Raw genomic sequence first — 72,089 nt, forward strand, 5'->3', positions numbered from 1 at the left:
GCCACCTGCAGGAAACAGGAAGTGGCATGTTTTAAACTGTGATTAACTCATAGAGATTCAAACAGGTCAGCAATATATTTGGCCAGTATGATCTTCAGACCTTTGTGATGATACATTGCAAGTTCCTGACTTTTTGTTGAGGGGCGTGTCCATGGGGCCTGACAAAGTTTGATGTTTCGCCATGAAACAGGAAGTTATAGTAACTCAGGCACAAAATGTCCGAACAGTCTCACACTTCACACATTTGATAAATGTCCTGGCCTGAAGACATCTACATGGTAATATTCAGATACTGTTATAGCGCCACCTTCCGGAAACAGGAAGTAGCATGTTTTAAACTGTGATTTACTCCTCATACAGATTCAAACAAGTCAGCATCATATTTGACCAGTATAGCCAGTATGATCTTCAGACCTTTGTGATAATACATTTCATGATCTCGACTTTTAGTTGAGGGGCCTGTGCGTGGCGGCATGAAAAAGTTTGATGTTTCGCCATGACACAGGAAGCTATAGTAACTCAGGCACACAATGTCCGACCAGCCTCACACTTCACATGTTTGATAAGAGTTCTGGCCTGAACACATATCCATGTCGGTGTTCACTTATAGTCATAGCACCACCAGCTGGCAAAAGGGAATGTGACACATTTAAAGAAATAACAAATCCTACTATAATTCGCCTGCATTAATTTTATCGCCTGCCATTCGCCGTTTTCCTTATGCGATCAGGTTGCGGTGGAATTTTCCGCGAGGGCCCGATCATCGCTTCTCGCAGCTTTAATGATATATTCTATCCCCTAACCCTAAACCTAATAATCACACAAACATGTGCCCTCTATTACATTTAAAGAAAAACACTATTTGAGCCAATTATGAGCCTTTTTATTTAGTGAGGACCAGTAAAATGTCCTCACAAGTGGGTTCTCACGTATATCACTATGGTACTGAGGACATTTGGCCCTCACAAATGTAGCTTAACCTGTACACGCACACACACACACACACATACACTCTATAAATCTCTTCACTCCCTTTATCATTCTATCACAAAAACTCACACGCACACGGACATACACAGACGCACACACACACACACACACACACGCACACACACACACACACACACACACACTCGCACGCACGCACGCTATATAAATCTCTTCACTCCCTTTATCATTCTATCACATAAACTCTTTCTATCTATCATCTATCTATCTATCTATCTATCTATCTATCTATCTATCTATCTATCTATCTATCTATCTATCTATCTATCTATCTATCTATCTATCTATCTATCTATCTATCTATCTATCTATCTATCTACCCGTCCGTCCGTCCGTCCATCCATACAAACACCCACTCACGGACCCACCCACGCAACTTAATAGACCACATACATTTTGCCTCTCTCCCTCTATCTCTCCCTCTGTCTTTCTCAAGCCAACATAAAGTTTGTTCACAAACTTTTACCTCATCTAGTTTTCTAAATGTTGTCCTAGAACTATTGTAGCTGTGTTGATGGGTAATCTGTCATATTCCAAAATGACATCTGCCAGGGGATAAACCAACTTTACACTGCTGTTTCAGTCACGATCAAAACCTTGGAAGCTACTGTACCTACTGACCTACCAAGGGTGCATTTTATGGCATTATGTGTGAATCTAACTAATAAATGTACGGGGCACATTTGACTTCAAATAAAACATATTTATAATATTAAAATTAAGCTAGTTTTACAGGAAATAATAGTGCCATAAATGTTACGATGATGCAAAAATCAAAATGTATGTATGTTAGGCTTTTGTAACATCATTGTATGGAAATGGTGTTCTGTTATCTTGGAAATTAAAATGTTTTTTCTGTATTCTGACATTGTATTGTGAGGATATAGCATTCTGTGCATTGTGCTTTTCACTATCCACTTATTTATTCATACAGAAAATAATACCTACCACAGTAAACATACTATATGGTAGAGAAAAATACAAACTTGGATGGAAAGTGATGGTAAAAAAACTAACTATAAATAGATTATCAACAAAAGCAAAACATTAAAAACACTTTGAAAAGTTCATGTAAATTTTAATTTCATTTTATATTTATGAGAAGATTTTTGCATTTTCAAGTGACACATAGGTGTCATGGCTCTGCTTCATTTAGTCATGTTTTTCTTGGTCCTGTAGCAGAGTCATGACAAAGCCTTTGGTTATGTGTGGAGAGAAACATATTATTGTCCTTTTGACAATAATATACGTTCTCTCCAGTGTCTTGTCATTGGCCCCGCTCCTCTCTTTCCTTGTTATCTTTCCCTGAGTGTTTGATTACCCACACCTGCCCCGTGTCATTATCCCTCGTTTGTCTTTGCTTTAAATACCCTCTTGTTTCTTTGTCTTGTGCTCGTGTATTGCGTGTATTGTGTGTTCTTGTGCCGTGGTCTTGTCTGAGATCCTGTTCCTTACCTTGTTTGTCATCTGTGAGTTTGGTGTCCTGCCTTATTTTCCACTCCGTGTTTTTTAAGTCGTTGTGTCGAGTTTATTTTGTTAGTCTTTTGCCCCCTCGTGGGAAGTGTTTTGTTTTGTATTCCTCCTTTTTTGTGCCTTAGTTCATAGTTCGTGTTTTGTTATAGTTTTTCCCCATCGTGGGTGTTTTTTGTTTGTTTAATAAATCCTTGTTAACCCCTTCACCACCGCCTGCCTGCTATTGGGTTCTTTCACGCCAGCCGTGACAGAATACACGAGCCATCTACGAACCCAGCAGGTATGGACAGTTCCCTGCGAGCCCGCCAGACCCGGTTATTGTTCGGGCTTCGCAAGGGGGATCGGGGGGTACGGAAGTTTGCCCGTACCTTCCTGGATGAGGCGGCAGAGACGGGGTTCGGTGAGAAGGATCTTACTGTAATTTTTAACAGCTGTCTCACCGAACCCCTCAAGCCCAGCGAGATGAAGATGCTGAGTCCTCTGTACTTTGGTGACATGCTCAGGTACGTGGTCAACCGGGACGAACCATGGCCCACTACGCCATCCTGGGTATCCTCTCCGCTGGCTACTGTCCCGGAAGACCTCGTCCTGGCCACCGTGACCTTGGGGGACTCAGCTCCTCCATCCTCAAGCTCTGTCGTTCCGCCCACCTCCAGCTCCGCCGATCCATCTCCACCGTCCACGACCCTCCGTGGCAAGCGAGGAAGGAGGGCGTCCGGGGAAGTGTCTACAGACTCCTCCGGTGCGGAGCTAGCCACGCCCTCCACTGCTGCCTCGCAGCCGACCACAGGCCCTGCAGTTCGGTTGAAGAAGAGGCAGCAGAGGGGGGCGCGGACTCCAACCCAGCCAGTGCAGCCGGCGTCCAGTCCGGTGCAGCCGGCGTCCAGTCTTGTGTCCAGTTCGGCGATCCAGTTCGGCGATCCAGTTCGGCGATCCAGCCGGCATCAAGCCCTGTCCGGCCGGCCTTCCAGCCGGCGTCAAGCCCTGTCCGGCCGGCCTTCCAGCCGGCGTCAAGCCCTGTCCGGCCGGCCTTCCAGCCGGCGTCAAGCCCTGTCCGGCCGGCCTTCCAGCCGGCGTCAAGCCCTGTCCGGCCGGCCTTCCAGCCGGTCCACCCATCCGGCAGCCAAAGCTGACGTCCCTGGGAAACTCCCAGGCCAAAGACTGTCCCCCAGACTCCGCGCCCTCGGAGCGCACCGGATTGGGACTTCTCCCACCCCCATGACTGCCCCTCTATGGCCCTTGTTGGCCCCACCCCCCCTCCCATGTTTGTTATTTTTGGATGGCCCACCTAGTCTGTGTTGTTAATTGTCTTGCTGCCCTTGACTTTGTTTTCGTTTTGTCTCGTCCGTCTACCCCTTGGTGAGCACCTGGAGGTGCTCATTAAAGGGGGGGCTTCTGTCATGGCTCTGCTTCATTTAGTCATGTTTTTCTTGGTCCTGTAGCAGAGTCATGACAAAGCCTTTGGTTATGTGTGGAGAGAAACATATAATTGTCCTTGACAATAATATATGTTCTCTCCAGTGTCTTGTTATTGACGCTCCTCTCGTTTCCTTGTTATCTTTCCCTGAGTGTTTGATTACCCACACCTGCCCCGTGTCGTTATCCCTCGTTTGTCTTTCCTTTAAATACCCTCTTGTTTCTTTGTCTTGTGCTCGTGTATTGCGTGTACTGTGTTTCTTGTACCGTGGTCGTGCTCTTGTCCGAGATCCTGTTCCTTGCCTTGTTTGTCATCTGTGAGTTTGGTGTCCTGCCTTATTTTCCCCTCCGTGTTTTTTAAGACGTTGTGTCGAGTTTATTTTGTTAGTCTTTTGCCCCCTCGTGGGAAGTGTTTTGTATTCCTCCTTTTTGTGCCTTAGTTCATAGTTCGTGTTTTGTTATAGTTTTTTGTTTGTTTAATAAATCCTTGTTAACCCCTTCACCACCGCCTGCCTGCTATTGGGTTCTTTCACGCCAGCCGTGACACATAGGGACCAAAACATTTATAACAACAACGATACTGGATATAAGTATGTTAAGACCTGATGCTGCAATGCACACAACGAAACAGCTTTTCAGGTAAAAGCCATTGTTGAATTGATTTGCCTTTTTTAAATTTGCTAACCTGTTGTATTCCAAAAACATAACAACCAACTTAACCCAATTACATTAAGATTCCACAAAAGTACAGAGCACTGCGAATTGAGAGACAAGTTATGTAGGAATTCTCTTCTCTCCATTTGATGATTTTAATATATTATGCCTATGAAAAGGTTAAAAATGTCAAACATTTATTTCATTGTACATAATTATTTCTTTGGTATTTTACTGCTTTTGTTCATTGCGTGTTTGTACAGTTCTTTGTAAATTGTTTCTGACCTAAAAAAAATTACATTAAAATACAGATAAACAACAAATGAGTAGCCATAACCATAGACATATATATATATATATATATATATATATATATATAACTAGACGCTTTGCTCCGCTGCTGCGATACGTCAATGGCGCCGTCATATTGGTGAGGGCAACAGTGCACTAAAAGCCCACTGAACCCAATGGTAGAGCTACACTTTTTCGGCATTAAAAGCACAATCACGCTTACATTTCTTAACATATTTCAATGGTTTACGCTATACGTATAGAATACAACTTTACCATGTCTCTAGTTGCTTCTGGTGTCTTGATTATAGCTACTTTAAAGGGTTCAGGGCCGGCGGGTAACGACTGAGGTGCCCAGCACCTTATCCCTACTTGCTCCCCGGGCGCTGCAGTGATAGCTGCCCACTGCTCCGGGTGTACGTGTGTTCACCACTTGCTGTGCGTGTGTTCACTACTTGCAGAGGTCACATTTCGGGTATGGGTCACCATATCTGACTAACAGGTCACTTTCACTTCACTTCATTGTATATATGAAATAGCAGTATATAGTCATATAGTAAAGACGAATTGTTTTGATTTTTCCCATGATTTTAAAGTGAATGAGCTGTGTTCTGATCATGTGCATTTAATCTACCCACAATTATTAAGCGTAAACGATTGCTTGACAAGCCTGAGTTTTAACAGTTCCGCATGATAATAAATACATTTTCAAGTCTAACCATCTTTAACTGGAGCCCAAACATTTCTGTACTTCACGTAAATAGAAAAATATTGAAATTAGTTGAGAAATGAAAACGATGTTGTGTTTTTATCCAGATAACTGCAGCTCCACCATTCACTTGTATGTCTTCGTAGTCGGCTTTTTCCCTCACAAATATGGCGGCGGCGATCCAGCGGACAATGCGTCGTCAAGTTATATCAGGCTTGTTCGACTTGATGCAGCACCGCAAGATCGGACAGGCGGATGACATCGAAGTACCGCGAGAGCCATTCGAAAAACCATAAAATAGGCTTGTTTGAGATGCACCTTGCCTCGCCTGAAAAGAAGACGATAGTAGGCGGCTGCAGGAAGGGGAGGAGTGAAAACAGCGCAGGCAAGACAGAAGGCTTGTTCGACTTGATGCGGCGCCGCAAGATCCGAGAGGCGGATGACATCAAAGTACCGCGAGAGCTATTCGAAAAACTATAAAAAGTTTGGTTTCGAATCGATCTCGCGGTACTGTGATGTCATCCGCCTGTCGGATCTTGCGGCGCCGCATCAAGTCGAACAAGCCTATTGTCCAGTCGACTGGAAACGTCAGCAATGGAATAGATCGCGTTCACGTTTTTTATTGCATTTTTCTTGGGCCAACTGAGTTTAAAAGTGAGAAATGTTCTAAATCGTATATTAGACAAACTCTCAACCATGTCAACGCTGTACGAAAGAATTTAGATATGTTCTTTGACAAACGAATGCTTAAACTTAGAACCGCCTATTTCAAGTTTCCAGTTTAACCACCCCCAAAAAATACATTTCAAAATTGTATGTGATATTTATCCTTTTGGGGAGTTCCTATATTGTGTAAATTCTGTAACTCATTTCCAGAAAACACAGACCCTATTTTTTCAGAGCATATTTTTCTTTGACCAGTACAGACAGTATGATCTTCAGACCTTTGTGATGATACATTTCATGATCCTGACTTTTAGTTGAGGGGCCTGTGCGTGGCGGCCTGAACAAGTTTGATGTTTCGCCATGAAACAGGAAGCTATAGTAACTCAGGCACACAATGTCCGACCAGACTCACACTTCATATGTTTGATAATAGTCCTGGCCTGAACACATATCCATGTCATTGTTCACTTATAGCAATAGCGCCACCAGCTGGCAAAAGGGAATGTGACACATTTAAATAAATAACAAATCCTGCATTTCCAGAAAACACAGACCCTATTTTTCCAGAGCATATTTTTCTTTAATTCCTAGACAAAGTGCAATAATTGTGGTTAAATGAGTAAAATGTTCTGAATTTAACATGTCGTTTATAAAAAATGTAACACGGAAACTGGAAAAAAATATTAATAACTTACTTTTGTTAGCTAAAAATGTAATTCCCAAATGTATTTTTTATATTTAAGAATTATTTGGGACAATATTTAAAAATGCTGTCAAAAGCAAATAATAAAAAGCTGGAGTTTTGTTAGACTTATTCGATAATATAAATTATATTTCTTGTTTTGAATTTATTAATATGGATGGATTGAACATTTTGTTTTTTTTCTTTCTTTTTTGTCTTTGTTGTTTTGTATGTATTATCTTTTATTATTTTTTCTCGTCTGTTTTTGAATGTAAACTGTATAACATCTTGTTTTGTAATGTTTTTGGAATACTGTAATAAAAAGCGCTTTTTATCGCAGATGAAATCTATGCAATTGAATTGCCACTGCTTTTACATCAAGGTGGTTATGAGGACTATATATTTCACATAGGTGTGTTTTTTCCACATGTAGATCTCAAAACCTAGGCTACTTCAGTTAATGGACTTATTAATGGAACACTTAAGAAAAAAGATATCAGCTGACATTCTCGCCCAATGAGCATTTAAGCTGTGTCGTCAGCAAGTTGTTTCCCATCATGCTTTTCATCAGCGCAGTCGGCGAAGAGCAAGTGTGCCCGACTGAAGAATCCGATGCAGCCGCCTGGCAGTCGCGAGAGTTTTTTGACATACGTCAGCATGACATCAGAGCAAGGCGGACGTAACTCGGACACATTTATTACCGGCATGCATCTCGCGCTGATCACCGGTGATCGGTTCTGCGCAGAATTTGGCCATCTCAAACGAGCCTAGTGTTTGGTTTCGAATCGCTCTCGCGGTACTTTGATGTCATCCGCCTGTCGGATCTTGCGGCGCCGCATCAAGCGAACAAGCCTCTTATGTCTATGGCCATAACTGCCTGACGCGGTGTCAATCAAAACTCCTCCCACGCGTTTATCCAATCAGAACAGCGCTTGTCCTTGCGCGTGGTGACGTTACATCGCTCTTCCTGTTTGCAACTCAGAGCAATGGCGGCGGCTGCACGGCTCTTCTGGAGAAGTTCAGGCGTTAAGTCTTCATTCAGCGGTTTACCTGGCGCCGTACAAAGCAGTTTGAGGATAACTCTTCTGAAACTGTCCCCTGACTGCACGACCAAGCCGAAAACACAGAGAAGACATGCAACGCACTTCACTTATCACCCTGACCCTGTCCCAACTCAGTATGGTAAATGCCCTTGTTTATATTTTACACTGCATATCTTTAACACAAGAAACACCGACTTATTATTAACATATAATAACATTCATATCTGTTTTAGCCACTTCAATTTATGATTCATAAGTCATGGTATTGGACATATGGGCATTAATGTGGCAAACCAAAGTGAATATTTACATACGTACATAGGCTCAGGGGCGGACTGACCAGTAGGACATTCTGTCAAAGTCTACAACGGCCGTCCCACCTATGTCCTACGGCCGCGACCAGGGGCGGATCGGCCCGGCCATCTGGTGGATCGGAACTTTTCCCGGTCGGCCGCTAATGTAGTGTGCCGTCTAGGACGCTCGGCTTGAGCGAGACGGACACGTCTACATCTAACGCAATGACACATGAAACCCCCCCATTGACAAAAATGGTGGAGGGCTGATGCAATCAGACTCTGTCAACACAAAACAAAGATGAAGGGCCGATGTAGGTAAAAAAAACTACAGGGCTGGTTTTGCTTCCCAGTACGCCCCTGCATAGGCACACACATAGCATATATACATATGTAATACATATAAAGAGCAGTAAACAACATTTGACCATCTTGAAGATAAAAGATAAGCATTAGAGATAAAAATCAAGTGTGTGAGTAATGATGTTTATAGATGTTTTAGAGACTACATAAGGCCTGTAAAAGCTTCAAACTATCTCACCATGTCGCAATGAATTATTGATTTGCAGGGCCCACACAGAAGATGAATTTTTTCCAGGCTATAACCAGTGCCCTGGACAATACTCTTGCAAGTGATCCCACCGCAGGTATTTCTGGATGTTTCTTTTTTGGGAACTTGTTTTAATTATTAGGTTCGGATAACTACATTGCCACCTTTTGTGCAGCAAGCTTGTATTAGAACGCGCGCTTGCTGTAGAATATTTTTAATGTGCATGGCAGATTTATACTACATAATTAAAACATCTTTGTCTGGGTGAAGAGGGCACTAAAGTGTGCAATACACTACCAAAACATTATGAAGGTTGATCGCCTCAAATATGAAAATTCTGTTATTTATGCTACCTCATGTTGTTTCTAACTTGACTTCTAAGCATGATTTTTTTTTGGTCATTGAAATGGCTTTCAATTAGAAGTTTTGTTTTGCTTTTTTATATGTGAAAGTGAATGGTGACCAGGTGCTGTCAAGTTATCAAAAGCACACATCCCATTTGCTCTATCCCACATCTTCTGAGGTCATTGAGTAGCTTTGTGTGAAAAACTGACTGGCATCTTTGTTGTAGTTCTCTGATCATCCCCATTGCAAAATAATTTCTAAAAACTAATATGCATTTTTTTCATTTAATATTAAATGATAACTGGTAATGTTTAGCAACATTGACATTAAACCTGATGTGAAACCCTTTTCCCACTGCATACACATTATAATTTGGTGTTCCCTATCGAGAGCGGTCTCTCGACATTGCGGAAGCTTCCGCATATGGGAACTCCTCCCTTCTCACCGCTCCTGAAGTCTTATTGGATAACGCCAGTGAAACTGGCCAATTGTCGCGCTCGCAACCGAATGTAATTACTGGCAACCAGACAGTATAAATACAGTGCACAGCGACAATACCTCAGAATCTTCTCTTTCACGCTGCCATCGTTGATATCGTCAGAAGCTTCTTCATCCGATGGCCGCCTTCTGTTGTCTTTGCGCGGATCCCATGGACCCGCAGGATACGCACGAGCATTGCATTGCCTGCCTGGGCCTAGCCCATGCTGAGGCGGCGTTCGGAGAGTCTGATTGCACGCACTGTGCTGACCTGCCGGCACGTGTCTTGAGGACTCGCAGGAACGTTGCGCGAGGATTATTCGGGTCGAGGCCCACTGCCGCCAAAGGGCCACTGGTGGGCCCACTCATGCCACGTGGTGGCGGCGACGACCTGGCTCAGGGTCGCCGTCCTCTGCCGTCGCCTCGTTCCCCTGTCATTTTCACTGAGGAGAGCCTTCGTCCCCCTCCCGCCGTTGCGGATGCCATTTCCTTCGGCCTCGACGAGGAAGACGACGACTCTATGTCCATCTCGGCCTCGGTGAAGGACTGGGCGAAGTCGGAGCGGGACCGCACCGACTCGGAGAGCACCCCAGACCTCCAGGAGGAGTTCGTGAGGGTGCTGGAAAAGGCCGTTAAGGAGCTTGACCTTAGCTGGAGCGCCCCGGAGGAGCCAGCTAAAAGTAAGCTCGATTCCTGGTACTTTCAAGCGGGCCGCCGCCAGGCTGCACCGAAGAGGAGTACTCCTTTTTTCCCTGATGTGCACGAGCACGTGGTTAAGTCATGGACGGCCCCTCAATCGGCACGAGTCCACGCTGCCACACAGGCTATGTTCGCCCACGTGGACGGGGCGGAGGCCCACGGTTATACCCACATTCCGCCCGTGGAGGAGACCCTCGCTGTACATCTGTGCCCCTCCTCCTCTTCGCTGAGCGCGGGACAAGGTCTGCCGTCGAAGCTGTGCAGGTTTACCGCCCACTTCGCCGACAAGGCGTACACCTCTGCCGGGGAGGCAGCCTCCGCGCTGCACTCGATGGCGGTTCTACAGGTCTTTCAGGCGAAGATTCTGGAGGCGCTGGATGGGGGCGCCTTGGATGCGGATGCTGTGAAGGACCTGAGGGCGGCGACGGACTTCGTGCTGATGGCGACGAAGCGCACCACACAGGCTATCGGCAGGTCGATGGACTTCATGGTCGTCCTTCACCGCCATTTGTGGCTGACGCTGGCGGACCTCAAGGACGCTGACCGGAAGTCGCTGCTCAACGCTCCCATTACTCCCTCTGGTCTCTTCGGGGATGTTGTGGAGTCGGTGTCGGAACGCTTCGCGGAGGCGCAGTAGCGCGCAAAAGCCATGAGCCACGTGCTTCCTCGCCATTCGTTTCAGCCGGCGCCAAGAGTGAGATCCTCGTCTGCTTCGCGCTCTTCCCACAGGCCTGCTAAGCAGCCCGCTGCCGCGGCTTCGGCTCCCCGAGACCCTGGGCCGGACGTCCGGCCTAAGCAGTGGTCTGCCCCAGCTAGGAAGAAGTACGGGCAGAAGAGAGGTCATCGAGGCGATAGCGGATCGTCTTCGGCTGCCAAGCCGCCTTCCTGATGGGTCTGCAGAGAGGAGGGGAGAGTTCGTGAGCGGACCGGTGCTCAAGCGGCGCCGTTTGCATCTTGTTTCCCCCGCTGTTGCGGGCGATTGTTGCAATGCTCAAAATGTTGTGTGTCTACATGTATTAAAAGCACTTACCTCCTCACAAAAGGAGCTCTCTCCCCTTCACTCACACCACACTGTGTCCCCTGCCCTGCCACGGTGCAGCGCGAAGCCACAGTTAGAATATGTTATAACCGGCATCCCCTCGCCCACGGTAGCTCCCGTGGGCGAGCGGCAGCCGAAGCCTCACGCGCTTCACATTCCCCCACCAGTGCAATTAGCCTTGAGAGGGCAGAGCGCGTCTCCGGAATATCAGCAAGCTGTATCGCCCGAGGTAATTCGGCCGCTATGCATGGCGCGACTGGAGCATGTTCAGCCAGGGCGTTCCCCTGGGGCTTGTGACAATGCGCACGGTGGTAACGACGATGCGTCTTCCTCGGGCTGGGGTGCAGTGTGCGAAGGCAGGCCGGCGTCGGGTCTGTGGTTGCCGTCTCTGAGCAGTTGGCACATAAATCGGCTGGAGCTGATGGCAGTGTTCTTAGCTCTGCAGACTTTTCGGCCTCAGCTGATGCAGTGTCATGTATTGATTCGCACCGACAACACGTGCGTGGTTTCGTACATCAATCGCCAAGGGGGGTCCACTCCAGAGCCCTTTTCGAGCTGGCTGCGAGGCTGCTGCTGTGGGCAGACCAGCACCTGCTTTCCATAAGGGCAGCGCATATCCCCGGTCATTTGAACTGAGTAGCGGATATGCTCTCGAGGGAAGTTCTTTCACAAGGGGAATGGAGATTTCACCCCAACTCAGTACGGATGATCTGGGATCGCTTCGGGAAGGCGGAGGTGGATCTGTTCACGACGAGCGAGAACGTACACTGTCCGCTGTTCTTCTCGCTGCCGCGCTCCCCCAGGGAGACAGACGTCCTGACGACGTGCTGGCCGGACGCCTGGCTTTACGCTTTTCCTCCGGTGAAGATTCTGCCCCTTGTGCTGGGCAAGATCAGAGAGGAGAGAGCGTCGGTGATCCTCGTTGCTCCGTTTTGGCCGAATCAGCCATGGTTCCCGGACCTGAGAGAGTTACTGGTGTCCTCTCCGTGGCAGATTCCCCTCAGGGGCGACCTGTTATCTCAGGCGAACGGCTCGATTTGGTACCCCAACCCGGATTTGTGGAGCCTCCATGCCTGGCCGCTTCAGGGGTCTTAGAATCCCTCCCTCAGAGAGTGCTTGACACTATTGCGGAGTCTCGGGCGCCTTCCACTAGACGCTTATATGCTCTGAAATGGGATATATTTAAGAAGTGGTGTATTGAGTGCGGTATAGACCCGGTGTCATGTCCCGTGTCTGATGTGTTAAGCTTTCTACAATACTGGATGGATAATGGTGGCCTCCCGTCCACGCTGAAGGTTTATGTGGCAGCTATCGCCTCGTTTCGTTCCCCGGTTGACGGGCAATCGATCGGTAGGCATGCATTGGTGGTCAGATTTTTGAGAGGAGCTCGGAGGCTGTTTCCCTCGCGATCTCCTTCAGTACCTCCGTGGGATTTGTCTCTGGTGCTGAGGGCTCTCTCTCTGCCCCCGTTCGAGCCGTTGGAAGCTGTTTCTATAAGGGAGCTCTCTCTTAAAGGCGTTCTCCTTCTCGCTCTTGCTTTGGCAAAACGCATTGGGGATTTATGTGCGCTTTCTATCGGCGCGGATTTCATTCGTTTTGGGGCCGGCGACTGCAGCGTCACTCTACGGCTGAAGGCGGGTTGTGTGCCTAAGTTCCTGTCTACCCCGTTCAGAGAGCAGGTTATTTCGTTGCCCGCTTTGACTTCAGAGTCGTCTGCCTCGTGTGATGCTGATGCTCAGAGGGCTGTGTGTCCGGTTAGGGCTTTGAGGGCTTACATTGATCGTACGGCCGGGTTTCGGCTGTCTGATCAGCTCTTCGTGTGCTACGGCGGGGGGACTAAAGGTCGGGCTGTCTCTAAACAGAGGCTCTCTCACTGGGTGGTGGACGCTATCAACCTGGCGTATGAGAGTCAAGGGCAGGCCTGCCCTTTCGGCATCAGGGCTCACTCAACTAGGGCTGTTGCCTCTTCGTGGGCTTGGGCTAGAGGTGTTTTTATTAAGGACATCTGTTGTGCGGCTGGCTGGTCTTCACAGAACACCTTCGCCAGATTCTACAGACTGGATGTATCCTCATTAGCCTCGCATGTCCTCTCGGTGAGTACGGACAGCTCAGTGTTACCTAGTTGCTGATCTCCTATATTGTGCAGTTGTTACCGTGTTACTGTTAATTCTGTGCTTGATGTTACTGGACTTGCATTATATCTGCCCGGATTTACGCGCTGATTTTTACTATTGTGGTGTCTGCCCTGTCTCAGTGCAGCCCGCTCATTTCTTTGGCTGAGATATGCAAATTTTGTAGAAGACCGTTCTTGCAGCTCATTGGTCTGTCTCAGCCAATCAGCTGCGGGCTCTTCAAGGCGACTTCGCGATTGGTTCATCTGTGTGCTTAACACTGGTGAGTGTATGCGGTCGGTTACGGCTGTTACTCTCACGGCGGGATTATATACAGTTGCCATATGCGGAAGCTTCCGCAATGTCGAGAGACCGCTCTCGATAGGAAACGTCTCCGGCTACTGCCGTAACCTCGGTTCCATGAGAAGCGGGAACGAGACATTGCGCTAGCCGCCGTGTTTGTCGCGTGTCAGCCTTGGAGGCGTTCTTTCGCAGATTCTGAGGTATTGTCGCTGTGCACTGTATTTATACTGTCTGGTCGCCAGTAATTACATTCGGTTGCGAGTGCGACAATTGGCCAGATTCACTGGCGTTATCCAATAAGACTTCAGGAGAGGTGAGAAGGGAGGAGTTCCCATATGCGGAAGCAATGTCTCATTCCCGCTTCTCAGGGAACCGAGGTTACGACAGTAACCGGAGACATTTTATTGACAAAAGTAGACCTCAATTTTTTTGAACATGATCAAGTATGATAAAACTCTAAATAATAAAAAAGCTTGCTTGCCTCCTTCCTTCCTTCCTTTCTTCCCTTCTTCCTTCCCTTCTTCCTTCCTTCCTTCTATCAGATTGGCTTGTGTTTAACTTTTAACATTTTACTTTGAGCATGTAACTGGCATAAATAACTGAAAACTGTTTCAGCTGGTGTAATATAAATATATCCTTCTCCTTTAGTCATTTTTGGTGAAGATGTCGCTTTTGGTGGGGTTTTCCGATGCACGGTTGGACTGAGAGATAAATATGGTGAGTATACCATCATCTGCTTATACAGTAGGTCACTTAAGGTGAAACATGAGGTAAAACTGGGCCCAGTTGCATAAATTTAGCCACAAAGTTCAGACAGCGTCTTAACTACTAGTCTCACTGACTAGCAATTAGTTAGGACTAATCAGTCTTACTTTTTGTATTTCAATTAGCCCAATCTACCTTTTTTTGTAACTGATTTAAAGAAGGTATACATTTTTTTTCTACTAGTCTAGATCTGTGTTTGACACTGGATGGCAGCACTATCACACATGTAATTCCTGACATTAGCCGTTTCTCAATATCTGTTCCTGTGTTCTTGTAAAAAGACATCCATCACTGCCCAAGTACTGTTACAATTCAGAGTTTACATCTAGCTAGAGCCATTGAGAGAGAGAGTCGCGACAACGGAAGTTAAAATTTTTCACGTGATTCACGGAGCCTTCAGATAGTTCCAGGAAGTCATATTTTTTCAAGTCATTTTCAAGTCAGATTCTTTTTTTATTATACCACGGGCTGTTGAATGCTTCAATCTGATTGGTTGACAAACGTTCTATGGGTATGCATTAACTTTCGGTAAATGCAAACCTATGAAGGTGTTCCAGGTCTGCTGACCGCATTACAGTTCCATATTACTTCGCCAAGTTTAAATAACAGAAAGGTTATAGTGTAGCCTACAGGCCATCACCTCACACAGCACCCTGCTCTTGATCTGATGTTTATAAAGTCAAACCTAACAGTTAACGAAAATGCACATGTGCACAGTTTCGTTTCAATAAACAAAGCATTTCAAAAATGATATAGAAATACATATACTGAAATCGAAAAAATTAAATAACTAAATAGAAAATCAAAATGAATTAATAAACACGGATGGCCTACTGGTTCGTTTTCCTCTTCATCCTGCTTATTACTGATAACAAATATATTTTGAAAGACCTACTCTTTCAAAAGTTTCCGTGTTTTTTTTTTTACTGCCGTGATTCAAACAATACGAATTAAATAATATTATTATCACTGGCTTTTCTGTCACATTGCTGCAAACACGCAGGTTTGCTCTCTCACTCACACACACACACACACCCACCACGTGGCTCAAGGTTCTGAGTCCATTAGCTCTAACGGCCGCTTGAAATGAGATGCGCAAGAAAGTAGTCCTACCATCAACAGCATTTAAAAAAGACGATAACATGACAAACATTGAAATTAAACATTTGAACAATGTCATGTGGTGTGGTAACCGTGGTATAAGCGGAATAATTGACTCTATTCAGTTCAATTATTCGAAAGTTAATTCACTCCGCTTCGCGTCTTGGCCGCATTATAACCTCGGGGTGTGCATTAAAGGCATGGTGGGTGATCCTGTCCAGATATTTTTTTGTCATGTTGGTTGGAAATCACTTTACATCCTGATAGCAATCAAGAAGTATAGTGGTCAAATAATATTTTTATAATTATACTGTATATCGTCTGTGAAAGGTGTAGGACCAAAAAAACGTTCGCCCAATCAAAACGTTCTGGCCGAAAGCTGTGACTGGTCATATGTACATTTTCAGCCAACGTATTTTGCATACCACTGCGCACCCTGTTCATACAGACATCATGCATCATCAGCGCGCTCACGTCTGTGTCAATGTAGGGAGAATGGTGGACAATCAGCAACAATCAAACTTTCCTGCGGAACCGATAACAAGGAAATGGACGTAGGGCTGGGCGATATATCGATTTTTAAGATATATCGATATATTTTTCAACGCGATGCGGGATTAGACGATATCGTTAATATCGATATGGGGTGTGTTCAACTTGAAGCGGCTCTGTGGTGTCTGACATGCGCAGTACCCATGCGCAGAGTGAGCAGAGCACTCTCGCTCTGCGCGCGAACTCGACGGCCCCCTCAATTTACATGTTTTAAACAAGTGGTGTGCAGCTGTATGCAGGGTTTTTCCTGCATAGAGAAATTGTCATGTCAAATGTCGTGCCACCTCAGGCTCTCGCCAAAATTATGTTGTGAGTCTTCACAAGAAATGCTGCGTGCATTTAACAGACTGTCATTTTTAACTGCAGTTGCGACATTACGCCACAGTGGAGGCGCTGTTTCGTTATCAGCACACTGAGGCGCTAAAAAGAGATGCAGAACAAGAGCCAGCCTGCGTTTCACGGCTGTTTGTTTTGCATCCAAGTACGTTTAATTTCTTGAAATTTATTAAATTAACATGACGTACATCATTGTAATGTCTTTAGCTGTGCAATTGGATCGTTGAATCAGCGTATACTGTACACAGCGAGTTCGCCAGTATGAACGCACATTGCGTTTAGAACGACTCACACATGAATGACTCATTTGAACCGATTCATTTAAACTATTGAACTTTTCAGTCACTAGCGAATATAAGAGATCATTGAATCATTTAAAGTGAACCACAGAGAATGCAAGATGTGAATGAGCTTTGATCATTTAGTAAGACTGGTTAATTCAGTTGGCTATTGTGGGCTGAAAAGTTAGTTGAAAATGATAAAAATGCGTTATTTGATAAAAAACATTTCTGTTTGGTTGAATAAAAGTAATGTTTTATATAACTTAATAATTGTAATTTTCATCTAATTCTATTAGAACTTTTAATAGGTCAAAGTCACTTTGGTTAAGCCACTTAAAGGTACGGTAGGCCTACGTGTGTGTGTGTACAAGATCAGGATGGCACCACCTCCGCCTCATTTTGAGCCAGGAAAAACCTTGTGTATGTTTTCAAATAGGGAAAAAACCCTGTCATTGAATTTCTTTTCACAAGCCATTTTAATACAGGTGATTGTGACATCTCACATGAGGCTTTGACTTGCTAGTAAACATTTATTCCATATCGGATATCAGATACATATCGGATATCGCTTTTCATCAAAAAAATACAGAGATATCAATTTTGGTCAATATCGCCCAGCCCTAAATGGACGTAAACGTCTGGATCATGAAAGAGGAAAAACTGGAATTAACATCGGTTCATCTTTTACACTATCGAGACTGCTCCGGCAGGCAAAGGGTCTAAAAGACGATACCATGGTTGCTCTCTTTCTTTTGGACAAGTATGTACATGCTTCGAGAAGAATTTAATGGATGTAGTTTGTAATTCGTTACGTGGGTTTACGAAATACATTCATGTGTTTGGAGGAGGCATGGCTTTGGATGGCGAATCGCATAGAGGGTGGGATTATAATTTCAGTGCTAGCAGGCTAAATTTAGCACCTTTCCAAATCAACCACTCCACCTTTAAGTTTCTAATAATTGAACGGCCCGTCGTCAATTATTCCCTACTTAAATGATAGGTTTTACGTCTTTAAATGTGTTAAAAGTTTACCTCAGTTGGTCTGTTTAGCTCGCAGCTCCATGCGTTACTAGTAACTTCTGGGAACTATTGAGAGGCTCCAAGAACCGCCTTTTCTGTGAATAACTGTTCCATTGGAGTCAACGGAGTTGATGCGACTCTCTCTCTCACTGGCTCTGCATTTTAGCTAAGTTCAGTTCAGATGTGTTATTGCTACACCCTTTTTATGTAGAATGCTTCTAGAGGTTAAAGGGATACCATGAATGAAAATTCTGTCATAATTTACTCGCCGTCAAGTTGTTCCAATCCTGTATAGATTTCTTGGTTCTGATGAACACAAAGAAATATATTTGGAAGAATTTTAGCAACTGACAATTCTGGGACATCATTGACTACCATAGTGGGAAAAAATATTGTATCATTTTTTGTTTTGTTCAACACAAAATGAGGTATTTTGAAGAGTTTAGGATAGCAAATAGGTCTATGGCACCTTTGACTACCATTTTATTTTTGCCTACTATGGTAGTCAATGATGTCCCAGAAATGCAAAGAAATTTATGCAGGTTTGAAAACTTTGGGTTTGGTTTTTGGGTGGAGTTCCCCCTTTGAGAGACCCAAGTATCAAAATTAACCTGACTACAAATATTAGTAGTCCAAAGACCACTTCTTAATATTTAAACACTGGTCTAGCTCATAAAGAATCCAGAATCCAGATAGTTATTAAATACTAAATGGAGAGCATGAATAGGTTGCATTTTACACCACAAATGGATTTGGCTAGTTATAAAAAAATAGACATGGGTTGTTTTCCTTTTTGCTGTCAAACTCGGCTCTTCTGTTCGTGCTAATATGATGCAATTTTGGGTATTCATCTTACCATTTTTATGTTTGATGTGTATAAATTGCTTTGTCTTAACCTATTATGCTATGAGACCATATCCATATTAGGGGTGTAACGATACACTACTTTGCCGATTCAATACTATCCCGATACTTGTGTGCCGATTCAATATATATTGCGATTATTGAGTATTGCGATTATATAACTATTGCGAGTCGATATTACAATTTATTGTGATTTTTGTTTGCTTATTAAAATATTGGAAAATACTTGATCATACCATTGAAGAGACTGTATATCCGGGCTATTCAATTGGCCGCGGGCCGAACCAGCCCTCGTTGTAATTTGTTCTGGCCCTTCAAGTAGCATAGTGTGAAAAAGAATCTCTAGAATAAGTTTAGTTCAGTCGGGAATGGACCCTACAGTACTGAAGCATGAGCTGCAGCAAGACCAAGCAGGAGTCAAGTGACGTTAGGCGAGTAGCGCGACTCGCAAGCCTTCTCTCCTGTGGGACGCGGTGAACAGGACGATGGACGGATGATAACTTTTATTAGTTTCATTTCTGACATTTTGCTAGCATGAATAGGACCACCATTTCAAAAGTACAGAGGCAAGGGCGGAAAACAGCGCCTGTGTAGGTTAATGTTGTTTCACTAACTGAAGTTACCTTTTTTGTTATGCAGTTTCAAAATACAACAAATGAACATGTTTGAATGTAGAAAAGCCTGCTTGGGCATCTTACAATGCACCGATGTTGTTGTTGTGCAGTTTAACATACAACATCAGCATGTTTAAATGTAGGGAAACACTTTGTGTGTCTTATGGGGCAAAAATGTAAAAATACAACATACACAGCACTAAGATTGAATCACGGATTTCAGGCATTAAACAGATTTAGCTGTATAACGCGGAATGGCACAGAATCTTTCAAATGTATTATGTAAGATTCTATTATTTCTATTTTTATTTTCCCCTGTATGGTTCAACGTACTGTATCTACTGCAGGCTTTTAATATACAGTAGTTTATAAGTGAATACTGTAGTATACTGAAGTATTTTTTTCATGTGGGCAGATATATTACTATTGTATAGTGAAGGACGGAAAATGCAGAAAAATTAAAACAGAAAAAACGGAATTTGGGAAAAAATCAAACGGATTTCTTATTGTTGTTGTGTCATCCCTCATATTGCAAGCAATATCTCTCCGGCCCCTCATTTGGGATGCTTTTCATGAACTGCCCCTCATGACAAACTAATTGAATAGCCCTGCTGTATATTATGAGTCATATTAACAAAAACAATGCATCACATCTTTCTGAACTTTTATTTCAGGAGCATACACATACACAGTGTATATTTTAAAGTACCTTGAACCATGAAACTCAGTGTATGGCAGAGTTTGCATACCGATTTAGTCATGTTTAGCGCTGCTTTTCCCGGTAAAGTGTAAAATCCAAAGTGTTTCCACACTTGAGATTTGAAACGTGAAGTTGCCGAAATAATTTCCGAGCTTTGATCCGCTGACTCGACCATGATTTTTGCGTCCTCGCGCCATCTTAAAACTGATACAGCGTTGTCTAATACAGATACAAACATATGCTTTACACCCTCTGTTGGAATAAAAGTGGTAACTCCACCACCGCTTACAAGTAAAATAAAAAAATAAATCAATTCTGAGATAAACCAATCGATTTTTAAATCGTTTTAAAAAGAATTGCGATAGTTAGGTGAATCGATTTTTCTCAACACCCCTAATCCATGTAAATACAACATTATGGTGTCATATATTCCAGGAAACCTGGTCCACAGAGTTTAAGAGGCTAAGCTGGGTTGAACCAAATTTAAAATGCACAGTCTATAAAGAAAATCTTAATGGGAATTTTATTTCAGCATTTAATGTCTTCATTATTTCAAAGCGCTTAATTAGTTATACAAAAATAAACAAAAAACATTCAGTAATGTTGTGGCAGAGGGAAATATACTGGTAAAAATCAGGAAAACAGGCATTATTATAATGATTAAAAAACCATCTGCTGTTTTGCTCGCAGAAATGCTATACGTATATAGAGCCACTCTGTGATGTTTTGAAATAAACACATTTAAGACTCCAATATGCCTCCTGCTGTGTTTGTGCCTCTTGTTTAGCATTGTCGTCACAGGTTTTGACCTTTTGAGGGGGTGTATTATTTTCCATTAGACAGGAACAGGCTTTTTCATGCCACTCTAATTTGAAAGAGTTTCGGACCTCTATCCTTGGGAGTGTTGATATGGTGCGCAGGGGTTGACATGTAGAAGCAGCATGCGAATGGCTGTCTGGATAAGTGACGCACACGCAGGCATAACGTAATGCTGCTGCTCTCCACCTGATTGCGTCCACGCTGTGTCTGCTGTATGCAATCTGCTTTCTGTGAAATGGATTGCAGACAGTGCCCAGTAAACACTGTATTATTTTTGCAATGCCCATCATCAGACTTTTAAAGTGCACATCACTACGCCTTTTTAATCACCTTATTTAACAGAGAAATTTTGATGTCATAGATAAAAAATGTGTTCCCTTTCTGTCGGTCTCTCGACGTTGTGTCGAACCGACAGAATGGGGTTTGTCTTGAGAACCTATCATCTTCTGAGTATTTAGAAAAGGCCAATGAAAATTGGCGAATGAAATTTGCATGCCGGGCTCCTCCCCGGATGTCCGGGTATAAGAGGGAAGCATGCTCATTCATTCACCTTTTGTTCTTCAGAGCCTAAGCATCTGATGAGCGTCTCCAGATCTTTGCTGATCCTATCCTGCTGGAAATCTACGACGTGGTGCAGCGGACGGTCCCTTCCTGCAGCGACTTTCCCCTGGGCGTCTCGGCAGTTCCGGAAGTGTCTGAGCAATTCTTTTTTTCTAAAAGAGCAAATTTCTCCAGCGTGGCATGTCCCGCTGTTCTCTTGGGTGCGACGCGCTCATTGAGGAAGGGGATGGACACGATGTCTGTCTCAGGTGTTTGGGTCTCCGGCACGCTGAGGCAGCCTTCGTGGATACATCCTGCCTGCACTGCGGGCGGATGCCTATCCAGACGTTGCGGTCACGGGTGGCGGTATTCTTCATGGATAAAGCCACCACCTCGTCTGTTACCCGATCCGTGACGGCAGTGACTACGGCCCTGCCGCCCGCTTCGGTTAACACCGGGGGTGATATGGGGATCACTGTGAATGTTAACCCGCCAGCCGCAGGCTCACGGACCGTTCACACCCCGTCTCGCTCGTCTGACCATCCCTTAAAAGACGGTCCTACCCCGTCTTGTTCCTCCGCCACGTACTCGGAAGTGCGTGACGAAGATGAGATGTCGATCACAGTATCAGAGGGCGATCTTTTGGCATCCGACCCCGACGATTCCTCGGAGCTCCCTCCCCCGGGGGGTCGAGCCCAGGAAGAAGAGGACGTTGAGATGTCAACCATGCTTTTCCGGGCCGCCGCGAGCATTGGGCTGCAGTGCACAGCACCGCCTTTACCCCAGCGCTTGCGGTTGGATACGTGGTACCTGGGGTCTGAGCGCGGCTCCAAGCCGCGCCCAGCTCCGGTCCCGTTCTTCCCGGGGTGCATGAGGAGCTGAGTAAGACTTGGAACGCGCCCCTCACAGCCCGTTCCAATCAGAAAGGCTCAGTCGCCCTTACTTCCCTCGATGGTGGGGCGGCCAGGGGCTATGTCGAGATCCCCCAGATGGAGCGTGCTGTCGCGGTGCACCTGTGCCCGCAGACAGCGGCCACCTGGAGGGCTCGGCCTAGACTCCCATCCAAGGCGTGTAAGTTTTCGGCATCTTTGGTGTCGAAGGCTTACACGGCTGCGGGTCAGGCCGCCTCCTCCCTCCACGCCATGGCCATCCTGCAGGTCCATCAGGCCAAGGCGTTGAAGGAGCTCCACGAGGGCAAGACCGACCCAACGGTAATGCAGGAACTCCGTACCGCCACCGATCTCGCTCTACGGGCGACTAAGGTGACGGCACGGGCCTTGGGTCGGGCGATGTCCACCATGGTGGTCCAAGAGAGGCACCTCTGGCTCAACCTTGCGCAGATGCGGGATGCTGAGAAAGTTCGCTTTCTCGACGCCCCCATCTCGCAGGGAGGGCTGTTTGGTGACACCGTTGAGGATTTCTCTCAGCAGTTCTCGACGGTGAAGAAGCAGACGGAGGCAATCAGACACATCCTGCCCCGCCGTGACTCGGTCGCCGTCAGGCCTTCGAGATCCCGAGCGGCGTCTGCTTCCCAGCAGCCTCGGCCCTCTTCGACTCCGGTTCCGGCTCCAGTGCCCCCTTCTCAGGCTGCCTCCTGGAAAAGGACGTCAAAGAGGAAACCGCCTCCCCATCAGCAGCCGTCACGGAAGCAGAAGCGGCCCTGACGGAGAGACCCCAGGGAGATTGAGACTACCACCGGGCCCGATCCCAGCCACTCCATCGCTGGGTCGGATAGGGACGGTTCCTGCCCCGTCCTACCATCAGCTGGTCCCCCCTGGGGGGCCAGCGCCCACTTCCTCACAAAAGCTCAGCTTCCCAATCTGTCAGGCTGGCTGAGGAAGACGATCTGTCTCGGCTACGCGATTCAGTTCGCTACACGTCCGCCCAAGTCCCGGGGTGTCCTTTTTACCTCAGTCAGAGGCAGGGATGCCCCCGTACTGTGGGCGGAGGTCGCCTCCCTTCTGGTGAAGGGAGTGATCGAGCCCGTCCCACCGGCCGAGATGTTCAGCGGGTTCTACAGCCCGTACTTCATTGTCCCCAAGAAAGGCGGAGGGTTGCGCCGTATCTTGGATCTGCGTGTTCTGAACAGACACCTACACAAGCTGCCTTTCAGGATGGTCACGCAGAAGCGCATCCTGACGTCCGTCAGGCGTCAGGACTGGTTCATGGCAATCGACCTGAAGGACGCGTACTTTCATGTCTCGATCCTCCCTCGACACCGGCCGTTCCTGTGGTTCGCGTTCGAGGGACGGGCATATCAGTACAGGGTCCTCCCCTTCGGTCTGTCCCTGTCTCCACGAGTCTTTACGAAGGTCGTGGAAGCCGCCCTCCTTCCCCTCAGGGAAGAAGGTGTGCGGGTACTCAACTATCTCGACGACTGGCTCATCTTGGCTCACTTGCAAGATCTGTTGTGTACACACAGGGACCTGGTGCTCCGGCACCTAGATCGGTTGGGACTACAGGTCAACTGGGAAAAGAGCAAGCTCTCCCCTGCGCAGAGCATCTCCTTTCTCGGTATGGAACTCGACTCCATCTCCATGACAGCGTGCCTGGTCAGTGTTACACTGCCTGAAGCATTTCAGGCAGCCAGCGGTCTCCCTGAAACAATTTCAGAGGCTCCTGGGGCACATGGCATCCTCGGCGGGGGTGGTCCCCCTCGGGTCGATGTACATGTGACCGCTCCAACACTGGCTACAGAGTCGAGTTCCTTGGAGAGCGTGGCACACCAGCAGCAGGCGTATGGTCATCACGCCTTTCTGCCGGCGCACCCTGACCCCTTGGTCGTCTATAGCCTTCCTACGGGAGGGGGTCCCCCTAGGGCAGGTATCAAGACACGTCGTGGTAATGACGGATGCCTCCCTTCAGGGCTGGGGTGCTGTGTGCAACGGGCACGCAGTGTCGGGGCAGTGGAAGGGCCCCCGCCTGCGTTGGCATATCAACTGCCTAGAGTTGTGGGCTGTGCTACTTGCACTGAAGAGGTTCCAACCCTTCGTACAGGGCAGGCACGTGCTGGTCCGGTCGGACAGCACAGCTGCCGTGGCGTATATCAACCACCAGGGTGGTGTTCGTTCACGGCAGCTAACACGACTCGCCCGACGCCTCCTCCTGTGGAGTCAGCAGGTGATCAGCTCCCTGCGAGCCATACACATCCCGGGTGACCTGAACCAGACAGCACACCGGCTCTCTCGTCAGTGGTCACCTCGCGGAGAGTGGCGACTCTACCCTCACGCGGTTCAGCTCATATGGGAGCAGTTCGGCCAGGCGCAGGTGGACCTGTTTGCCTCCCCGGACACCACCCATTGTCCGCTTTGGTACTCCCTATCCAACGGTCCCCTCGGTACGGATGCCCTTGCGCACAGCTGGCCGTGGGACAAGAGGAAGTACGCCTTCCCCCCAGTGAGCCTCATTGCACAGACCCTGTGCAAGGTCAGGGAAGAGGAGCATCAAGTGCTACTAGTTGCGCCCTATTGGCCCAACAGGACTTGGTTGTCAGAGCTGGTGCCCCTGACAACAACCCCCCCTGGCCGATTCCCCTGAGGAAGGACCTCCTTTCTCAGGGGAAGGGCACGTTTTGGCATCCCAGGCCAGACCTCTGGAACCTCCATGTCTGGCCCCTGGACGGGACGAGGAGATCCTGAGCGACCTACTCCCGGCGGTGGTAGAGACCCTCACACAGGCTAGGGTCCTGGCCACTAGGAGATTGTATGCCTTCAAGTGGCGCATCTTCTCGTCCTGGTACTCTTCTCACTGAGAAGACCCACAGAGATGCTCGATCAGGTACGTACTGTCCTTTCTCCAGGAGAGACTTGAGAAGAACCCCTTCCACACTGAAGGTGTATGTTGCCACTATAGCCGCACATCACGATCCAGTTGCTGGTAAGTCTCTAGGATAGCACGACCTGGTCACCAGGTTCCTGAGGGGCGCGAGACGGTTGAATCCGCCTAGCCCGCGCCCCGTACCCTCTTGGGACCTCAAAGTGGTCCTGGAGGGCCTCCAGAGGCCCCCCTTCGAGCCCCTAGGAGAGGCCGATCTTTCTCGCCTGTTGATAAAGACGGCCCTCCTGGTAGCGCTCGCCTCCTTCAAGAGGGTAGGGGACCTACAAGCATTCTCTGTGACCTCGGGTTGCCTAGAATTCGGGCCTGGAGACTCTCACGTTATCCTAAGACCACGGCCCGGCTACGTGCCCAAAGTTCCCACCACTACCTTCCGGGACCAGGTGGTGAACTTGCAGGCGCTCCCCACCGGGGAGGAAGACCCAACCCCTTCCGTGTTGTGTCTAGTACGCGCACTGCGCCTCTACTTGGACCGCACGCAGAGCTTCAGAAGCTCTGAGCAGCTCTTTGTCTGTTTTGGAGGTCAGCAGAAGGGGAGAGCTGTCTCCAAACAGAGACTGGCGCACTGGATCATGGATGCCATATCCTTGGCATACCGGTCGCAAGATCGCCCCTGCCCCTTAGGAGTTAAGGCGCATTCCACTCGGGGTGTCGCCTCCTCGTGGGCACTGGCTCAGGGCGCCTCTCTGTTCTAGGTTCTACAACCTCCGCGTTGAACCGGTGTCAGCCCGCGTCCTGCAGGGCAACAGGTAGGACCGGCAGCCGTTGGGCGTACGCCTGCGTAAGCCCTTCCCCCTCCGGGGGGAGCAGTGGAGATCCCTCCTCACTTCTTTCCCCTCGGGTAAAGAATAGGCATTACATCCATCTCTAAGCACCCTTCCAGGGGACAGGCCGGGGAACAGTTGAGTTATCTCCCAGATAGCTCTAACCGGACCTAGTGCTCCAGACGTGGTAACCCCCCCCTCCGTGGGCTGTTCCGTCTGATGTATCCTCATGAATGGTTCCCACCTTGGCAACCCATTACCTCCCCAGGTGGACTCCCACCTTGCGGTTAACTCCTGCAGTCCGCACATTCTTCCCATGAGTTCTCCCTGATGGTGAGACCATGTGGTGTCTCCACTAATTCCTCCCTACGGTAGGTAGTGGCCTCTGCAGCGTTTTTCCCCCAGGGGGAATAATGCTTACCCAGTGGCCCGTACGGTGCCTGGCGGATTCTCGCCATTTAGAGAATTAGGCCTCCGCCCGTGACGGCCGGTGTTAGGGGCTTCCCAACTTTTGTATAAAGCTCTGGGTCCCCCTTCCTCTCCACTGGAAGGTCATAATTTTGCGTAGTGTGTTCGTCTGACTCGCCCAGGCCAGTCAACGTCGCTCCGCAGAGATTATGACGCGGCTCAGTGCTGTGGTGTTTTCCATAGGAACCCCATTCTGTCGGTTCGACACAACGTCGAGAGACCGACAGAAAGGGAACGTCTTGGTTATGGATGTAACCTCGGTTCCCTGATGGAGGGAACGAGACGTTGTGTCCCTCATGCCACAACACTGGCCGGCCGCCCCCCCCAGCGGGTCGGGGAGGATGCTTTAGGCTCCTCAGACCAAAGGTGAATGAATGAGCACGCCGGCTTCCCTCTTATACCCGGACATCCGGGGAGGAGCCCGGCATGCAAATTTCATTCGCCAATTTTCATTGGCCTTTTCTAAATACTCAGAAGATGATAGGTTCTCAAGACAAACCCCATTCTGTCGGTTCGACACAACGTCTCGTTCCCTCCATCAGGGAACCGAGGTTACATCCGTAACCAAGACGTTTTTATAGTCATCCAAAGTTTTTGGACTTCAGGTATATTTTCAACCTATTTTTTATAAAAAAGGTTCAGTACAAGCTGATGTCTATTGTCAATGCCGGCAAGTAGAGCAGAGCAGAACAGAACAGAATAGAACAGAAAAGCTGGCAATGCTAAAATGCCTTCACTAATGGGTCAGTAAAGTTACGGTAGAGCACGCCTTACGAAAAGAATGTTATAGGGCTGGACGATTTGGCCTGAAATTATTTACTGAACATTTTGAACAATACATATCTTTGTGTTATTTTTTAGAAACATTTCCTTTGCAACTGAAGACACAAGAACAAACGTAACACAAATCAGCAAATAATCTGTCTGCATGTGTCGTGAGAAATCGGTTGTACTTTAGAACCCTGCCTAGAGAAACCTGTCCTGCAGTCATAAGAGCTGTCGCCTGAAAGAAAACGATATGCTGCATCCCAATTCTTGTACTATCCATCCTAAATAGTATTTGAAAATAGAATTAGTATGTCCCAAACCGTAGTATGTTGAAAAGAGTATTCCCAAGATTCCTGGATGGTCTACTACTTCCGGTAGAAATTCGAAGTGCAGAATGATGCACACTCTAACAGCTAATACCCACAACAGTTAAATAACTGATGCGTCATTATATTAATAAATATAACTATAGAGTTAACATTACATATGAAGCAATGAGTGAATAAATACTTAAATGGAAAGAAGAGCTGTATTTTGATGTGAGTGACAGTTAATGGCCACAATGTTGTCTAGGCAACAACGGCCACTTCCGTTTCCTGCCAGTATGTCCCAGTGCAAGACAGAGACGGCTGATAACGCACCTTGTTTATTTTCTTTATTTTACAAAATAACAACGCTTTTGTTAACAATGCCAAAACAATGTGACACGTAAAAAAAAGCTACATGGCTACAGAAAGCACTTGAGAGCGAGGCGCACTTTCCTCACCACTCTACATACAGTGGGTTTACTAATGTGCACTACATCCCCGGTGTTATATAGAAATATATGGAGGATGAAAAAATTACTTAAGTGTTAAAATAATAAATAGATAAATGTGCCAATAATCAAATTAATGAATGAATGAATGAATGCAAAAAGACATGTTTCCCATAGCATCAGCAATGCAATGTAAGTGAACCGTATCGAAAAGGCAACAGTAAGATCACTCATGTAACCCTGGTTCCCTGAGATAACGGGAACAAGCTTTGCGTAGCAGCCCGTGCTACAAGTCTTTATATAGCACTTCAGTACTACAGAGGTAGTTAATTGTGTTCAGCCTTATTATATAGGCGAGCGGCTCTGCCTATATAATATAAAAAAGAGATGATTATTTACGGCATTGTTTATTTGAGAGTTATAAGATGCTTGGCTATGAATGGAAAAAACTTTCCACTTCAAATATAGCATCTTATTCATGTGGTTGTTCAAAATTCAAGGGTGGAGTCGGAAAACAGGCTTTGTTTTCGTGTGAGTTTCAGAATATTTGTCCTGTTTTGATTTACAACATTATTTGATTATAAAAAACATTACAGTGGAGTTTATAGTTTGAGGCTAACAGTATATTAGTTCAAGTGTTTTGATTAGTGATATAACCCAATTGTTTGCATGTGCACCATGTTACAAATTATTAATATTATTCTAATTATCATAGCAGGCTTAACACACACCTGCTGTTTACTGTAAATTCTCATATGCGGGCAGAATGTGCTGACATTTACCCTGTTCTCCTCAGGTAAGGACCGAGTGTTCAACACCCCATTGTGCGAGCAGGGCATTGTGGGATTTGGTATAGGTGTGGCCGCTGCGGGTGCCACCGCTATTGCAGAGATTCAGTTTGCTGATTACATTTACCCAGCGTTTGATCAGGTAAGCTCATTTTAAAAGGAAGCATTGTTATCATCATTATTATTTACATTATTTATTTTATTTTACTTTTCAGTGGAGAAGTTGCTCTAACAGCCCTGGTGTTACTGATGTGTAAATGTCAGTTGGAAGCATTACATTTACATTTATGCATTTGGCAGACGCTTTTATTCAAAGCGACTTAAATTGCATTATCCTATACATTTGTTTCTAAGTATGTGCAATCCTCTGGGATCGAGCCCACGACCTTGGCGTTGTTAGCGCCATGCTCTTACCACTGAGTGGCACATTATGTGTAGGGATGGGGAGTCGACTCCAAAAGAGTCGATTCCCGACTTAATGTCCCTAACGTCGGATTCGACTCCAAGACAGGAATCGACTCTAGTCGACTCCTTTTCGACTCCGTAATTTTTAATGTTGTCATTGACTCAAATTGGTTAAATTGTCTTTGTAATTGGCGCAAAGCAACGATAAAAAAATCATGTTTTTAAGGTAAGTCATACCTCCATTCTCTCTCTGACTGTACACGTTTACAAACACTGTGGTAATCAGAGCATGGGCGATGCCTACAGGTACTCTCACAAAAGGGCACGCAATATTTCCCGTTCATCCTTCACCGTGAATCCCATCACATAAAATTCTCACATTCTTATTAAAAACTCTCCTGCATTTGGTCTGTCCCTCTTCAAGCTTTTATTTATATTATCAACTGTGCTCTGAATGAAAGCGTCGCGCTATGCGTAAGTATGTGCGCATAACTGGACACAAATCAAAATCAAGTTTGTGGAAACTAATTATAAAGCATTTAATTCCTCCAGTTTTAAAGCGTAAAAAAACAGCAACAGTCAGGAAGTCACAAATCATATATTAAGTTCTTGTTGCTGGGTTATTATTATAGCATATATTGTTGGTTTTAAAATGGCAAGTTGATCTTTTTAAATACTTTATATTGTTAGATGCCCAAAACAGAAAGGCAATGAGTTGGGTTACATTAAGAAAATAACACAAGGTAGGCTCAACGTCTTTTCTCCTTTTAAAAAAAAGTGTTGAACTTAGCCTAGGGTGAATATATTAATGAATTCTTAAACGAAAATAAATAAAAAAATGTTTTAGGCTTGTTTAGAAGCACTTTTACGGAGCCTACAAAACAATAAAGGGAGATAAATATGATTAGATAAACCGTAGGCCTTTCATAACGCGACAGCGTTGTGGGTCCGTGGGCGGCTGTAGACTACACCCCTACCACCGGCGATAATGGTACGATCCAGCTGCAAGCGCAAGCACGTAAATGTAAAATTAGTTTACATTTAGTTTACAGTTTATTAATTTGTTCGAAAATCTGAAATTCTGAAGCAATTACCCAAACACATATAATTGAAAATGAAACTGACAGACAATTATCCATTTGTGAAGTACCCATGAAAATTGAAAATGAAAGTTTGAAACAAATTTTCATTTGATTAATTTTGATGGTGAAAATTGAAAAAAGAACTGCAAAGCGTTACACGGACCTAGGAGGCCATGATTGACAAGGACCAGTGGAGGGAATCTGGCCAGGACACCAGGGTTACACCCCTACTCTTTACGAGAAGTTACAATAATTCATCTTCGATAAGCCTTTAGTTTTTAATTTCCAGTAAAATGTCCAGATACACCTCTGAGATCTTGGAATAAAGAACTTCTCTCTGTCTGTCCGCTGATGTTCTCGCTTGTGTCTTTGCCTTGCTGAAGATTTATGGGTTTTCTTTCCATCATCAAGGCAACTAAATACCAAATTGAGCATCAGAGCTGGACCTAATATTTCTGGAGACTCTCAAAGTCTGTTTCGTATTCATTATTATAATGTAATTCTGCTCATACGCTTCCTGTTTGAGACTGTAAAACTCAACTTTATACTGAGTTTCTTCAAACAGTTGTTGTCAACATTGTAAGAAAATTTCCTGGCTTCATGCTCGGTTTACTTTAAAAATCAGCTTTTAACTTAAAAGCTTTTTATGATTTGAATTTTAGGCACATTAAACCGCATTAGCATGTTATTTCTTAAGCACAGCTGTGAGTAGCTATTGTTTTTATTTTATGCCGTTGTAAAGACATTTTTCTGTTTCCTACTTTTCATGACTTTATAGATTGTCAATGAAGCCGCCAAGTACCGATACCGCTCTGGAAACATGTTTGACTGTGGAAACCTGATCATCAGATCTCCGTGGGGCTGCGTGGGTCATGGCGCGCTCTATCACTCCCAGAGTCCAGAAGCCTTCTTCGCACACTGTCCTGGGATAAAGGTAAACTCTTATATTGATAAATTATGTTAGGACAAAAAGTAACACCATTGTTTTGTTGAACAAATCTGTCAGAAGCACTAATGAAGACCACATTTGAAATTTGCCAGGCTATAATTGCTGTATTTTGTGACCTTTCCTGACAGAAGGAGTTTGCTATTGAAAAGCTTTAGTCTTGCTTCATACTTTTGGCATAAAGGTGGCCTGTTGCAGCCATTTTACAACAGATCATTTAAAGGAGAGGTTTCTTGCTACTTTTACACAAATGTAGTATAAATCTTAGGGGTCCACAGAATGTGTCTGTGAAGTTTCACCTCAAAATACACCGCAGATCTTTTATTATACCATGCCCTAATTGTCCAGTTTTGCATGTGAGGAGAAACGCGCTGTTTTGGTGTGTGTCTCTTTAAGTGCAAATGAGCTGCTAGTCTCCGCCCCCTTTTCACAGAAAACTCAGCCAGGGCTTAGAGCCTGTGCTTCCATCGACAAAAAAAGGGTCACATAAAGCGAATGAGAAACGCTGTTTCCGTCTTTAAACACCAAACACATTGTTTTCTAAAAGCGAACAGACTCCTTACAAAGGCGTCATGTTTTCTACATGCGAAATTACACATGACAAACCGGTGGCGTGTTTACAGACCATACACACTGCTTTCTATAAGTGAAAGTACCCATGACAGACCCATCGCGTGTTTACAGACCATACACAATGCTTTCTATAAGTGAAAGTACCCATGACAGACCCATCGCGTGTTTACAGACTATACACACTGCTTTCTATAAGTGAAAGTACCCATGACAGACCCATCACGTGTTTACAGACCATACACACTGCTTTCTATAAGTGAAAGTACCCATGACAGACCCATCGCGTGTTTACAGACTATACACACTGCTTTCTATAAGTGAAGATACTCAAGACAAACGCATCGCGTTTTCTCTAAGTGAAAGTAACGTTACACAGGACAATCCCATCGCGTGTTTACAAGCCATACACATTGCTTTCTATGAGTGAATGGACAAACGTTTCACAATGACGTTTTACCTACTTTTAAGTTGTCACAGGTCCCTGAGGTCTTACTTAAAAAAAATAACGGTACTTACAATGTCTTTATTTGCAGCTTTGCCTCATTCAGTCTGGTGGATTTCCATTGAAAACAAAATAAATCCTTGGCCCCCCGTCAGGCTGGGAACAGTGTTCTGTGCAGCCAACAACAGAACACTTAGCATGCTTTGCTTACTTTTACCATGGTGTCGGAACTAATTCACATATGTCGCTTGCGAAAACAAAAATGGTGGCAGCGCCATGGGTGGACACGTTCAGAAAGGGGGTGGTAATATAATAAGAACGACTACCTACTTCAGAAAGCGAGCGAAATCTGAACGGCTCGTTTTCTCACAGGCTTGCAGAGATAGGCTCACGTAAACAAAGTTACTGAATTGTCATTTTTCACGTTTTCTGAGTTGGTAGATGCACCAGACACCCGATTATAGCACTTAAACATTGAAAAAGTCAGATTTTCATGAAATGTCCCCTTTAATACACCATGTTGTCCATTTGGATGTGCAGGAGAAAGTGTTGTTTTGGTGTGTTTTTGGTTAAATGGAAATGCGCTGCTGATCTCCACCCCCTTTTCAACAGACTGCAAAGTGCTGTGTGAGCTTGCGCTTCCAGTAACAACGAAGCGGGAGAAAGGTCTGTGTCAACAGTGGACATGGGTTGCTTCTTTAAAAATCAAACAGTTTGTTCGGATGCAACTGTAGAGACTTATGACCTACTCACACTGTCCCAATCAGCGTTTGACACCTAAAGCCTGGTTCAATTGACTATTGCAGTGGTTCCCAAACTGGGGTACGCGTACCCCCGGGGGTACGCCAGGTGACGGAGGGGGTACGTGAACAAAATCCTGAAATCTACTGTTTACTTAATTATAACGCACCTGACAATCAACCAGTCATGTTTTTCTCACAAGGTAAATATAAAGACGTGCTCCCTCTAGTGTACACACAGCAAAATAGTAGTCACGTAGTGCCATAAAAGGTCAAATTCATGACATCCAATCAAAAAATATGTGTCCACTCATGCGTAAGCGCACGTCTTAACGTACCGCATGTAAATCGACTGCACGCGGCTTGGAACGAAGCAACAACTGCTTGTTAAATTAAAATGGATAAGTGGTTGCAAAGATTTAGGCCCGCAGCCACAGAAAGAAAATCGACTCCCAGCAGCTCGGATGATCCACAGTCCTCTGACCACACCCCGGGTCCCTCCAACAGCACTTCGGCTGCAGGTGTAAATCAACCACCCGCTCCGGTTGACACCGTCACAGATAGCGATGCATCGGAGACTACAGCGTCAACTCAGGTTCAGCAGTTCACAGAAAGACGATCAAAAAGGCGTAAATATGATGAGAAATATATTTCATATGGATTTACTTACATTGGCAGTGACGAAAATCCCAAACCACAGTGCAAATGTGCAAAAGTACTCTCTCATAACTGCATGAAGCCAGCGTTTTTGTGCAGGCATTTAGAAACAAAGCATGCGATTTTGAAAAATAAACCGCGAGAGTTTTTCGAAAGACAGTTAAAGAGTACATTCCTCAATATTTTTAAGGGCTTATTTTGGTTTATGGAGTGTCCGACAACAAGTTTATTTACATACATGATGTAAAAATACTATTATTTCGTAATAATAAGCAGTTTTTATTACCTTACTTCTTAACTGACTCTCAAATGATTCGATCCGCGATTCATCTGTGTAATCTCCGCCTTTCCGCCAGCGTAGTCTGATCTGATTGGTCAGATAGTGTAGTCTGCTGTGATTGGTCAGATGGTCTAGTCTGCTGTGATTGGTCAAATGGTCTAGTCTGCTGTGATTGGTCAAACGCGTTCAGCATGTGTCGCAAATGGACCGCCTATCATTACTACTGTATTACGGTTTGCAGGTGGTTGGATATTAAAAGTGTATAGAGAGAGATGGCGTCGATTTTACCTTACCAGTTCGAGCCCGAGTCTGACGAATCATTCTTTAATCCTTATACAGATGCCAGTAAGAAAAAGGACTGTTTTAGACACTTCTCTTGTAACAGTTAGTTATCACGGCATACAGTGTACGGTGTTTGTATCTTCAGATGTTATTATAACTATAGTACACCACGCAGTTCTTGAAATAAAGACTTTGTGAGTTAATATGGTTGAACACTTACATTAGCGCAACGAGTTTATAGCTAACGTTAGGTAAACAAACAGTAACAACCCCAAAAATAACGGTAACGTTAGCTAAACACAGACATGAGATAACGTCACACAAATTTAATTTTAAGTAAAGACAAAAATAAAGAGTCACACTTACAGGTTGTGATTCGGTGGAGCTTACAGGTCCAAATAAAGTTGGTATTGCAACATCTTTTAAGGAAAGACGTTTAATGTATCCTGCAGTAAAGGCGCCAAGATTGATGAAGCAATCTTCGGTAAAATGACGCGCGCAAAGTAAAACGTTCGGTTTATACTCCTTTGGTGTCGTTTGAAAAATAAATACTAACCATTTTTTCCTCAGAAGTTCTTCCTTTGGTAGTGAAAATAAGACTGACTTAGTTTCACTACATAGAACACAGCTTCTCTTAGACATGATGCACACGTCACGAACGAGCTAGTACAGTGTTTGGGGAGGAGAGAGTTAAGTTTTCGCAGTCAGTCCTAGGCGGGGATTATTTCTAGTGACGTAGATACATTGTGGTTAAAGATTCGGACAGGTCATGACTTGTTCGCGTGATTCAGAGTCGATTACCTTTTTTATAAGCTAATAACTTTGTTATTCGTTCACCTTCGGATTTACAACTTGGCAGATTGCTTACATTCAATCACGGCAAAATTAAACACTTCATGAAATTTATTTTTTATGATCTCGAGGAATGTACTCTTTAAGACAACTCGGGAGTAGTAAGGCCCTTATAACAGCGTCAGAAAACCTTAATAAGAAAGGGCTGGAAGCATCCTACATGGTGAGTTACAGAGTGGCTAAAATGGGCAAATCCCATACTATTGTGGAGAACTTAATTCTTCCTGCTGCAGCTGATATTGCGGGCATTATGCTTGGGGAAAAAGCCAAGAAAACAATACAGAAGATGCCGTCATCAGACAACACAGTTTCACGTCGCATCGCTGATATGGCAGAAGACGTTTTAAAACAGCTATTGCTTCGCATAAAATCCAGCGAATTCTACGCTTTACAAATCGATGAATCAACGGATGTAGCTGGTTTGGCTCAGCTGCTGGCATATGTCCGGTATATTTATGATGGTTCAGTTATGGAAGATATACTTTTTTGCAAACCGTTGGAAGGCAGAGCAACTGGAGAGGAGATTTTCAAAGTTTTAGATGGCTTTGTAACATCACATGGACTTCAGTGGACAAATTGTGTGGGCATTTGTACTGATGGAGCGAAAGCCATGACAGGCAGGCTGAGTGGACTGGTAACACGTGTGCAAGCAGTTGCGCCCTGCGCAGTTTGGGTACATTGCAGCATCCACAGAGAAGCGCTGGCCACCAAAGGAATGTTTTGCAAGATGCTGTAAAAATTGTAAACTTTATTAAAGCAAGGCCTTTGAATTCTCGTTTGTTTTCTGCATTGTGCAATGAAATGGGCAGCGACCACGTCACATTGTTACTACATACTGATGTACGATGGCTGTCCAGGGGAAAGGTTCTCACACGATTGTTTGAATTGAGGGATGAGCTTAAAGCTTTTTTTATCGACCATCCCTTTGAATTGAGTAACCGCTTACATGACGAAGAGTGGCTTACAATATTGGCCTATCTGGGTGATGTTTTTTCCCGTCTGAATGAGCTGAACATCGGATTGCAGGGAGTTGCCACAACCATATTTAATGTACAGGACAAAACTGAGGCCATGATCAGAAAGTTTGCTCTCTGGACTAATTGCATTAATGAGAACAACACCGAAGCCTTTTCATCATTGCATCATTTTTTGCTAGCAAACGAACTCAGCCTTACTAACAGCGTTAAGCGTGACATAATGAAACACCTTTCTGAGCTGTCTTCACAGTTGCGCAAATACTTTCCCGAGACAGACAATTCAAACACCTGGATTCGCAATCCATTCTCTGCAAACAGCACAGCACACCTTCCTGTTTCTGAGCGAGAGAGTCTCATTGAAATCTCTACGAGTGGCGCTTTGAGAATTGACTTCGCACAAAAATTACTGACAGACTTCTGGATAGCTTTGCATGCAGAGTATCCTGCCTTAGCCGATCGCGCTTAGAAAACATTACTGCCCTTCTCCACAACGTATCTTTGCGAGAGTGGGTTTTCAGCACTTGCCCACATAAAGAACAAATATCGACACAGACTCTGCATAGAGAATGATTTGAGACTCAGACTTTCTCCGATACAACCAAACATCACAGAGTCATTTCAAGCACGTCCATCTCATTAAACAGTGAGTCATTTATTTACAGTATACATGAGTTCTATATCATTTATTGTTTGATAAAAGAAAATTACATATATTTAGAATGCAAATAAAAAAAATGTTTGAGACCACAATTGTGACTGTAAGAAAGGGGGTACGCAGAATGATGTTAAATCCCGGGGGGTACGCCATTGTAAAAAGTTTGGGAACCACTGGACTAGTGTGAATGTTCTCAACCGTGTTCAGGTGCGGTGCGGTTTGTTTTGGAAAGGGGGCAGTATGAGTGCAGATGGTACGGTACTGAAAGCATGACTTAAATTAAAGGCATAGAAACGCTGTTGACGTTTGAAATCGACATCCAAACAAAAACACTCCTGCCCAAAAGAAAAATGCCCTCCCTTCATATCTCCGCCCCCGAACGCAAGTAATCAATGCAAAACAGACAACAGTTTGCGCAGCGTGCAGTATGGATGAGTCAGCTGTGCCCACCGCCCAAGGGTATGTTTGCATCAAACGTGTAGTAAATTTGATAATTCACTTTAATATTTTAGGTAGCATTATTTTAAGTAGTATACAATGTGTTACAGTTAGCTGTATGTAGGTGTGACGAGGGAGGCGTGACAAGAGCCGTGGGAGGAGGAAGCGAGGCCGGGACGCGATTGATAATGATTGTCAGCTGGGCGTCATTCCGGCCTCGTATCTCTCACAGAGGAGCGGAAGCATAAAAGGCTGAGCGGCAGGGGAATACGAGAGAGGACCGGGCCCGGAAGTGTTTTGTTTATGTTCATGTGGCCGGCAGTCGTCCGTGAGGGGCTGCCGGCCTGTTTTAATGCTGTTTATTGTTTATTTATTTTTTATTAAATATGTTTGAATGTTCGCCGGTTCCCGCCTCCTTCCTTCCGTTTTATTGAGCTTTGCTACAGTAGGGGATACTGCCAATAGGTTGTTAAAATGATGTTCATTACAACAAATTTTTCCAATCGCTTTATATTAAACTGCTGGTTTAGCTCCGCTCCACGCGGAATTGCACTCGGGCATGGTTGAGAGCAAACAGGCTACATGTGAGTATGCCCTTAAAATCCTGCCATGGATAGAGAGTCGGACTCGTGACCAGAAGGTTGCCGGTTCGATCCTCAGGGCCGGCAGGTAACGACTGAGGTGCCCTTGAGCAAGGCATCGTTGATATTTTTCTGTGGAGGCGGTGTTCAAACTATCAATGACGTCATAGATAGGTGCATTCCAGGACTTGGCGTTCGCTGAGCCTGCTGTCAATAACAGTTGTAATTTCAGTATCAAGGGCGTTTTCAGATCTGACACTTACAGGATGTTCGCTTGAATATGATTCCCTCTTATATAACAAAAGCTCTGGTTAAAATTGAGGTCTTAATTCATCGCCCCTTTAATAGTGAATTTCCATTAGGGTTGTTCCTATTGACAATACTATCGTGTATCGACGATAGACAGACATTTTGGCGATAGCTGATTCCTTAGACGATAGCTGGCTGTTTGTCAATGAATGTTGAAGATTAATATTACAAACGTACATTGCGCATTTTTTAGTGTAAGAGAGCTTGAAATGCATGCGGCTTAATAATAGTTAATAATGTTTGGGGTTTGAGTTTTTCGGGCATGAGAGAGTTTGTATTGCGTGACTCGGGCTTTTCTTTGCGCCAGAGAGTTTATAATGTGCGGGTTTGAGTTTTCCGCGCATGAGAGCGCTTGTAATGCTCTGGCTTTTCTTTGCAGAAATTGCTGTGCACGTGAGGGTTTAAAACCAGCGCACAAATTGTTCCCGTTTGGCAATCAAGTAATAACAGTCAATGACGCATTCAGATTAATGACATTGAATTACAGCACTAGTTTACTTTCTCATTTAAAATGTTGCAGTGGGAATTAATAATGTTGCCAGCTGCACTGAACTCACACTCATTTTTTAGCTACGTTTGTTTCTGTTTTTTGTCTACAAATCTAGCTTGTCATAGATAAATGCGTAAATTGCCCCTACCCCTCGATACTATCGTGTATCGGCGATCCACAGGCTGGCGATAGAACAATCTGACTGCAGAGAATATCACCCAACACTATTTTCCATGATAAGAAGTACTGTACTTGCCTGAGTACTGTACTTAAGTACACTTTTTGAGTGTCTATACTTTACTTGAGTATAGTGTTGTCACGGTACCAAAATTTCAGTAGTCGGTACCAATACCAGTAAAATTCCACGGTTCTCGGTACCAATTTCGGTACCAAAGCAAAACACCAGTACATGCTAATTGAAACACAATTTTATTAATAAAGCTCATTATTAATATAAATGTATAGAAAGCAATGCCATTTTGTATAAATGAAGTATACAAGTTAATTGTTCCCGAAACGGTTGTGTGCTCACTGGGGTCTTTCATGCTGATGAACATCCTCCTCAGTCTGCTGCTGTATAAGACAAATAGAATAAACTTCAGTAAGTCAACTGACTGAACAAACATGCATATGCAATATTAAAACAAACCTCAGTTTTTATACTGCATTTACACAAGATTACTTACATTAAGGTAACTGTATATTAAAATAATAAATGCAACAGATATACAGTATTTTTCTTTAGTTTAAATGTGGCTTTTTAAACCTAATAGAGTTATCTATCCAAGACATACACATTGTTAGTCATACAGTTAGTATGCTAGTTTTCTAGCACATAGATTGCAGATAGGCCTATATAAAATAGGTACTGTACACCCCATCCTGTCCTCCCATTTATTTTACCCCATTACAGTTATAAAAACATTAAATGGTTACTAAAGACACTTGACTGTCTTTGACACTCTGACACTTGATTGGCGCTAACAAATTAACACGCAAACAGGGACGTTTATTTTAACGTAACCTTTAATTTAACATATGATACAACATTCATAATGCAAACGCGAACAGAATTTGAAACTTACCGCTTGAACTTGTTAACTTAAATCCGGATGTTTCCTCCTTTCACAACAAAACTCTGTTCGTTTTCTTCGTGATATGACTTTAATCTGAAGTATTTCTGTGCGCATCTCTTGTGGATCGGAGCCGCGCTTATCCGCTCATCACGTCTTGTTGCGTCTATGAAAAGATTCCGACTGACAACCTGTCAGACAGAGCATCAGTACCCGGTTGACCCGGTACGTCGGTGGTACCGGGTCTTATGAAAATGAGGTACCGACAACTTTTTTATTTTTAGGTACCGACTTGGACCGGAAGTACCGGTACTTTTGACAACACTACTTGAGTATTATTTTTTCTGAGTAATTGTACTTTAACTTCACTACATTTGAAAGACAAATATCATACTTTTTACTCTACTACATTTATAAAAAGGTCCAAAAGTAGAAAATGGTTTCTATGCAGCGGGGTTTCCTGTGTGCGCAATTTATCTGGCTTGCGATCTGACAGGACCTTTTACTGTTGCCAATTATTTCAGTTTTTCTAAGCTCGCGGTTTTCCGGTGTCGTGCCGAAAACACACTCCCTGCCAGATTATGCACCCCCCCTCCCCACAATGGTTAGGGTGAGGATTAGGTGTTAGGGGAGGGGTTAGGATTAGGATTGGGTGTGGGGAGGGGTTAGAATTAGCCAATCGGACAGCGTTATTGAAGGGGGTGCATAATCTGGCGGGGAGTGTGTTTTCGGCACAACACCGGCAAGCTTTGAATGGACATTTGGCAGATTTTTTTAACGCAAATCTGGCAACTCTAGGATCTTCACCGCTAAACTAATGTAAACGTAGGAGCTGCTACACCGTTGATAGCGCTCTAAAAAGGCAAATAGAACATTAAAAAACGAAAAAGGCACATGTTAAAGTGTGGTGTAATCATCTGTGGGTTACGATCAGTCAAAGAACATAGAAACATCGTCATGAAAATGATCGGCATAACGGCTAAACGGTAAATAATCATCACATACACCTTGAGCTACGCGTGCGTGTTAACTTCTGATCTGCTGCTATATCATTTAAAGCGAGTTTTCACTGAAGTAACTATAGTTGAAGTATTCCTGTTGAAATACAACAGAATACAACAGAAATTGTAATGGATGTAATGGTTATAATGGGAATTGTACTATGGATACTTGTTGTCTACTTGTATGTGATGGATTCTATTGGTGGGATGGTAAATCCTATTGGAATAAAACCCAAAACACACTACAAAGAGGAATTTAATTTAAAAATCTCATTCTAATTAAAAAAATCATTGTTTTTTTTCAGCAGGGATGGTGTTTGCAGTAAAACCACAGTATCCACAAATTTACCATTTTCTAAATATAGGAACCATACTCCAATTAATAATCTTTAGTAAAACCACAGCAACTAAAAATACCATAACTTCATTATACTAGCTATAGTTTATGTTTGTAGTTAAATTATGGTAATAAATCCAACAAACACATGGCTTCTACACTTTACTATTTACAAGAACCTTACTACTTACTGGTAAATTGCTGCTAAAACTGGTTAAGGGAATATACAAAATAAAAGAACACTGCTCATAAATACATATAGGCCTAGGGGGCCAATGAGGATAATTAGGCTAAATGATGATACAGGATTATATCTAAACTAAACATATGTGTGCTAAACATATAAAGCTCTTAAAGGAGTTGCTCACTGCAAAATTTGCCCCCATTGACTTTCCATAGTAGGAATAAAAAATGACTGGAAAGTCAATGGGGGCAAATTTTGAAGTGAACTACTCCTTTAATAAAACTGATACTGTGAGCTACTCAGTGTATTCAGTAGGTTGCTTCAGAGGCACAAGGTATACGACAATAAAACAATGCACAACTGACATAAAGGAAATTTACTTTTAATACTTGAGTACTTTTAAAAGCACGTACTTCTGTACTTTTACTCAAGTAAGAATCTGTCTTTACAACTTTTACTTGTAGTGTAGTAATATTTGACCAGTAGTATCTGTACTTTCACTCAAGTAAGGAAGTTGTGTACTTCGTCCACCTCTGAAGAAATTACACTAAACACGGTTTCTTGCTAAACAGACACAATTTTGAGTTGATGTTGCAGGCGAGTTTAGAAGCAGATACGGGTTTGAGCCACACCGGCTCTCATCTGATTCAGCCTCCTTTATGACTACAGATCTATTTTTCTACAGGGAAAAATTAAATTTCTTCTCATTTTTAGGCTTGTTAAAATGAAATAGACATATATGTATGGTTAATTTCAAAGTGAAAGCTTAGATCCTTCTTTTAAGGCGCTCTTTTTTTCTTTGAAAACCAATCTTGAAAAGAACATGTCATGCCTAGCAGCCCGGCCTCCTCACTAAGATTAAACTTTTTGTCTTTTCCTAGCACAGAGTTGCTCTCAGATTGGTCCTGAATCGTTCTTAAACTAAGACTCCTATACATATTTTTTTTCAAGCTAAATTAGGAGCTTTCTGAGAGGAATCTGAGAAGCTTTAAGAATACAAGCTCAGGTACTTTTGTGGCTAGAAGCTGCAATTTGCAACTTTTGCCTCTATTGCCATCTCTGCAGGTTACTTTACATACCTTTTTACATGGGTTGGTGTTACATGATTTTCCAGCTAAATTTGACCTGACAGCTGAAATTAATAGTCATTACTATAAGCTTACCCTTGTGAATTGGGGTAAGTTACGGATTGATTGTGTGTTGGTCAGTCCCTTTAAGTTAGCCCCTTAGAAGATTGAAAAATTGCCTCAGATGGTTAGAGAATGGGCTATGAGCCATTTTGTTCCGCCATAGTTTCAAAACAAACCAATTTTTTTATACTCATAACAACATATCATCATGTTGTCTGTTTCCCTTCTTGATTTATTCATCGCGGCCTGCCACACTATCAACACTGGCCGCCATGAATAGATTTTTCATGATTCCTATTTACATTTTTAATTTACTATTTAAAATAAATAGTGTTATCATGACTTTATCATGACTTTTCATGACACGAGTTTATCATGACATAACAAAAGGTTAGCAGAGTTTCTCTCTCATCCTTTCGCTATGTGCTTGGTGTGAGACTGTGTGCGAGCTCTCGCCTACCCTACGGTGCGGTGTGCGCATGTGTGTTCAGTAGTTGTAACTCTGTGTAACAGCAACAGTGTATTCTCTCATATTTCTGAATTTGCTCTATATTGTCTGCGCTGTACACGATCTACAATAACTCCCATTTAAAATAAAAAAGTGCTCCAGGGCTCTAGACTAACTTTTTGCACTGGTTGCACTGGTGCGCCTAACTGTTTTTCTTAGGTGCACCAGCACAAAAGTTAGGTGCACCCAAATTTTCGACCGCATCGCATTTAACACCGCAGTTTTACAAGTTCACTTTTTTTTAAAATCACTGTCCATATAGGCAATATTGACTTGTAAATGATTAACTAACAATCTGGTCAACATAAAGTTCTCTATTTGAAGCACAATTCTACAAGAAAGCAGGGCTCTAGACTAACACTTGAGAGAGGTGGCACTGGTGCTACAAAGTTATTCAGTTGGTAATTTTAATTTGATAGCACCAGAGTCGTGGGGTGAGGTAAGAAAAAAGAATCTCTAAAACTTCATTAAAATGTGTTTAATACATTAATAAATCAATTAGAAATTAATACAAATCATTGTTTATGACTGAATTATTTTTATTGTATATGTAAACTTTCTTTCAACACTTTATCATATTTAAAGCACATCTTTCTTAAAGCTACTTTCTTCCTTTATTTGTTGTGAACGACTCCTATGAGAGAACACAATTCCTTTAATATCAGTGAGTGTTTTTGGGCCCGTCCGTTGTTGTTTGATGAACATTATAAACAGATATCTTTACTATGCTGCTGCCCCTTTAAGAGCTCGCGCAATATACTGGAACACGTGTTTTGTTTCCCAACTGTTTGGTCACGAAACAAACTGAATACCTTTACAAGGTTTCTTGTTAATATGGGAGTTTTTAGGTTATTTTGTGTTAATATGTCCGTTTCAGAGTAAGAAGGCGTGAAAGAGAACTCCGTTTAGTATTTTGTGCTCTGACTGTCTGGGCGCGCGCATATCTCAAATATGTGAGGTTTTTAGTGATTATTCTTCATGAAAGCTGCATTGATAAACGTTTGGCTTCTATGAATAGCGACTCAAATAAATAGTATTTAGCGTGATGTATAACGTTTTGTATGCTTTGCAGTATTGTTAGAGATCTTTATACAATAGTTCAGTGCTTAAAGTTTAAACACATGTTTCCTGCATTAGCTTCACATGCATACAATACTCGCAACACATTTCGTTATCTTTGCTGTTTTGTACCTTAGCAGAGGAAATTCTTGTATTCTGCATATTTATTTAAGTTGCAAGATTGAGCGCTTCACTCGTCTGCTCTTTCGGTCCTTTGCCTCTTACCCGTAACCCACGAATTACGTGTTGGGGGGGGGGCACTGATAGATAAGTGAATGGTTGAAGGAGGGGAGACGAAAATGAGTGACTGAATGCGCAGCTTGCGCAATATAACATTTCTGCGCATTAAATTCATAATACGCAAAAATTATATATTGATCAGTTTGACAGTCGCACCGGTGCGACCATTAAGAAAAACTTGTCGCACTGGCAGGAAAATTTGTCGAAAAATGAAACCATTTAGTCGCAGTCTAGCGTGTCAGAGCATTGGTTATGATTTTCGGACGGATCAGGCCTTAACTTAACATTCTTAACGAAAAAGTTGTCAATCGTTCTTTTCATCTTCTCTTATCATCCGCGGCTACATCCACTCTGTTTATCTGACGGGCCTAGGCTACTCACCTCTCTGTCCGACTGCAGCACAGCATTTTCAAACGTACACACACGTACAGGAATATCTGGACCACGGCCAATCAGAGTGGGGTCTGCCCTTCACTATCTCTGATTAGTTTAGACCACGATATGGGCCTAATGTGTCTGTTGTTGAACCACAGGGAGACTTTCGCAGAGACTTTTTTTCCCTCGAACGGCTGGTCGTACCGGTGCGACCTCAGATTTTTTTTAGTCGCACCATTGAGAAATTAGGTCGCATGTGCGACCAAATTGGTCGCACTCTAGAGCCCTGCGCTCATAACACGACAACACATTGATGAGAAGAGTAACGGCAGTAAAGGCTGTGCGCTGCATGAGACAAACAAGTAATATAGCCAAAATCACCTCATATATCTGCTCTTCAATGTAAATGAATGGTGATTAGTGTTGCTTTCGTCAACGAAAATTATGACGAAATATGGTCGTCAACGAACCTTTATCACGTGACGAAAACGAGACGAGACGCAACGTAAATGCTGGTCATGTGACGATGACTATAATTAAATGTACAATGCAATATTGTTGACGAATAAAAACGAGACTAAATGTGGTTTACAAAATAAAAACTATGCTAAAATGTCTCTTCATTGTCGTTGACCAAAACGAGACGAGACGAAATGTTATAACGTTATTTCGTCTGATGCGGAATCCTGTTAGTTAAATGTCGTCTGGCTGTTCTGCGTGTCTGAATGAATTATGTGCACAGTTTAACATACAACACGAGTGATGGTCGAGGATTTATCTGCATCTGCACTGTATGAGGATATGAACACAAGAACTTCATCTCCAGAGTTGCTCTGAGATTATTTTACGAGCGTTTACTGTTTGAGTGAAGCTATCGGCAAACACAAAAACTCAAGCGTCTAACCAAAGACCCGTCAAAATAAAAGTCCTGTTAAATTGAACACTCCGACAAAAAATACTTTAGTGAACTATAATAACTTTAAACCTCTCTAGCTCCAGTGCTATGTGCAAAAAAAGTCTGCATTAATTTACTGCATTCTGTATGCTACTACAGGGCACTGAGGGCACTTACTCTTCTCCTGTTGGTTCTTTGCAATGCTGGCAAATGTAACCTTCCAGTTGACTTGCCAAATCACTTCCATTTGTTTTATTAATAAAGGATATTGGAAGTAAAATCGGTCTGGGTTATGACAAATGCTACACACAGCGAGAAAAAGAAAATTTGTATAGGAAAAAGATGCATCGAGAATTGTTTTATCATCACATTCGCCCTCTGAATCGTAATCGAATCGCATCGTGACGTGCCTAGAGATTCCCACCCCTACCGATGGCCGTAAATTCAAATCAGACGTCTTCCGTGTCTGGAATAAGATAACCTTGTTTGAAATGGGTTTGGCTAAAATAAAATTTTGGTTTCGTCTATACTACTAGGTACTTATACTGACTGGGTTACATAGAATTGCATTACTAAAAAGAGACTAAAATACAATTTTCATTGACTAAAATGTCATCAGTTTTCATTGACTAAAACTAGACGAAAATAGTCATGGATAATTCTGACTAAAATAAGACTAAAATGCTCAGACTTTTAGTCAACTGAAACTTGACTAGACTAAAAAGTGTATGAACGTGACTAAAACTAATAAAAACTAAAATGACAGCTTGACACAAAGACTAGACTAAAACTAAAATTAAAACAGGCCGCCAAAAACAACACTAATGGTGATTTTGTCAGACGATGTCGCGTTTATTACATTTACGCATTTGGCAGATGCTTTGGCGACTTACATTGCATTATCCTATACATTTATACATAGGTATGTGCAATCCCCTGGGGTCAAACCCACAACCTTGCGTTGTTAACACAATGGTCTTACCACTGAGCTACAGGAAAGCTGGATTATAAAGTTCTGTTGAACACAAAGAAATATATTTGGAAAAATGTTAGCAGTTTTCAGTTCTGGGACATCATCTATTACCATAGTATAAAAAAGTATTGCACTTTTTGTTCTGTTGAACACAAAATTGGATATTTTGAAGAATTTAGGAAAACAAACAGTTCTGGGGCACCTTTGACTACCATTTAATTTTTCCTACTATGGTAGTCAATGATGTCACAGAACTGAAAATTGCTTACATTCTTTGAAATATATTTCTCTGTGTTCATCAGAACAAAGTAATTTATACAGGTGTATTTATAATTTATACACAATTTATTACACGAGGGTGAGTAAATGATGACAGTATTTACATTTTTAGAACTATCCCTTTAAGTATGTTCTGCTGGGCTGCATCCTATACACCCAATACATTCAATGAGTATTCATGTGTTTTGCGTACTTTTGTACGTTTTTTTATCGTAGTTACTTATCTTAGCTTTTTTTTTGGACCACTATAAATTGGATTCATTCTGCATTTTGCTTACTACGTGGGATTTTTCTTGTTTAGATTGTTGTGCCCAGAGGTCCAGTCCAGGCTAAGGGTCTCCTCCTCTCCTGCATCGCTGATCAGAACCCCTGCATCTTCTTTGAGCCCAAAATCCTGTACAGAGCAGCAGGTCAGTGATCAGAGAAGAGTTACAACATTATCATCCATGTTTAGATTACACTCCATTTTTATTATATAAAATATGTTAAACTGCAGTATACTATCTTTAGCACGTTTTACACCGTGCACAGTGAAAGCTAACAATGGACCGGTATGTTATCTCTGCAGATGGTTTGGCCAGCATTGGAAGCATTTTGAGATTGTCTGCAGCAGACCATTAACAGAAGTGGTTTTCTACCTAGGTCATAAATGCATTAATAAGTTTCTCCGCGTCTAAAGCAGAAAGATGTTTCTAAGATGGAAGAGTGTAGTACGACACACATTTGAGATGCCAGTTAGTCAAACATTGGAACTATAAAGACTATTGGTCAAATTTCTAGAGAGGAGAGTGTCTCCTTCCCAGGAGGGATGAAGACTGTTTCTCTTTAACAGGCCGGGGCCTCATTTATAAAATGTGCGTAAGCACAAATTTGATCGTAAAGCGCAAAAATCCACGGAAACGTTCATATTTATCTAAACGGTCTTTGATGTGGAAAAGTACTTAGCGCCACGTCAGGGTCTGAGCAGACGTACGCACTTTTGCTTGTCCGAGTGCTGCAGGTTTTTGGAAAATAAGTCATTCTTACCACTCGTATAGGATTTGGACGTCAACAGGTGCTCTTTTATACCAATGACATTAATTTGACATCATTAAAAGACGGAAATCTGAAACTGTTCAGCTGCGCTCAATGTCACGATCATTTGTGATTTATAGATTTCACATCTGACAGAGAGGCATACACGCACATTCTGTGCGTACGTTCGTTCTATGAATCACACGTACACACTTTGAGAAATGATCATAAAATCTAATTTAGGACAGTTTCTACGCAGAATTTAAAAATGAGGCCCCAGGTCTCCTCCAAAAACATTTCCAATTGTCTATGAAACCTATGTTATTCTGAGGGCACCACTCAGAAATCCAGCCATGCAACAATAATAATCTACTGTATGTCTCATCCCCCCGATAGGCAGGGAGGGACCAAAGCAAATTACAGTGTCTCATCATTTTTGCGAGCTCACACACCTCTTTAACATTATCTTTAGACTGAACATCATTAGTGCCGACGTGAATAACGTTGTGAATAACACTTTAGAGTATTTACATTTAGCATTAGCGAGCACTTTTAGCTTTGATCTAATGTCAGACGCTCTGGCTCCCGGTATACATTCAATTATGGTGGCTGGAGCCTCTTTTTCCACGTTCCGTAAAATAGAATCACAGGCGTCTCAACCGGCATGTTGTTTGAGTGAGGAGAACCTGTTTGAAATGATAACAGGAGCAGGAATGTGGTACCGCGTTTCCTTACGGCTATGCCGCATGACGGTCACCCAGCTTCCCCGCCGCATCGGGTCTAATGTCGGAACCGTGTCGTGTTCGTGACCCGTTGTTCCCTTTCTGTCGGTCTCTCGACGTTGTGTCGAACCGACAGAATGGGGTTTGTCTTGAGAACCTATCATCTTCTGAGTATTTAGAAAAGGCCAATGAAAATTGGCGAATGAAATTTGCTTGCCGGGCTCCTCCCCGGATGTCCGGGTATAAGAGGGAAGCCGGCGTGCTCATTCATTCACCTTTGGTCTGAGGAGCCTAAAGCATCCTCCCCCGACCACTGGGGTGGGCGGCCAGTGTTGTGGCATGAGGGACACAACGTCACGTTCCCTCCATCAGGGAACCGAGGTTACATCCATAACCAAGACGTTCCCTTTCTGTCGGTCTCTCGACGTTGTGTCGAACTGACAGAATTGGGTTCCTATGTGGAAAACGCCACAGCACTGAGCCGCGTCACAATCTCTGCGGAGCGACGTTGACTGGCCTGGGCGAGTCAGACGAACACGCTAACGCGAAATTATGACCCTCCAGTGGAGTGGAAGGGGGACCCAGAGCTTTACACAAAGTTGGGAAGCCCCTGTCACCGGCCGTCACGGGCGGAGGCCTAGTTCTCTAAATGGCGAGAAGCCGCCCGGCACCGTACGGGCCACTGGGTAAGCATTATTCCCCCCTGGGGGAAAAACGCTGCAGAGGCCACTACCTACCGTAGGGAAGAATAGTGGAGACACCACATGGTCTCACCATCAGGGGAGAACTCATGGGAGGAATGTGCGGACTGCAGGAGTTAACCGCAAGGTGGGAGTCCTCCTGGGGAGGTCATGGGTTGCCAAGGTGGGAACCATTCATGAGGATACATGAGACGGAACAGCCCACGGAGGGGGGGGTGGTTACCACATCTGGAGCACTAGGTCCGGTTTAGAGCTATGTGGGAGATAACTCAACTGTTCCCCGGCCTAAGGGGGCAGGGCTGCTCTGCCCAGCCTGTCCCCTGGAAGGGTGCTTAGTGATGGATGGAATGCCTGTTCTTTACCCGAGGGGAAAGAAGTGAGGCGGGATCGCCACTGCTCCCCCCGGAGGGGGAAGGGCTTCCGCAGGCGTACGCCCTACCGGCTGCCGGTCCCACACCTTGCCAGGATGCGGGCTGACACCGGTTCCGCGCGTAGGTATTAGAACCTCACGGAGTTGTTGGGCATAGCCCAACCCGCAGCTCCGCAGATGTCTGCCAGAGAGGCGCCCTGAGCCAGTGCCCATGAGGGGTGTGCCTCACTCCCAACGGGCAGGGGCGAATAGAGATCGGTATGCCCTAACGAGGGCATCCACGATCCAGTGCGCCAGCCTCTGTTTGGAGACAGCCCTCCCTTCTGCTGACCTCCGAAACAGACAAAGAGCTGCTCAGAGCTTCTGGGCTCTGCGTGCGGTCCAAGTAGAGGCGCCGTGCGCGTACTGGACAAAACACGGATAGGTTGGGTCTTCCTCCCCGGTGGGGAGCGCCTGCAGGTTCACCACCTGGTCTCTCGGGAGAGTGGTGGGAACCTTGGGCACGTAGCCGGGGCGGGGTCTCAAGATAACGTGAGAATCCCGGCCCCGAGTTCTAGGCAATCTGTGGACACGGAGGGTGCTTGTAGATCCCCTACCCTCTTGGAGGTGAGCGCCATGCGGAAAGCCGTCTTTATCAAGACTGAGAAAGAGCGGCAACCCCGAGAGGCTCGAAGGGGGCGGGGCCTCTTGAGGCCCGCCACCTAGGTCGCAAGAGGGTACGGAGCGCGGATAAGGTGGTCACCCTCTCGCGCCCCTTAGGAACCTAATGACCAGGTCGTGCTGTCCCAGAGGCTACCCAGCACTTGGGTCATGATGAGCGGCCGTAGCGGCTACATACATTCCCAGTGTGGAGGGGGAGAGGTTACTCCCCCGTCTCTCTTGAGGACGGGACAGCTCGTACCCGACCGAGCAACTCCGCGGGTCTTCTCGCCGAGAAGAGCACCAGGACGAGAAGAGGCGCCACCTATGGGCGTATAGCCGCCCAGTGGCCGAAGCCCTAGCCTGAGTGACGTCCCAACCGGACCGGGGGTGGGTCACTCAGGATCTCCTCGTCCCGTCCAGACATGGAGACCAGGTTTTGCCTGGGATGCCGTAACGTGCCCCTTCCCCTGGGGAAGCTGTCCGCCAGGGGGAGCGGCCAGGGGGGAGTTGTTGTCAGAGCCTCAGCTCCGAGAACCAAGTCCTGGTTAGGCCGAAGGGGCGTAACTAGTACCACTTGATGCTCCTCTTCCCTGGCCTTGCACAGGCCCTGTGCAATGAGGCTCACTGGGGGGAAGCGTACTTCCGCTTGTCCCGTGGCCAGCTGTGCGCAAGGGCATCCGTGCCAAGGGTTGCCTCGGACAGGGAGTACCAAAGTGGACAATGGGTGGAGTCCGGGGAGGCAACAGGACCACCTGTGCCTGGCCGAACCTCTCCCAAATGAGCTGGCTGTGCGGGGATGGAGTCGCCACTCCCCGCGAGGCGTCGACTGACGAGAGAGCGCATCGGCTGTCTGGTTCAGGGCGCCTGGGAAGTGTGTGGCTAGCAGGGAACTGATCACCTGCTGACTCCAGAGGAGGAGGCGCCGGGCGAGTCATGTTTAGCTGCCGTGAGCGAATCCAATGATATACGCCACAGCAGCTGTGCTGTCCGACAGGACCAGCAAGTGCCTGCCCTGCAAGAGAGGTAGTAGCCTCCTCAATGCAAGTAGCACAACCAACAACTCTAGGCAGTTGAAATGCCAACGCAGGCGGGGGCCCGTCCACCGCCCCAACACTGCTTGCCCATTTGCACACGGCACCCCAACCCCAAGAAGGTAATGGAGACCAGGGGGTTAGGGTGTGTCGGCAGAAAGCGTGTGACCATACACCTGCTGCCGGTGTGCCACGCTCTCCAAGGAACTTGACTCTGTAGCCAGTGTTGGAGCGGTCGTATGTGCATCGACCCGAGGGGGACCACCCCCGCCGAGGATGCCATGTATCCCAGGAGCCTTTGAAATTGTTTCAGGGGGACCGCTGACTGTCTGAAAGCTTCAGGCAGTTCAACACTGATCGGGTGCGCTCTGTAGTCAGTCGCACTGCCTCTGGGAGGCCGCGTGGGTGCGTGCTTCCTCGTCGCTTGTCTCGCGCCCCCCCGCGGGGGGTGAGCAGGGCCGCTCATGAGGACAGAGTCGAGTTCTCTACCGAGAAAGAGGACGCTCTGCACCGGGGAGAGCTTGCTCTTCTCAGTTGACCTGTAGCCCCACCGATCTAGGTGCCGGAGCACCAGGTCCCTGTGTGTACACAACAGATCTCGAGAGTGCGCCAAACTGAGCCAGTCGTCGAGATAGTTTAGTACCCGCACACCTCCTTCCCTAAGGGGAAGGAGGGCGGCTTCCACGACCTTCGTAAAGACTCGTGGAGACAGGGACAGACCGAAGGGGAGGACCCTGTACTGATATGCCCATCCCTCGAACACTAACCATCAGAACGGCCGATGTCGAGGGAGGATCGAGACATGAAGTACGCGTCCTTAAGGTCTATTGCCATGAACCAGTCCTGACACCTGACGGACGTCAGAATGCGCTTCTGCGTGATCAACCTGAAAGGCAGCTACTGTGTAGGTGCCTGTTCAGAACACACAGACCCAAGATAGGGCGCAACCCCCCGCCTTTCTTGGCGACAATGAAGTACAGGCTGTAAAACTCGCTGAACATCTCGGCTGGTGAGACGGGCTCGATCACTCACTTCACCAGAAGGGTGGCGGCCTCGGCCCGAAGTACGGGGACATCCTAGCCTCTGACTGAGGTATATCGGATGCTGAAATTGGCGGGCGTGAGGTGACTGGATCGCGTAGCCGAGACGGATCGTCTTCCCTAGCCAGCCTGACAGTCTGGGAAAACTATCCGACTTCCTAGCGATGTGGCTGGGGTCGGGCCCAATGGTAGCCTCGATCCCCCTGAGGTCTTCCCATGAGGGCCGCTTCACCGCGGCTGCTGATGGGGCGATGGTCTCCTCTTCGCTGTCTCCTCCGGGGGGGCTGCCTGAGTGGGGGGTGCCAGAGCTGGAGGGCGTCGAAGAGGACCAGGGCTGCTGGGAAGCAGACAGTGCACGGGACTCGACGGCCGAGGCTCGGCACGGAGGACTGCTTCTTTACTGTCAAGAACCCTCCAGGGCAGGCCGCGTGTGGGTCTCGCGCCCCCCGACGGGTGGGGGGTGAGCGGGGCCGCAGCGGCTCGACAGTAACACCAACCAGCCCCCCCTTGCAAGACGGGTGCGTCGAGAAAGCGGACCTTCTCGGCGTTACTCATCTGCGCAAGGATCGGCCAGAGGAGTTTCTCATGGACCACAAGTGTGGACATCGTCCGACCCAGGGCCCGCGTGGTCACCTTGGTCACCTGTAGAGCGAGGTCGGTGGCGGCGCGGAGTTCCTGCATAAGCGCTGGGTCGGTCTTACCCTCGTGGAGCTCTCTCAAAGCCCTGGCCTGGCAGGAGCCATAGAGTGGAGAGAGGAGGCAGCTTGGTCCGCAGCAATGTAAGCTCTCGACACCAGAGATGCCGAGACCCCACATGCTTTGGACCGGAGTCTAGGTCGAACCCCCCCCAGGTGGCCGCCGCCTACGGGCACGAGTGCACCGCGGCGGCATACTCCACCTGGGGGACATCGACGTATCCTCTAGCTGTCTCAACCTCGAGGGAAGAGAGGGTGACGGAACTTTGTTTGACGTGAAAGGTGCCGGAAAGGGGCGTTCCAGGTCTTACTAAGTTCCTCATGCACTTCCGGTAAACACAGCACTAGGGGCGGGCGTGGCTTGGAGCCGCGCTCAAACCCGAGGCACCATGTAGCCAGCCGCGAGTGCCGGGAGAGGCAGTGCGGGCACTGCCACCCAACACTCATGGCGGCCCGGGAAAGCATGGCTGACATTTCGACGTCTGCTTCTTCCTGGGCTCGACCCCCCGAGGGAGGGAACCCGAGGAATCGTCGGAGTCGGATGGCAGTACGTCAACCCCCGATGCTGGAAGAGACATCTCATCATCACGCATCGTGTCCGAATACGTGATTGAGAAATAAGACGGCGGACCGTCTCCTGGGGAACGGTCAGACGAGCGAGACGAGGTGTGAACGGTCCGTGAGCCCGTGGCTGGCGGATTATCGCTCACAGTAATCCTCATATCACCCTCGCTGCTTGCCGTAGTGGACGGCAGGGCCGTAGTCCTGCCGCCACGGAACGGGGAGCAAACGAGGTGGTGGCTGAGTCCCGTGGGAACACAGCCACCTGTGACGCAACGTCTGAATCGTCACCGCCCCGCAGTGCAGGCAGGACGTATCCACAACGTCTGCCCCAGCGTACTGGAAGCAGGCATTGTGTCCGTCCCCCTCCTCGATGAGTGTGTTGCACCCATGAGAACAGCGGGACAAGCCACGCTGGAGAAATTTGCTCTTTTAGAAAAGGAAATTTGTTCGAACACCTCCGGAACTGCCGAGACGCCCAGGGGAGAGTCACTGCAGGAAGGGACCGTCCGCTGTCCACGTCGTAGATTCCAGCAGAAAGAATGATCACCAAGATCGTAGAGAAGCTCATCAGATTCGTAGGCTCTGAAGAACAAAAGGTGAATGAATGAGCACGCCGGCTTCCCTCTTATACCCGGACATCCGGGGAGGAGCCCGGCATGCAAATTTCATTCGCCAATTTTCATTGGCCTTTTCTAAATACTCAGAAGATGATAGGTTCTCAAGACAAACCCCATTCTGTCGGTTCGACACAACGTCGAGAGACCGACAGAAAGGGAACTTCATGACCTGCTTGCCTTCTCATAGGCACTCTGTTTAGGAAACTCGGAAGCCATAAAAATATGTGTATACTTCATGAAGATGTTGAGTAATGGCACCGCTAACTGACAGTCTTTCCCTTCATTTGACTGTCTTAGTCAAAAGTAGCGCAGCTTCTACTCATACTGTTTAAAGTAAAAGAAATGAATGAATGCTCTAAATTACACAGTCCTCAGATCCTAAGAAATGGTAGAAGAAATAAGATGAATGGGCAGTGGAAAAGAAAATTGAGCTGGTTTCATGGAAACAAAATAACAGTGTGGTGTTCCAGTGGCATTGACGCATGTGTATCTCCTGACATGGGCTGCTTCAGATCTGCTCTGTTTTTATGTGCACTTATAATGCTGAGTTATGTGTCTCTCAGGAATTCAGTCAAATGACTTAAATTACCGTAGAACTAGAGCTTGTTTTATGATCCTTGGTTTTAATTTTAGGGCTGCACCGTTCATCTGATTACAGTTACCCTTACACTGTTCACATACATTTCTTTCTGTGTGCTAAACCTTTTTTGGAAGATGGTATAAGTGGTTCTTGCCCATGAAAAGTCTTTATTTGTTGAATATCAATCAGGTTGTAGAAAAGGTGGTCATAAATCCTTAAAAAAGAGAGAAGAGGGATAGATGTCTTTTCAATTTAGATATCAGTATCTCATCGTTTATATGTACAGCCCCTCATGGAATAGTTGATTCTTGTGATATGAAATTTTACATAAACCTTTAATGCAGGTATGATGTTTTTTTGCCCATTGTATTATTTACCAGATGAGAATCAAACACCAAGGGCCTGATGTTTAAATGCTGAGTATGCACAAAGGGGGCATTGAAATGTCCATGTGGGTCACTGACAAAAAAGGCCTGGCAAGATGAGAAATTCAAAAATCTTCTAAAAACTGGTTTCAAAAGCATGCATCAGGTGTTTTAAAATGTACTTAGTGTATTTATGTTGATTTTGTTTAATTAAAAATAAAAATTCCTCCATTTATATAAAAGTTAAGACTGAAGGTACTTGAAAATGTCAAATGGTGTAACTGCCAAAGAATGAGAAATATTAAACATTTTAACCACCTAGATGGAATGTAAACATACGCATAAAAACGATTTATTTTAATTTATTTTAGAATATCACATGAAAATATATATTTTGTTAGCGCTATCTCTAAATATACATTTTAATGCATTTTTGCTACATTTTTTTGGCACATATGCTGAAAACACTTCTGTTTTCTAAATAATAAAAAGATCTCGGTGATTTAAGATCTCATGTCACTCCTTGTGCAAAAACTTCTGACTTTAAATTTGATAATCAAATCAATTCTGTTGTCAAATCATGCTTTTTTCATCTGCGTCTTGCTAAACTCAAACCCATTCTATCCTTAAAATATTTGAAATAATCATCCATGTATTCATTACCTCACGTCTTGATAACTGCAACTCACTCTACTATGGAGTAAACCAATCATTGATAGGGCGCCTTAAGACAGTACAAAATGCTGCAGCCAAATTGCTGACTGGGAGACAAAATTTTATCACATTTCTCCCATTTAAACTTCTCTCCACTGGTTACCAGTTAAACAGAGAGTTTAAAATGTAAGTTTTTGTTTTTAAAGCATTGTATGGACTAGCACCAGCATATCTCTCTGATATGTTACAATGGCACAATCTCTCTAGGTCTTGGAATGCGCTCTTTTGCGATTGCGATCATAGGCCCTAAACTCTGGAATAATCTTCCAACATCGATCCGAATGGTGTCATCACTTTTCCCTTTTAAAACAAAACTGAAAACACATTTGCTTAATGAAAATTGTTAGCCAGCTCTAATTTCTCATTTTGTTCTGCAGTGGAGCAAGTCCCCTCAGAGGCCTATCACGTCCCTCTTTCACAGGCTGAGGTCCTGCAGGAAGGAAGTGATCTCACAATGATCGCCTGGGGCACACAGGTATGTTGTGATTCAATGAGCAACAGTGTTATTTTAACACTGTTCTCCACCAAATTTTTATCATTATCTCTAAGAATTATCATGAGCTTTTATCACGATAATAATTGATATATTCTCCACCACCCTTTGTAACGTGAAACAAATACCAGCACATATTGTGATACATTTAATTAATTGTGATCAATTATATTTATCTGGATCAAATTAATGACTTTTCATGAATTTGCTAAGTTTGCTTTTTCAAATTCATGAAATAACAGCATTACGAGCAGGTAGCAAGAATCAGCATGATTAGGGACTCCAGATTATTAGCATGAACTACAAACAGTGTCAGGTGTGATGTAAAACAGGACTTTATTGAGTAGACTAGACACACACTAATCTAAAATACACAACACTAATCTAAAATACACACACATACAGTTTAGCCTCGGAAGAAGGTTGAAGTTGAAGCAGAGAGAAGACAGAGCATGGATTTATGGTAGGATTTGGTATTCAGCAAATCAGTAGAGGTATCTTGAAATCTTGTAGATGTAGCACGGACTGAACCGACAGAACCCGAACAAAAATAAGAGCAAGAAAAGCGTGAGCATAAGAAACCGTGCTCTTTTTTTTTAATGAAGGATGTCATGTCCTACAGACGTGACTGTCCCAATCAGGAGATGGCACCTTTCGACGGAAAGTTAATAATTGTCTTTGTCTTCCAACATGGTGTTTTGCATGTGGAAGTTGATTGGATGTTCACTAAGAAACTTCTAAGAGTTTAATAATACTAATATGAAAAGAGTTACCAAAACACAACAAACATTAACATTAAGAAAATAAAATATGCAACGCATAGATACCAAACATGAGGTACATATCATCTTGGTTAAATGAGCAACTCCACATCCAATAATTCTAGTAGTTATACACACATTTAATTCAAACTACTTTGGATTAATTTTAAAGACAGACATAAAACAACAAGAACATCAATAAATGCAAAGGTTATTATATATGAATATATGAAGAGTTTATTTCCAAAATGAGATAACTCTCCGTTTTTAATTTTTTTCAAAAATCATGTTTTTTTTATCGTGCATTCCAATTAATATCAATCAAACAGCAGCTCAATCGATGGCTCAGTCAGCATTTAAGTGCACCGAAATGAGGCACTGAAATCTGCGTATTGATTCGGTCCAGTTACATACGGATACATAGGTGTTTCGGTACACAAACCCTACTTATCTGTCTCATGCACTACAGGTAGGTCTTGTAGGTCTTAAGGGATGTGTTTTGGCTGGAGGGCTCCTATAGGCTGATTAACTTGCACTTACCTGAACCTCTGATGAGAACCTTTGTTCACCATTGGATTATGATTTGAAAAGCTCTCCGGGTGTTCAGACACTTCATAGACTCATCCTGCTGAACGGCTTAAAGATCCACCGGTTCATTTTAGGAACAAATTTGAAGTTGAATGGGAAAAAGGACACAATACATTTTTCTGCCCACAGCCAGCAGACCAAAAAGTAGAGAACACCATAAATAAAAGCTTGATATTTATTTGTGAAACATGAATTGTAAAACTAACTAGGACCAGAATATATATTTAATATTTGCGACATATGAATGTTTTTTGTTCCAGATATTAGGAAGATTTCAGCACTTTTTGTTTATACATAACAAACATTGGTTTGGGTCACCCTAGCTTAAAATGGTTCACAGATGTTCTCGTATTTTGCATTGTCATTTTGGAAAAAAAAGCTTTTGTATTGGAGCATATAAATAGATCTTATAAAGAGGAGGTTATTATATGGTAGGTTATTGCTAAATGTCTTGGATGGCTCTTTGTTGCCTTGCAGGTGCATGTGATGAGGGAAGTGGCCTCCATGGCACAAGAGAAGTTGGGTGTCTCCTGTGAAGTCATTGACTTGCAGACTATTTTACCTTGGGATATAGACACAGTTTGCAAGGTAGGATATGTCCACATACACACAATTGGCTTATTTTTTCTTAAACCGATATCTCACCCAAATATTTGCTTGCTGTCATTTATATTTACATTGTATTTGTTATATTAAATGTTTAGCCTTTATCTGTCTATTAACATGGTCATCAGAAAACATTTGGTCATACATTTTATGTTTGTATGCATGTACTGTATGTATGTTTTGTCATTATTGTGCATGGACTGTAGATATTTTTTTATGTAAAGTAGTTTAAGATAAGGCAGCAACATAACAAAATGTGAATAAAATGAAGGGGGGTGAATACTTTTGCAAGGCACTGTATGTATATACTGTATGTATGTATGCATATATGTATGTATATGATATAATGACCTAAAATCTATAAGCTTTTTCTGTTACCTTTACCAACTGGGTCAAAGTTATATTTAGTGGCTGCATTAAGTAATTTTCACTTGATTTCGCATATAATTTTGTTAAGTATGATGATGGTATTAGGTTATCTGCAGGTATCTCATTCAATCTGTGGATGCAATATTGTTTTGACAGTGTGACCGGGAATGAGACAGACGTGTTTGTTTTAAAGGAGCTTCTTAAACACGGTGATCTTCAGTTGTGTCGCCTTACTGCATTAACTTTCCTCAATGAAACATGATCGTGTGTTTACAATCCACACGGCTGCTGGGAAGTCACATTATATCATTATAACCCCTCACTGCTCACTAGTGCCTTTTCAATAGTTTTTACTTTTTTACAACATGTACCTTATTTCCTTCATTTGGTCCTCAATGTATCAAAGTATAGGTTATAATGACCTAAATCTTACCTTCAGCCAACTGGTTCAAGGTTATATTCAGTGTCTGCATGAAGTTATTTTGACTTCATTTCACAAAAAGGTGTGTTAGTAGAGTAACTACAAGAGTAGATCATCACTTGAACTATGGATATACTGGATGTATATATTAGATGTAACTTTGTTAGATTAATAGTGTGATATTAAGACAACATAATTAAATAATTGCCTCTCCTTGGATTTATAAGGGGCGATTCACATTTCGTGTCTAAAACCGTGCGGTAAAGAGAAACATTTTCAAGTATTTGTACTGTAGCAACTTTGACATTAAATATTGTTTCAAGCAGCTTTACAAACCCAAGTGACTGAGTTAAATGCAGCGGTAGTGGAAAACACACAAGGCATATTGTTATGAATATGAACACTTATAAATGAAACAATAATGTTCAGGAGACTTTCACAATTTTTACTTTTTTATTTTTAAATGTATTGAAATTTTCTGGGGATCCATCAGACATTTCTTGAAGGGCCCCTGGTAACTCCCAGACCCCAGTTAGTAGACCCCTGCACTAAAATGTCCAGAGACCAGAGAAAAATCTTCTAAATCTGTAGCAAACTGAACACAGGGAAAACAACTATTGTTTATTCGTGACCCAAGAAAATAAAGTTGTGTTCTTTTAACTAGAAAACAAAGTACAACATGGAGATAAACATGGAGATGAATGCGTGTAAAATGCATGAGATCAACTGGATGATCTTTTGTCACCATTCCAGTAAACAAGCTCAGCCGCTCATTGTGTCTTTGCTGCTCACAAACCGTATTTCCAAACAGACTGTGGACCAGTGTTTGAATGTAAAGAGCAGTAAGTGCTGAAGTGTGTGTGTAAGCTAAACCTGATTTTATTACCTTGTCATATACAAACCCGATTCCAAAAAAGTTGGGACACTGTACAAATTGTGAATAAAAAAGGAATGCAATAATTTACGAATCTCATAAACTTATATTTTATTCACAATAGAATATAGATAACATATCAAATGTTGAAAGTGAGACATTTTGAAATGTCATGCCAAATATTGGCTCATTTTGGATTTCATGAGAGCTACACATTCCAAAAAAGTTGGGACAGGTAGCAATAAGAGGCCGGAAAAGTTAAATGTACATATAAGGAACAGCTGGAGGACCAATTTGCAACTTATTAGGTCAATTGGCAACATGATTGGGTATAAAAAGAGCCTCTCAGAGTGGCAGTGTCTCTCAGAAGTCAAGATGGGCAGAGGATCACCAATTCGCCCAATGCTGCGGCGAAAAATAGTGGAGCAATATCAGAAAGGAGTTTCTCAGAGAAAAATTGCAAAGAGTTTGAAGTTATCATCATCTACAGTGCATAATATCATCCAAAGATTCAGAGAAGCTGGAACAATCTCTGTGCGTAAGGGTCAAGGCCGGAAAACCATACTGGATGCCCGTGATCTTCGGGCCCTTAGACGGCACTGCATCACATACAGGAATGCTACTGTAATGGAAATCACAACATGGGCTCAGGAATACTTCCAGAAAACATTGTCGGTGAACACAATCCACCGTGCCATTCGCCGTTGCCGGCTAAAACTCTATAGGTCAAAAAAGAAGCCATATCTAAACATGATCCAGAAGCGCAGGCGTTTTCTCTGGGCCAAGGCTCATTTAAAACGGACTGTGGCAAAGTGGAAAACTGTTCTGTGGTCAGACGAATCAAAATTTGAAGTTCTTTTTGGAAAACTGGGACGCCATGTCATCCGGACTAAAGAGGACAAGGACAACCCAAGTTGTTATCAGCGCTCAGTTCAGAAGCCTGCATCTCTGATGGTATGGGGTTGCATGAGTGCGTGTGGCATGGGCAGCTTACACATCTGGAAAGGCACCATCAATGCTGAAAGGTATATCCAAGTTCTAGAACAACATATGCTCCCATCCAGACGTCGTCTCTTTCAGGGAAGACCTTGCATTTTCCAACATGACAATGCCAGACCACATACTGCATCAATTACAACATCACGGCTGCGTAGAAGAAGGATCCGGGTACTGAAATGGCCAGCCTGCAGTCCAGATCTTTCACCCATAGAAAACATTTGGCGCATCATAAAGAGGAAGATGCGACAAAGAAGACCTAAGACAGTCGAGCAACTAGAAGCCTGTATTAGACAAGAATGGGACAACATTCCTATTCCTAAACTTGAGCAACTTGTCTCCTCAGTCCCCAGACGTTTGCAGACTGTTATAAAAAGAAGAGGGGATGCCACACAGTGGTAAAAATGGCCTTGTCCCAACTTTTTTGAGATGTGTTGATGCCATGAAATTTAAAATCAACTTATTTTCCCCTTAAAATGATACATTTTCTCAGTTTAAACAGATGACATATCAAATATGTTGTATTCTGAATAAAATATTGAAATTTGAAACTTCCACATCATTGCATTCTGTTTTTATTCACAATTTGTACAGTGTCCCAACTTTTTTGGAATCGGGTTAGTAGATATACAGCTGTGGGGAAAAATTAAGAGACCATTCCAAATTTTCATTTCAGATCATAATTTCTAGATGTATTGTGGCGATTCCAGTCCAGTGTCTGTTGAATTTCAACAAATTTAAACCTCAGGAGTGACATAAAGTCATCCAACATCAGTTTTAAAGACTGACAGCATGACAAGACGCATGAAAACTTTGATAAAAAATTGAGGTTATCACAAAAAATAGTTATTTTGAACTGTATCTAAATAGATGTACAAATATTCCTGTTGTATTGCTTAAAGGGCAATATGAACTTGTTTTCTTTGCAGTATTCGAGGTCTGAAAAAATACAGAGCATCTTCTTTTCTGTTATATTGACCTCTTTCTCCAGTTTTCAGTTTCTGCAAATTAATGAAAATAGAAACAATATTTGTATTTGAAATTTAGGATAAATATTGTTAGCCGTTTACAGAATGAAACAAAAATAATAAGTTTACTTAAACACATACCTATAAATAGTAAATTCAGAAAAAAAACAGAAATAATTTTGAAATAGTCAAAATTAATTTTTCCCACAGCTGTATATGTGTTTACAATGTGTCTGAGAATATTTATTAAGCTGAGTAGTGTTAAATGGTCTGTGCATAGATACCAGTCAACACCACTAGATGTCCTAATGCGAGTTAGATTTTTAAGATCACAACTCTACACAGGTGTCAGAAGTCTCTGGAAAATGTCATGAGCCTTTGGTTTTGGTATTCATTGTGACTGTGGTATAATTCAATTGATATTGACAGTTCTGTTTAGAGACAGCTTTCTCGCATTATACATTTTAGTGCATTTTAGGGTGATCTTTACACCAGTGTGCAAGTTAGATAGGGTTAAGTTTGTTTTACTGTCAATATGTTGCGTGTGTAGGCTGTGAAAAGATCGCAGTAAATGGAGATAAATAGAGGCATTTGATATCAGATGTGATAAGAGATATGTGAACTTGATCTTGAAATGCTCCATCAAAGAGAGGACTGTTAATCCTGTCACAATCTGAAGATATTTTAAAAATGCAATTTTCCGTTCTGTAAAGGTTGGTCCCAATTTCCATTCTGCCTTACGAGCCTGCTTGTGTTTTTTTTTCTCAGCTGAAGTTTGAAGATCTGCTGACTGTTTTTCAGTCATGGTTTGTACGAGTTGAGAATGCTGTCATGGTCTTTACTACATGCTATTTGAATTTTTACTGGATGGCGCACATATGTACTGCCTCTATTTAAGGTCTCGTTGAGTTGTCGTCTTTTTTTAACTTTCTCATAAGTAGTGTTGTTTTTGGCGGCCTGTTTTAATTTTAGTTTTAGTCTAGTCTTTGTGTCAAGCTGTCATTTTAGTTTTTATTAGTTTTAGTCACGTTCATACTCTTTTTAGTCTAGTCAAGTTTCAGTCGACTAAAAGACTGAGCATTTTAGTCTTATTTTAGTCAGAATTATCCATGACTATTTTCGACTAGTTTTAGTCGACGAAAACTGATGACATTTACTCTAGTTTTAGTCTATGAAAATTGTATTTTAGTCTCTTTTTAGTAATGCAATTCTATTTAACCCAGTCAATATAGTATAAGTACCTAGTAGTATAGACGAAACCAAAATTTTCTTTTAGCTAGGGATGTAACGATTCACACGATTCTGATCTCACGATGCGATTTATTCACGATTTACTCACGATTTTTTCTTAAAAAATGAGTTGAAACAAATTAGAAATGAACAACTTCCCTTGCATTATTTCTTAAATGCTTCACGTTTCTTTGTATAATAAAATAATGTTTTATTTCAAATAACAAAACTAAACTGCAATTTCATAACAAATTAATAATAGAAAAAGTCTCTTTAATATAAACAAACTAATACTGTCTGTGCTTTTCTTAAGTCTGTGCAATTTTTTGCATTTAAGAAATATCAGCATCCACGTTTAGGTTTGCAGTGAAAATAGCGGCCCCTGCTGTTCACAAAATGTATTACGATTCAGTTCAAGCCTCAACCGATTTGAATCGTCACTCATTATAACCGATTTTCAACCGGCTCACGGTGAATCGTTTTAGCCAAACCCATTTCAAACAAGGTTATCTTATTATATTATTGTTACCCTAATGACTCAAGAATACATCCATTCCAGACACGGAAGACGCTCTGATTTTAATTTTAAGCCATCGTTAGGGGTGGGAATCTCTAGGCACGTCACGATGTGATTATGATTCAGAGGGCTGCGATGCAATGATAAAACGATTCTCGATGCAGCTTTTTCCTATACAAATTTTCTTTTTCTTGCTGTGTGACTATTAAAATCAAAGTACGTGAATGTACCCATAACGATTTTTACTTCCAGTATCCTTTATTAATAAAACAAATGGAAGTGATTTCGCAAGTCAACTGAAAGGTTACATTTGCCAGCATGGCAAAGAACCAACAGGAAAAGAGTGACTGCCCTCAGTGCCCTGTAGTAGCATACAGAATGCAGTAAATTAATGCAGACTTTTTGTGCACATAGCACTGGAGCTAAAGAGGTTTAAAGTTTGGTAGCACAGGCCAAACAGTAGGAGCACAAGTATAAATTGTCAGTTGTCATCATTAAAAAAAAATGATGCAAGTGCAGTTCATCATGAAAAGGCAGGTAACTGACAAAAGACATTCATGTTACATACAGATGGATAAATTAGGGCCATGTAATTTTTACACTACCTAAATATATTTTATTTTTTCTAATTTGTGTGTTTTTCCTTTTTTACTGTACAATAGTGGTATATTTGTCCACATAAATTACTGTAGTATACTAAAGTATTTACTATAGTAAACTACAGTAAAATTCTTAGATACTATCGTGTTTTTGAACTTCACTATAGTATACAGTGTTTATCAATTTACTACAAGGGCACTACAATTTTCAATAGCAAATACTATAGTTCACTAAAGTATTTTTTGTCTGAGTGTTCAATTTAACGGGACTTTTATTTTGACGGGTCTTTGGGGAGATGCTTGTTTGCCGATAGCTTCACGCTCGTAAAATAAACTCTCAGAGCAACTCTGGAGATGAAGTTCATGTGTTCATATCCTCATACAGTGCAGACGCAGATAAATCCTCGACCATCACTCGTGTTGTATGTTAAACAGTGCACATAATTCACTCAGAACAGCCAGATGACATTTAAATAACAGGATTCCGCTCCGCATCTAGGTTAAAGCATCAGGCGAAATAACGTTATAACATTTCGTCTCGTCTCGTTTTGGTCAACGAAAATGAAGAGACATTTTAGCATAGTTTTTATTTTGTAAACCACATTTAGTCTCGTTTTTATTCGTCAACAATATTGCATTATACATTTAATTATAGTCATCGTCACATGACCAGCATTTACGTTGCGTCTCGTCTCGTTTTCGTCACGTGATAAAGGTTCGTTGACGACCATATTTAGTCATAATTTTCGTTGACGAAAGCAACACTACTCATAAGTAGTATTTATAGTTCCCCATTTCATTGATTTTCCTTTTTAAATTGTCATTATATTTCAGGGTTTTTATGACTCCAGTCTTCGGGTCCCCCTCCCAGAATGTTTTAGCTGTCTTTAAATATAAAACACTTGATGCAACTCATCAGCTTGTCAGTGTGTTATTTAGGAAGTATTCAAAAACATTCTGTGCTGGTGGTATTTTTATCCAAAGAGAATTACCGTTCAGTGTTGTTAGAATGTTTCCTGGTGTTTTAGTAAAAAATGTTGCTTATTGTGCATTTTATAGCAACAGAGGTAACTTCTTTTAATAACCCGAGACATCGCTGCATTCTGCTGTAGTGCATTCATGCTTCTGGGATGAAACTGGTCTTGTGACTCAACTGACACAGCTCACACCAATACATTTACATTTATTCATTTGGCCAACGCTTTTATCCAAAGCGACTTACAAGTAGGAGAGCATATAAACATTTTGTCAACACGCTAAACAGTACCGTTAGTTTACAATAATGAGAACATAGATGAGTACAAGAAGCATTTTGGGTTAAAGGTGGTTTGGGCCCTGATCCTCAGCACTGTATGCCATAAAAAAAACTAAAAACCACGAATTTCAGATTCTGCCCATTCTACCTCATGCATATTCATTTCTGTCCCCTGCATCATGAAAAGACCACATGTCTGGAGCATGTTGTTTTTGATTTTCTGTTACTTTATAACATGGAATTGGCTTAAATTGCTGTAAAACTGGAAGCTGTGTCTATAACTTTATTCAGTAAATGTAATAGATGTTCATTTAAAGGACCCATTGTATGAAAGTAAATTTTTTCTGTGTTTAAGTGCTATAATCGGATCCCCGGTGCATCTAACAACCCAGAAAACGTGAAAAACAAGATCCAAGTAACTTTGTTTTGGTAAGCCTTTCTCTGCAAGCATGTGAGAAATCGATCCATTCAGATTTCACTCCTGATGTGACATAGACGCAGGCTCTTATTATAATATTACCGCTCCTTAATCTACACAATTCCACCCACGGCGCTGCAGCCATTGTTGTTTTCACATGCGACAGCGGTGTACGTGGCTAAAGTTCGTGGACAACAGGCAATGTAGTCGCTGAGTCCTAACCTCGGAAGAGACAGGAGTGGATTTGTTTTAGTGGAAATCCCTCAGAAACCATAAGTAAAAACCTGCTTGTTTGCGCGAATCACTTCAAGCCGGAGTGCTTTATCAACCTGGGACAGTACAAGCAGGATTAGCTTCAAAGTTGTTTCTCAAGAGGGATCGAGACCAACTGAACGAGACAAAGCTGCTGATGTTAGTAATATTTATCAACAGTCTGAATTGACGTACATGTAGCGTATATATAGAAGGATAACGTTAGCATATGATAGCAATGGGAGCTAAGTCAGTCACGGCTAAACAGAACATTCAAAGCCAGTGTTAAACTTACTCTATATTATTAACTGACATAAGAAGAGTTTAAATGAATAAGAATTCTTGTTTGTATGCATTTCATCCGGGTTTTGCATATTCAGTGGTGTAATCTCATGTTCACGTTTGTTTATTCTAAGGTCGATGTTTTCATCAGCCGTGTTAAGTGTGCAGTTGATTCAGCTGCATGCAGTGTCAGAAGTCAGAAGCAGTGTCATAATGGCTTAAGAATAAGTTTATCAATAGGAGTTATCGATTAGTTAAATTATTATATTTTTCTCAGGTGGGTGCTGGAGTCTTGTCTATCGGATTGCCATGTATCTATTGTTAATTAACATTACACATGTGCGTGTATTAGAGTCAAGCCGGTCGGCATGGTAGCCAAGCCACACATAGTCATTGGCCCTTAGTGTTATGCAGGTGGCATGGTAGCCCAGGCACACCTAGATCGTAATACATGTGGTTCACATAGCTCTTCGGAGCAGCAGCAGTACATGTCTTTTGCAATAGATCTGCTTTTTGTGGGTGTTTTGTTTCAATCTGCCTGTTCATCTTCATGGGTGCAAATATATGTATGTCCGCTGATGCAGCAGTTTATATCTTACCCTCAGCGGAATGCATATATTGGCTTGTATTGTCCATTCTGTGTCTCCTGCTTTGTTTGTTTTGGTTATTCATATTTGTGCAGCAGCAGTATTCCTTACATGTTCACAGCAGCATGTTGTGGATGTATTGGCAGTAGCAAGTCTCGGTACTTGCTCTGCCACAGCAGCAGCAGCAGCACATCAGATCTATTCCACCAAGACACATTAAAGGCTTGTCCACACCAGGACCAGGAGGGTTTTTCGAGACATTTTTCAACGTTCATACCCAAGCGATTTTCACTGGCGATGAGCCGAGTGAACATGCAAATTCACTCCCTGACATAGATGGCTCTTAATGTAAAACAGAAATACCCCGGTACACAAGGTGGCGCTGCACAACTTTATGCTTCTTATACTTCCTTGTTACACAGAAGAAGAATTAATTTTGCTTTGATGCATCTTTCGTCTACTTACTTCCTCTTCGTCATTGGTATCAATGTTTGCTCTCCAAGACCGTTTTGTGCTTGAGCGCCACCAAGTCGGGTTTTACTGTAACTTCAGCAGCTCCAGCCACGTGAACAAAAGCTGGAATCTCAATGTTTTTTTTAAATAATGCTTTTACCCCTGCCATTTTACATGTCGGTGTGCACACTCACATTGGCGTCCTTTGTTTAGTCACTAGGCGTTAAACGTCAGCGATAAGTGCATGCAATTATCGCCCCGGTGTGGACAAGCCTTAATGTTGTCACAAGCCTTAATATTGTCACACGCCATACCGTCTGAGATTTGCCGGTTAGGTTGACTGAGGATTCCAAATTGTCCCCCCCAACTTGTGAATGGATCGACTTGTGTATAGAACAGACTTGTGTATAAATTGACTAGTTCTTGCCATGAATATTACCTGAGATCCTGGAATGGCATTAAGAATGAATAAAACAAACTCACAAAGTGTATTTTATGTTTTGCTCAGGTTGACGATGCCCAAGCTTATTGCTCGAGTCAGTCATTGGGCATAAATCCTCCTAGAGAACTGAGAAAGTTTTTATAAGTACAGTATATAGTAAAATTGGTAAGCATGCCATTTTCTTGGTGCTTTGGTACACTTATCTTTGTCCAGCATGGTGTCTCAAGACATTACTTGGTCAAGTCTTTTTTTAAAGGATAGCTGTTTGAGGACAGGCCTGTGGTCAGTAAACCTTGGAAACACTGACTCCTTATTACAATGGAAGTCTTGTTTCCATATGGGTTCAGAACTGTATTTAAAGGCTATTTTGATTTAAGGGAGTTAGTTAAAACCTTAGTATGAATACAGAAATTTTCAAGACCAGGCTTGTAGATGAGCACAGTGAAGATGAATCTTTTCAGTATTGTTTGGAATATGATGTGTTTATGTTTAGACACCAAGCAATGAATTACAGTTATTAACAGTTGTGGTTTGATTTATTGTGCGCGTAAGAACAAAAAAAGAAATTTGGAATTATTTTTTCCTAAGGGAAAGGACCATGATGTTGGCCTCAAACTAAGATTTGCCAATTTAAAAGACAATTAAGAGACTTAATCTACAGCCACGGAAAAAAATGAGACCATTCCAAATGTACATTTCAAATCAGTATTTCTATATGTGTTGTGGTCATTCCAGTCCAGTGTCTGTTAAATTTCAATAAAATCAAACCTTAGGAGTGAAATAAAGTCATCCAACAGGAATGTTAAAGACTGACAGAGTGACAAGACACATGAAAACTGTGATAAAAACGTCTCGGTTACGTTTGTAACCTCGGTTCCCTGATGGAGGGAACGAGATGTTGTGTCGAACCGACAGATGGGGTTCGTCCTTGAGAAGCTTCCGACTTCTTAGAAAAGGCCAATGAAAATTGGCGAATGAAATTTGCATGCCGGACTCCGCCCCCGGATATACGGGTATAAAAGGGAGACGGCGTGCCTCATTCATTCACCTTAGTTCTGAGGAGCCTGAGACCTCTCACGACTGCTGCAGTAGACAGCACGTGTTGTGGCAAGAGGACACAACGTCTCGTTCCCTCCATCAGGGAACCGAGGTTACAAACGTAACCGAGACGTTCCCTTTCTGTCGGTCTCTCGACGTTGTGTCAAACCGACAGATGTGGTTCCAATGGAAAACGCCATAACACGGTGCCCTGTCACAATCTCAACGAAGCGACGGTGACTGGCCTGGGCGTGTCAGCCGTGAGCGCTACCGCGAAATTGTAACCTACCAGTGGGTAGGTAGGGGGTCCCAGAGCTTTTTAGAAAGGCTACCTTCGGCCTCACAGGCGGCGGCCTTGTTTCTCTAACAGCGAGAAGCCGCCCGGAACCGTAAGGCCACTGGGTAAGCGCTACTTCCTCAAGCGGGGGATGCGCTACAGAGACCACTTCCTACCGGAGGGAGGAGACTAGTGGAGATACCAACATGGTCTCACCGATGGGGTAGAACTCATGGGAAGAAAGTGCGGACTGAAGGAGTTAACCGCGAGGTGGAGGTCCACCTAAGGAGGTCATGGGTTACCAAGGTGGGAACCAGCATGAGGATACATCAGACGGATCCGCCCTGCTGGGGGGTTGCAACGTCTGGTAGCACTAGGTCCGGTTAGAGCTATGTTGCGAATAACTCAGGTGATACCCGGCCTAAGGGGCAGGGCTGCTCTGCCCAGCCCGCCCACAGGAGGTGCTTGCTAGTGATGGATGGAGTGCCTGTTCTTCACCCAGTGGGGGAAGAAGGGAGGCTAGTAGTACGCTGACCCCCTTAGGGTCAGGTACTGTCATAGGCGTACACCCTACCGGTCGCCGGTCTTGCCTGATGCCCGCAAGACTCGCCGACTGGTTTTACGCGAAGGCTGTAGGACCTCGCGAAGGTGTTGGGTGTAGCCCAACCCGCAGCTCTGCAGATGTCTGCCAGAGAGGCGCCTCGAGCCAGTGCCCAAGAGGAGGCTGTACTCCGTGTGGAGAGAGCTCTCACCCAGTGGGCGTAGGCGAACTAGGAAAGGTACGCCATAGTGACGGCGTCCATGATCCAATGCGCCAATCTCTGTTTCAGACAGCCCTCCCTGCTGATCTCCAAAACAGACAAAGATCTGCTCAGAGCTTCTGCGGCTCTGCGTGCGGTCCAAGCAGAGGCGCAATGCGCGTACTGGACACAACACGGATGGGGTTGGGTCTTCCTCCCCGGTGGGGAGCGCCTGTAAATTCACCACCTGGTGTCTCGGGGGAGTGGTGGGAACTTTGGGCACGTAGCCGGGCCGGGATCTCAGGATAGCGTGAGAATAACCGGGCCCGAGTTCTAGGCAATCTGTGGACACGGAGAATGCTTGTAGGTCGCTACCCTATTGAGCGTCCTCCCGAGAGCCGTGAAGTGAGAAAGAGCGGCATCTCCGAGGGGCTCCAGGACCGCATCAAGGTCGTAAGAGGGTACGGAGCGTGGGTGAGGTGGTAGCCTTCCCGCGCCCCTTAGGAACTAAATGATCAGGTTGTGCTGTCCTAGACACTACCAGCAACTGGGTCGTGATGAGCGGCAACAGCGGCTACATACACGTTCAGTGTGGAAGGGGAGAGATTATTCTCGAGTCTCTGGAAGGACCGCACCCACTTGATCAAGCAACTCCGTGGGTCTTCTCTACGAGAAGAGCACCAGGATGAGAAGAGGCACCACTATAGGCGTATCGTCACCTAGTGGCCAGGGCCCTAGCCTGAGTAGTGGTCTTAACCGCCGCAGGGGTTAGGCCACTCAGGATCTCCTCGTTCCGTCCAGGGGCCAGACATGGAGGTTCCAGAGATCTAGCCCGTGATGCCATAACGTGCCCTTCCCCTGGGAAAGCAGGTCCTTCGTCAGGGGAATCGGCCAGGGGGGAGCTGTCGTCAAGAGCATTAGCTCCGAGAACCAAGTCCGGTTGGGCCAGTATGGTGCAACTAGTACACTTGAAGCTCGTCTTCCCTGACCTTGCACAGGGTCTGTGCAATGAGGCTCACTGGGGGAAAGACGTACTTCCGCTTGTCCCACGGCCAGCTGTGCACTAGAGCCTCCGTGCCGAGGCAGGGAGTACCTTAGCGGCAATGGGTGGTGTCCAGGGAGGCGAAGGGGTCTACCTGAGCCCGCCCGGACTGTCCCCAATGAGCTGGCTACGTGGGGGTGGAGTCGCCACTCTCCGCGAGGCGTCAACTGACGAGAGATTACATCGGCTGTCTGGTTCAGGTCACCTGGGATATGTGTGGCCCTGCAGACTCCACAGGAGGAGGCGTCGGGCGAGTCGTGTTAGCTGACATAAGCGAACGCCACCCTGGCGGTTAAAAATGCTACGGCAGTTGTGCAGTCCGACCGGACCAGCACGTGCTTGTTCTGCATGAGAGGTTGTAACCCCTTCAGTGCGGGTAGCACATCCAACAACTCTAGGCAATTGATATGCCTGCGCAGGCGGGGGCCCGTCCATCGCCCCGACACTGCGTGCCCGTTGCACACGGCACCCCAACCCTGCAGGGAGGCGTCTGTCGACCCTGACGCGTCTCGCCTGCCCGAGAGGGACCCCCGTCCGTAGAAAAGGTCATTGAAGACCAAGGGGTTAGGGTGCGTCGGCAGAAAAGCGTAATCACTATCCGCCTGCTGCCGGTGTGCCACGCTCTCCAGGGAACTTGACTCTGTAGCCAGTGTTGGAGCGGTCTCATGTGCATCAACCTGAGGGGTATCACCACCGTCGAGGATGCCATGTACCCAGGAGCCTCCTCCCGCTGACTGCTTGAAATATTCCAGGCAGTTCAACACTGACTGAGCGCAGTCGCGCTGTAATGGAGACAGAGTTGAGTTCCATACCAAAAAAGAGTATGCTCTGCACAGAGGAGAGCTTGCTCCTTTTCGGTTGACCTGTGGTCCCAATCGATCTAGGTGCCGAAGCACTAGGTCCCTGTGTGTACATAACAGATCTCACGAGTGTGTCAAATGAGCCAGTCGTCGAGATAGTTTAGTACCCGCACACCTCTCTCCCTGAGGGGAGTGAGGGCGGCTTCCACGATCTTCGTGAAGACTCGTGGGGACAGGGACAGACCGAAGGGGAGGACTCTGTACTAATATGCCTGACCCTCGAAAGCAAACCGTAGGAACGGGCGATGACGAGGGAGGATAGGGGTACGTTCTGCTTCATCGACCTCCCGGGGGTGGTTCGATGGCTGGCAGTACGGATCCCTCGCCGTGGGGGGGACCCCCGGGGAGGAGATCGGCTCTGCAGTTTTACCTGTCTGGCGAAGATGTAGCACAACGCACCATCAAATGAGAGTGCTTAGGCTGATGATTATCCTTGACATTGGGTCTTGCCGCAACGTCGAGTTGCCGAACAC

At 44.3% G+C, this 72,089-nt stretch overlaps 1 protein-coding gene across 2 annotated transcripts; it reads left to right on the plus strand.

Moving 5' to 3' along the window:
- The first annotated feature begins 7,479 nt into the window (after positions 1–7,479).
- LOC130550118 (2-oxoisovalerate dehydrogenase subunit beta, mitochondrial-like) lies at positions 7,480–58,108 on the plus strand. Of its 2 annotated transcripts, XM_057327498.1 has the most exons (8): positions 7,480–8,081; positions 8,805–8,882; positions 14,408–14,476; positions 28,739–28,872; positions 30,996–31,151; positions 46,795–46,903; positions 55,926–56,023; positions 57,868–58,108. In XM_057327498.1, the coding sequence occupies exons 1-8, from the start codon at positions 7,886–7,888 to the stop codon at positions 58,084–58,086; spliced, it is 1,059 nt and encodes a 352-aa protein (XP_057183481.1). In that variant the 5' UTR covers positions 7,480–7,885; the 3' UTR covers positions 58,087–58,108. The 2 variants fall into 2 exon arrangements, with proteins under 2 accessions (XP_057183481.1, XP_057183479.1); XM_057327496.1 differs by lacking the exons at positions 7,480–8,081; positions 28,739–28,872; positions 30,996–31,151; ... (1 more) ...; positions 55,926–56,023; positions 57,868–58,108 and adding an exon at positions 21,376–26,732 and having other exon boundaries at positions 8,835–8,882.
- The last annotated feature ends 13,981 nt before the right edge of the window (positions 58,109–72,089 follow it).

Source organism: Triplophysa rosa, unplaced genomic scaffold (genome assembly GCF_024868665.1).
Source record: "Triplophysa rosa unplaced genomic scaffold, Trosa_1v2 scaffold239_ERROPOS184751, whole genome shotgun sequence".
NCBI classification, from domain to species: domain Eukaryota; kingdom Metazoa; phylum Chordata; class Actinopteri; order Cypriniformes; family Nemacheilidae; genus Triplophysa; species Triplophysa rosa.

Excerpts from the sequence above, each read along its gene's own strand:
- LOC130550118 (XM_057327496.1), top strand. The coding sequence starts at position 23,352 with ATGTTCAGCGGGTTCTACAGCCCGTACTTCATTGTCCCCAAGAAAGGC.